This window comes from Arachis stenosperma, chromosome 3 (assembly GCF_014773155.1).
Source record: "Arachis stenosperma cultivar V10309 chromosome 3, arast.V10309.gnm1.PFL2, whole genome shotgun sequence".
Classification (NCBI taxonomy): Eukaryota; Viridiplantae; Streptophyta; class Magnoliopsida; order Fabales; family Fabaceae; genus Arachis; species Arachis stenosperma.
Genome location: NC_080379.1, coordinates 33,837,099 through 33,909,187, shown reverse-complemented (window position 1 = coordinate 33,909,187; position 72,089 = coordinate 33,837,099). Strand labels below are relative to the sequence as shown.

At 37.2% G+C, this 72,089-nt stretch overlaps 1 protein-coding gene, 2 long non-coding RNA genes and 1 other non-coding gene across 4 annotated transcripts; 2 read left to right on the top strand and 2 right to left on the bottom strand.

The window, feature by feature from the left end:
• Positions 1 to 33,068: 33,068 nt before the first annotated feature.
• LOC130965858 (protein FAR1-RELATED SEQUENCE 9-like) lies at positions 33,069 to 36,820 on the bottom strand. Its single transcript, XM_057890620.1, has 7 exons — positions 36,037 to 36,820; positions 35,822 to 35,940; positions 35,619 to 35,722; positions 34,106 to 34,182; positions 33,677 to 33,716; positions 33,349 to 33,394; positions 33,069 to 33,191 (listed from the first exon to the last, which is right to left on the bottom strand). The coding sequence occupies exons 1-7, from the start codon at positions 36,818 to 36,820 to the stop codon at positions 33,069 to 33,071; spliced, it is 1,293 nt and encodes a 430-aa protein (XP_057746603.1).
• A 6,468-nt stretch (positions 36,821 to 43,288) lies between these two features.
• Positions 43,289 to 43,396, bottom strand: LOC130971313 (small nucleolar RNA R71). The gene has a single exon (XR_009082538.1). It is a non-coding gene; the product is annotated as a small nucleolar RNA R71 (small nucleolar RNA).
• Positions 43,397 to 56,936: 13,540 nt separating this feature from the next.
• LOC130965270 (uncharacterized) lies at positions 56,937 to 58,130 on the top strand. The gene is made up of 3 exons (XR_009081202.1): positions 56,937 to 56,993; positions 57,692 to 57,794; positions 58,064 to 58,130. It is a non-coding gene; the product is annotated as an uncharacterized LOC130965270 (long non-coding RNA).
• A 190-nt stretch (positions 58,131 to 58,320) lies between these two features.
• Positions 58,321 to 60,165, top strand: LOC130965269 (uncharacterized). The gene is made up of 3 exons (XR_009081201.1): positions 58,321 to 59,045; positions 59,421 to 59,504; positions 59,951 to 60,165. It is a non-coding gene; the product is annotated as an uncharacterized LOC130965269 (long non-coding RNA).
• Positions 60,166 to 72,089: the final 11,924 nt, after the last annotated feature.

Genomic DNA, 72,089 nt, shown 5'->3' with positions numbered 1-72,089 from the left:
AAGTTTCATCTCAGAGATACCTGTGGCTTGCAAGATGTTAAACATGACAAATCAAAATCTGTTAGAGCCACATGACAAATCTTTTGGTCAGTTATTGCAGCTTGTTAACTTCATACCGGATTTAGAGAAACATTTTGTGAGTCTTATACTTCCTAAGTTGTATTTCATGGGTTAATAATTAAAATTGTTAGGCCATACGAATGCCTAATAACCTACCTTGACAATGAAGATACTCCAATGCAACCACTACCTTAGCAGCATAAAATCTATGAATATTGAGAACTTAATGTCAGTTAGAGAAAAGTAGGAGCCATGTGCATGCAGTAGCATAATATTATTATACCTGGCAGCCTCTTCCTTAAGAACTTTTGTTGGCTGTCGATCAAGAAGCAGGAACAGTTCTCCACCAGGGCAGTAATCAGTAATCAAACAAACATGTGATTTGGTCTGCAAATCAATCAAGTTCTAATGATTTTGACAAATTCATTATATATAGTTAAAAATAATGAGGACTACTATGTTTTTCTAATTTGAAAGTGATATGTGAGCATCAAACCTGAAAGGAAGCATATAGTGCAGGTAGAAAAGGATGGTCCAACATGTCAAGGATTTCTCTATCTGTGCAAGCTCTATGCACCTGCAGAAAGTGTAGAAATTTGAAAGATCTTGATAACTGGAACCAGATATGTGGGATATGACATAATAGACCCAAAACATAACAGAAAAGAAAGAAACAATTGCGTGCTTCATAATCATATTGAGAACCTTGTTACGATTAAGCATAACACCCTTATCCATAGCCTTCAAGGCAAAATGGTGACCAGTTCCACATAACTCCGCTAGATGCAATTGGAATGCAATTGGCTCTTCTAAAAAATTTTGATCAATAACTATTCTCGATTATCAAATGAAACCAACTTGAAACTTCCCTTTATCCCCATACAAGTTTCAAGACAACATAACAACCAATCTTAACATATTGTTCTTTTGAAAAGAACTTCAAGCACAAAGAGCACCAAATAAAATTGTGTTATCAAAACCAATTAAAGGCATCTTTACCATCCAATACTCATTCATCAGGACAAAAGCTCTTAAAACTGACAAAGAGGGACAAAAAAATCTTACTAACCTTTTTCAAATGCAAGTAACGTGAACCAATTGTTAAAAAATCTGAAGCACATAACTTGAGTTCAACAACCCCCAAAATCATCTGATAATTGACATGAACAAGCAGCAAACTTTATCTGTTTCTGAAACAAATTTCCAAAAATCAAAAGCACCCATCATCAATAACCTAGCAAAAAGCATATGTTTAAGATGTAAAATTGAAGTTATGAGAAATGTTAGTGGAGATTTATGTTAAAATATCGATAGAGAAGAAAAAAGGCATAAAATGAAAGTTAGAATTGAGAAATCCATGAAACCTAAGATGAGAATGAGTGAGATTCAGAAGTGGCACACTCACCGAATCAGAGTACTTGTTTCGCCGGTAGAGTCCAGTGTGAGAACTTGTTCTTGATAGTGGTGCTATCAAGCTTCTTGTTATTTTACTTTTTCAAATCGCACCAAATAAAAAATAAAAGGAAAAAACACTAACCAGGGTCCTCGATAACGGAAAGGAAGCACGACAAAGAGACGACGAAGCCATGGCAAAGCAGCAACGAGCAACGATTGGTGAAGGACGGTAAAGGAGCAGCAATTTCGGAGAAGAAGCGGCAGAAAATTGTCAGCTTCCAAGATAAAGTGGCAACAACGACGACGACGTCACGTTGAGTGATGATGGTGACGCCGCAGTGAAAGACAACGGATTGGTAAGGGTTTGTGGGAGAAAGAGGATTTGTGGATTAGGGTATTTGAGAGAGGTTCAAATGTACAGGTTCTGGAAAAGTCCCAAATTAAAATGGTCTTTTAGGCTTTAGTAAGTATTAGGCTAATTTATCAAATGTTGCTGCGGTTAATAAAATCGCCGATTAAATAGTCGCAATCTTTCAACTTAGCGGTGGTTATATGAACCGACGCTAACTGGCCGCCGCAATCCTCCGTCTGTGTTGTAGTGACCGAAGGATCATAAAGGTATAAGACTCATGAAGTGCAACCCTACTTACATGAATGCAACTACGACTAGTGCTACTATCTACTTGGTTAGGAACAAATCAACCTTCCTAAGATATATGCAAGCATATAGGGTCCGATGGTGGTCAATATATAGGACTTACCAATTTTCGAGCATCAAGTGTAATATATGCAACCTTGCATGAAGAATGCTCGTGAAAGCTGGAAATCATGAATTAGAGCTTTCGAACCCTCACCAGAAGTGTTTACACTTTATTCGCTCAAGTGTCTAAGGTTGATTCTCTCAATTTTCTCCTAATCATGCTCTCCAAGATTTGTTCTCCATCTAACAATCAACATTTATTCCATGCATGTGTACAAATATCATGAGGTCTTGTCTTTAGGTTGTAATGGGGCTAGGGTCAAGGTGGGATGCATTTTTGGTTGAGTGAGTTTGAAATTTGAATCTTTGACAAGCTTAAACTTCCCACCTAACCTATGACATCCTATACAATTAAATTCCAATCTAACTACCCATTTTTCACTCTTTCACATACTCATGTATTCCCTTTTTTTTTTTAATTTCACAATACCTATGCATTGATTCTGTTGGACTATACTCTGATTTAGGGCATTTTGTCCCCTTTTTATTCCTTTCTTCTCTTTTTTTTTTGTTTTTCTCATCATTTTTTTTCTATACAAGGATCTCAATGCATAAGGTTTTACATTTGACCAATACATGAGTATGCACCCAATTCCCAGTATTTTCAATAACAATACAAAAACTACCCCTTTTATTCACCCAATGTCCCAAGGTTCCCACACTTGAATGCTACTCACACACACTAGCCTAAGCTAATCAAAGATCCAAATAAGGACTTTTATTGTTTTCTGCTTTAAGACTTGTAATGTGCTAAATTGAGAACAAGTGGGTTAAGCGTAGGCTCAAAGTTGGCTAACAATGGAAGATAAAAGGTAAGGCTATTTGGGTAAGTGGGCTACTGAAATGATGGCCTCAATCATATAAATGCGTGAATACAAGGAATAATGGACATATAGACTCAGACAAAGCAAGGATCACACTCATAGAGAGAAAACAATTGCACACAAGAAGGAGAGTAGGTGACTATAAGATGTAGCCACAAAACAAGGCTCAAAGCTCACTAGCTTATGTTCTTAACTCAAAATCCATATTCCAAAATATAATTCTTCAAGCAAATTTGGCATCAATATATTCGAAATTAGCAATGCCACGGTTGCCCCAAAGTATTGGTTTCCTAAGAAAGAGTTTCATTGTTCCAACCAAGTAAACTTATCATGCAAATGATGTCAAAGAAGACCTAATCATGCAACCTATCCTAACTATAAAGGAGTTCAAAGGACGAAAATTTATTCGGGTGTTACCTACGGAGATCGGTCAGCCGACCTCCCCACACTTAAAACTTAGCACGGTCCTCCGTGCTATAGGTTAGGCGCAATGGTTGGCCGAGTCCCGAGTGTCCCTCATCTCTAATGTCATCGCTATTTCCGCTTGAAGTTGCGGTGGACGTGGAGATATCTGGTTCTTCCATATGTGGGGTGACAATGCTTAGAAGTTTCTTCACGTGAGCATATCGGCGTTGGTTACGCCTCTCATAACGGTCCAACTTCTTGTGAAGGTCTTGAAGGCGTTGGGTGTCCGATTTTTGTGGTGTGGATGATGTAGTGGTGTTGCGAGTTGGTGTGGGTAGTCCAATGTCCTTGGTGAATTCCGGAGGCTTGAGGCACCTCTTGGTCGGAATAACATCGCCCTCGACCGGAATTGAGGTTCTCATATCCTTAGCCTCTCGGTGGACGCCGGCCATTGCAACTAATTTGGTCACCATAGCGGGGAATGGTAGATTTCCCTTGGCATGAATGCGCCCCCATGGATTGGCGAATGGCATGCGAAATGTTGACCGGTTTCTCGGTTAAGATGCACCATATCAATAAGGCAAGCTCGGCGGTAATGGATGACCCATGGGTGCTCGGGAGCACGTAGTGAGCTAGAATTTGGGCCCATGCCGTGGCTTCTTGAGTGAGGTAGCGTGCATCTAAACCCTTTGGTCTTTGCTTTATGGTCCCCCGAATCCAACATGCGTCGGGTAAAGCAATTACGCGGAGGACCGCGCTCCAATCGAACTCATGGTCATCGCATGCAGTCAGGACTTCTTGATAGGCATCATATCCATCCGCTAACGGCCCAATCCCAAGGACTTCTCGGATGGTTTCAACTGTGACTGACACTTGCTTCCGGCGCACAAATATTGATGTGAGAAGGGGTGAGTGGTAGTTGGAGTAGAATTCCACCACCCATGATAGATTGGCCTCCTTTGGTTGCCTCAAGAGGAACCTCCATTGCCTCCGGTCAATGTGTGGCATCACTATTGGAGTAAGGTGAGCCGGTAGGACTAGAAGAGGCTCTGGGTGATAATTCCTTTCAATCATTCTTGAGTAAACAAGTTCGCAGTAGCGGTTAGGGAACTTATTTGAATCCTTTGGAGGGTTGTCCTTCTCTAGAACATCAATGGGGCCCTTAGCCTTCTTTAGGAGTGGCTTGGCCGTTAGTTCTTGGCGCGCTCTATTGGAGGCTGGCTTCTTCGGGGCTTTCCCTTTGTTCCTTTTGATGACCATCCTGCGATAGTAAAAAGGGAGATAACGTCAAACCCAAAGAAGCGTAATTGAATGTGATTATGCCAAGAAAAATTGTGTCGTAAGAATATGGGTATCCTTATTACATGACAGCTGCGACATGTAACTAAGATAATATGGGATAAGCAAGGCAAATCATTGGCATATGGTATAGGGGTGGTTTAAGCATGCAAGGAAAAGGCATGAGAAGCATATACCCTCAAATACCAAAGTGGAAATCAGTTTATGAAATAGTGAGTAGGTGGATTGGAGAATGTGGGGATGCACCCAAAAGTGATTAGTTAAGAGGCAATTAGTTATAATGAGCTCAAAACTCATGTATGCCTTTCCTCAAACACTTGGCGTGCATCTTTTTTTTGTAGTATGTAAATAGATAAGGGGGAGAGCAATGTAACATTCCACAATCCAATATTAATCACTACAATGTACAGTGGTTGTAAGAAAATCATGCAACACATCTCATCTACTAATGCAAGAGAAGTTAGGACCCAAATGCCTATGAAGAGGTAATTGGAAAAAAAAAAGCAAAGACACCCCAAAGAAGTAACTAAAAAGAGGGAGAAAAAAGAAAGAGACTATCTAAAAAAAATGAAATTAAATGACTAAGAATAAAAAAGAGAGAAGTAGAGCAAGGGGGAAGCCTAGTATAGTACCTTGAGAAAGATGGAGGAGGGTATGGGAGAGGAAGTTGTAAAGTGGAATGATGGAGAATGGAGGGGTAATGTAGGGGCCACCGGAGGTGGGTGGTCGCCGGAGGTGGTGGTAGGAGGTGGTTGTGTGGAGGAAGGAATGGTAGTAGGTAAATGGGTAGTAGAGGGGGTGAGAAGAAAAAGGGAGAAGAAGAATGAAGGGGGCAAGTGTGCTCCCTATTATGTTGACGTCGGTCACCCACGCGTGCGCGCACGGTGTGCGCTCGCGCAAGGAAGCGGGGTGGGGTGATGGCGCGCGCGCGCACTTTGCGCGCGCGCGCCCATGTGCTTGTGCTGGTAGCACGGGGGTGGCTTAGAGGTGGCACAACTCTCTGGAAGAAGTACCAGAAGTCGGGTGCAGGACTGTTGACGCGCGTGCGCATGGTGCGCCCACGCGGTAGTGCGGTCATGCCCCAGGCATGAGATGGGCCTGGGGTTGGCCTAACTCTCTGTGGAGTAGCCCAGAGGTTGGTGCAGGACGAGGGACACGTGCGTGGCATGGGCGCGGGCGCGCACCTCGTTTTGTGATCATTTGGGCGCGCTGGCGTCTAGTGCGCGTACGCGGCAGAGGTGGTGGGCTGGTGGCTTAGTGCAGGCCCGAGAGTGGCCTAACTCTCTGGAATATGTACCAGGAGTGCACAGGGGATCGGCGCGCGCACGCACGGTGCGCTAGCGCGTCGATCTGCAGATTTGTCAAAGCGTGCGTACGCGCCATGTGCGCGCACGCGTGATTGGCCTGTGCCTCAGGCATGGGGCTGGCGTGATGTGGGTGCAACTCTCTGTAAAATGTATGGAGGGGTACTTTTGTCGATCCACGCGTGCGCGCACGGTGCGCGTCCGCGTGGATGGTCGACAAATGCTTCATGGACGCGCGCGCGCCAGGTGCGCGCACGCGTAGAAGGGTGCCATTTTCAAAGTTTGCATGTTTTCGCACCACTTTTAGCATTCCAACCCTCCAAACAGCCACTTAGGCACTATAGAAGGATGTTTTAACTTGATAAAGTACCAAATGAACTCAACAAATGAAACAAAATTTGAATTGAAATTTAGCTACAACTACATCAATTACCTAGCTACCAAATATGAAGTCAAGTGTTAAGCAAGTGTCAATCAAAGAAGAATTCAATGGCTATGTACAAAGGAAGATCTTACCATGGTGGGGTTTCTCCCACCTAGCACTTTTGTTTACCATCCTTAAGTTGGACTTGACTAGCTCAAAGTTCTTGTTCAAGGGATGCATCCCTCAAGAGGAACACTTTGAATTCCTTGGAGTTCTTTCTTTGCTCACCATGGTACAATTTGAGACGGTGCCCATTTACCTTGAAAATGTCCGAACTTGATGGGTGGCGCAAGTGGTAGACCCCATAAGGTTCTACTTTCTCTACTTGGTAGGGTCCATCCCACCTTGATCTAAGTTTTCCGGGTAGTAATCTCAACCTTGAGTTGTAAAGGAAGACTAGTTCACCGGGTCTAAATTCCCTTCTCCTAATGTTCTTGTCATGAATGGCTTTCATCTTTTCCTTGTAAAGTCTAGAATTGTCATAGGCTTCTAATCTTAAGCATTCCAATTCTGCCAATTGAAGCTTTCTCTCTACTCCGGCTCCACCCAAACTCATATTGCATTCCTTTATGGCCCAATAAGCTTTGTGTTCGATTTCTACCGGTAGATGGCATGCTTTACCATATACAAGTCTAAAAGGGCTCATGCCAATGGGTGTTTTGTAAGCCGTGCGATATGCCCAAAGTGCATCGGAGAGTTTAGCACTCCAATCCTTCCGATTCGGCTTCACAATCCTTTCCAACACATGTTTGATTTCCCGGTTAGAAACCTCAGCTTGGCCGTTTGTCTGAGGGTGGTAGGCCGTGGCGACTTTGTGTATGATGCCATACTTTCTCATGAGGCCGTCCATTTTTTTGTTGCAAAAGTGGGATCCTTGGTCACTTATGATTGCTCTTGGGGAGCCAAAGCGACAAATGATATTGTTCCTCACAAAAGAATAAACAACATGAGCATCATCCGTCAGGGTGGGGATTGCCTCCACCCATTTTGACACATAATCGACGGCCAACAAGATGTAGAGAAAGCCATTGGAATTTGGAAATGGTCCCATGAAGTCGATTCCCCATACATCAAAGATTTCACAAAAAAAGCATATTTTGTTGGGGGATTTCGTCCTTCTTAGAAATATTTCCAAACCGAATGCATTGGGGACAAGATTTGCAATAGAGAGAAGAATCTTTGAGAAGGGTTGGCCACCAAAATCCGCAATCAAGGACCTTTCTTGCCGTTCTTTGGGGGCCGTAGTGGCCACCTCCTTCGGAAGAATGGCAAGCGTCCAAGATTGCTTGGAATTCGGTTTGAGGTATGCACCGTCGCACTATTTGGTCCGCTCCACACCTCCACAAATAGGGATCGTCCCAAACATAGTATTTGGATTCGCTTTTCAGCTTATCCTTTTGATGTTTGTTAAGATTGGGAGGGAAGGTGCGTGAAACCAAGTAGTTTGCTATTGGAGCATACCAAGGAACTACTTCCGAGATTGCGTGCAAAGCATCTAAAGGAAAGGAGTCATTGATAGGGGTGGTGTCACCTTTTGTGTGTTCGAGGCGACTTAGATGGTCCGCCACTAGGTTTTGGGAACCACTCCTATCCTTGATCTCCAAGTCAAATTCTTGTAACAAAAGCACCCAACGAATTAATCTCGGTTTTGATTCCTTTTTGGCCAACAAATACTTTAGTGCCGCGTGATCCGAGTACACTATAACCTTGGAACCAAGAAGATAGGCTCAGAACTTGTCCAAAGCAAAAACAATGGTTAGGAGTTCCTTTTCGGTAGTAGTGTAGTTGGATTGGGCACCATCTAGTGTTTTGGAAGCATAAGCTATGACATAGGGAGTCTTACCCTCGCGTTGTGCTAACGCGGCTCCTATCGCATAATTCGAGGCATCGCACATGATTTCAAATGGTTGAGTCCAATTCGGTCCTCGCATAATAGGGGCTTGTATCAATGCTACTTTAAGTTTGTCATATGCTTCCATACATTCCTTGCTCAACTCAAATTCAGTGTCCTTTTGTAGTAGTCGAGAGAGAGGTAAGGCCACCTTGCTAAAGTCTTTGATGAATCTCCGGTAGAATCCTGCATGTCCAAGAAAAGAACGGACTTCCCTCTCGGAGGAGGGGTAAGGTAAACTAGATATGACATTTATTTTTGCCGGATCTACGGAGATGCCTTCTTTTGAGACTATGTGTCCCAAAACAATGCCTTGTTTGACCATGAAATGACATTTTTCAAAATTTAAGACAAGGTTTGTTTTGGTGCATCTCTCTAAGACTTTTTCAAGGTTACCTAAGCAATGATCAAATGAATCACCGTACACACTAAAGTCGTCCATGAAAACTTCCATACATTGTTCTAGAAAGTCCGCAAATAAGCTCATCATGCATCTTTGAAACGTTGCCGGTGCATTGCATAGGCCAAATGGCATACGCTTGTAAGCATACGTTCCAAAGGGGCAAGTAAATGTGGTTTTTTCTTGGTCCTCTAGAGCAATATGAATTTGGAAGTATCCGGAGTAACCATCAAGAAAGCAATAATATGATTTACCGGCTAGTCGATCAAGCATTTGATCAATGAACGGTTGTGGGAAGTGATCTTTTCTTGTGGCCGCATTCAACCTTCGGTAGTCTATGCATACTCTCCAAGAATTTTGCACTCTTGTTGCTATAAGTTCACCGCTTTCATTTTTGATTGTGGTCACCCCGGATTTCTTTGGCACCACTTGGACCGGGCTTACCCACTCGCTATCCGAGATAGGATAGATGATGTCCGCTTCAAGTAGCCGAGTGACCTCTTTTTTCACAACCTCAAGAATGGTTGGATTAAGTCTCCTTTGAGGTTGTCGGACCGGTCTTGCTCCTTCTTCAAGAAATATGCGATGCTCGCATACTTGGGGGCTTATTCCCACTAGATCCGCTAAACTCCACCCGATTGCCCTTTTGTTTTTCCTCAATACATCTAGCAACTTTTCTTCTTGTTGAGGAGTTAGCTCTTTTGCAATTATCACGGGGAGCTTTTGGGCTTCATCAAGATATGAGTACCTTAGGTGGGGTAGTAGTGGCTTCAATTCCATCTTTTTGTCATTCTTTGAAGTTTGAGTTTCCGGGTGGTTTGTATGGTGTGTGGTGTTTAGTTTGCTTGGACCTTCATTTGCTTCTTCAATCATGTACTTCTCATCTAACTTTGCAAGGTGCACTTCGGCAACCATATTGTCAATTGGGTCACACCGGAATAGAGAGTGATTCTCCGGTGGATGCTTCATTGCTTCTTCTAGGCTAAAACTTACGACTCTCCCATCTATTTCAAATGAGTAGGTTCCCGAGTAGGCATCTAGCTTAAATCTGGAAGTTCTTAAAAATGGTCTTCCAAGTAGGATGGATGATGCTCTCTCGGTTTTGCTTGATGGTATTTCAAGGACATAGAAGTTAATCGGAAACACCAACCCTTTAATATTCACCAATACGTCTTCCGCAACACCCGTCACGGTTATTATGCTTTTATCCGCTAGGACAAATCTTGCCGTCGACCTTTTTAGTGGTGGCAACTTCAATACCCGGTAGACGGAGAGCGGCATGATGCTAACACATGCTCCGAGGTCACACATACAATCTATAAATTGAACTCCATTGACGGTGCAAGTGACCATACAAGGGCCCGGATCATCACACTTCTCGGGCAATGCTCCCATTAAAGCGGAAATAGAACTCCCCAATGGGATTGTTTCCAATTCAAGAATTCTATCCTTGTTCATGCATAGATCTTTAAGGAATTTTGCATATCTAGGAACTTGATGGATAGCATCAAAGAGGGGGATGGTTACCTCAACTTTCTTGAACATTTCTACCATTTTGGGGTCGAGTTCTATGCGCTTTCTAGCTTTCTTTGCAAGTGTTGGAAATGGGAGTAGTTGAGCAATTTCTTCTTCCAAGGTTCTCTTGGCCTTGGGGGTCTCCTTTGTTGGTTGAGCTTCATCCTCAACTATGACTTGTGGTGTCTCCTCTTCCATTACCTCTTCTATATCTATTCTCTCCTCCTCTTGAGCGATTGTGATGGGATTTGAGTCCTTTGCTCCCTTCTCTTTTAATTGTATTCCAGATCTATGGGTGATGGCATTGATGCCTCCCTTAGGATTGGGTTGAGGTTGAGAGGGAATGACGCTTTGGATTGGGGGTTGAGGAGTGGGATTTGATGGTGTATCCATTCGTGCAAGAAGAGCTTGTAGTGTAGAGGTGAGGCCGGTGAGACCGGAAGCAAGTGTGTTTTGTAGTTCCTTTTGGCCTTGGATGATGGTCCGGAGTGTTGCATCTTGGTTGGAGGGGGCGGTTGCATATGTGAGTTGAGGAGTTTGTGATTGGTTGGGTGGTGGTCTTTGATGCGGTGGTTAGTATGTTTGGTAGTTTCTTTGTGGGTTTTGTTGGTTGTATGGTTGATTTTGTTGGTTGTATGATGGCCGATTTTGTGAGAAATTTTGTGAGTTGTTGCTCCATCTTTGACCTCCTCCATTGTTGTTGTTGTCCCTATTCCCTTGTTGATGATTGTCTCTCCAATTTTGATTGTGATACCCACTCCCTTGATTGTAGCTTCCTCCTTGATAAGGGTGCCCTTGGTTAGGATTACCGCCTTGGTAGTACCCTTGATTTGGGCAGTCATAGAAATTATGGGTAGCCGCCAAAGTGTTATCTTCTTGAAGGCTCGGGCACTCATCCGTGTAGTGGGAATAGCAAGAACAAATGCCACACACTTTTTGAGGGACCAATTGTTGATTGTGTTGTTGAGGGGGTGGGGAGTGTTGTTGGTATGATTGAGGTTGTTGTGGTTGTTGTTGGCTCAATTGGAGTTGCCTCAAGATGGATGTCATTTCGCTCAAGGATTGAGTTAGAGCGGTGGTTTCACTACTAGTTGATACCTCATTCACGGTTCTTGGGCGGTTGACTCTTCGTCTCATATGTTGATTTGATTCGGCTAAGTCAATGATAAGTTGCCATGCCTCCTCCGCTGTTTTATATTTAGACAAAGAACCATTGCTAGAGGTGTCTAAGAGAGTTCTATCTTGTTCTCGCATCCCTTGACATATGTATCCAAGCAATACTTGAGTGTCAAGCATGTGATTCGGGCATGCGTCTAGTAGCTTACGAAACCGTTCCCAATACTCGTACAGCGGTTCCGTTTCACCTTGCATAATACAAGACATTTCCTTCCTTAGCCTATCCATCTTCTCCGGGGGTAAGAATTTATCCAAGAATCCTCTTCTAAGTAAGTCCCAATCGGAGGTGACTTCACTAGATAGAGTGTAGAACCATTCTTTAGCCTTGTCCTCAAGAGAAAAAGGGAAAGCAAACAACCATATAGCAACCTCATCGGATCCTTCCCATCTAGTTGTTGAGCATATCCGATGAAAGTCTTTGAGATGTCGAATAGGATCTTGTGCGGGAAGTCCATGAAACTTAGGTAGGAGGTTGATCCAAGCGGTCTTAAGTTCAAAGTTTGCATTCAAGTTGGGATGAGTCACATGAAGGGGTTGAAGGACATAATCCGGTGCACCTGCTTCCTTGCTAGTAACTCTCCTCGGAGCATCCATGGCGTTAGTACCTAAAACAAAAGAAGAGTTGTTAGTGATATTGATGGGAGAATGACTAATGCCTTCTTTGAGTGACGGTTCAATGTTCACTTTTAGTAAGGTGGTTGAGGTGGTGAAAACCTCTTCACCTTTTCCAAACTTTAGCCGCTTCCGAACTTGTCTAATATGAAACAAAGTTCGTTCTATTTCCGGATCAAAGGGGACTAAGCTCGGATTCAGTTGTGAATGCATCATGCAATGAAGGAGAAGTGAAATTCATGGTAACAATGAGGGGTTAGTCTCTTGAACAATTTACAATGAGATGCAACTATGTACGTATATACACATATTTACTCTAAGCAATAACATGGCACACTAAGCAAACTCCCCGGCAACGGCGCCATTTTGATAAACGAAATTTGTCATGCCGATATAGAATTCAATAATGGATATAATCGTGAGTATAGTCTAATCGACATTCAAACTTCGTATCAAACAATCCTACAATCTATAACCGAGACTACTAGTCTCCCGAGTCGTCCTCCCTTGGAATTGCTAGAGCATGCATCTTATTGATTAGAAAGCCTTGTTATGATTCTTTGAAGGTTTAGCAAAATAGGTGGCAAACAATCACTCTTTAAAAGACTTGGCTTAGGGTTGGCATTAGAAATTCTATCCTTATAGTTCCTTCAACGATGACAACAATTAGGCCTTGCTTCATTTAGTTAACCCCTAGGTATAGAGGAAAGTCAAATGAGAGTAATTAACTTGAGTCACAAATCCTAGCTTTACCTTATGGAAATCTAGCTTTAGTGCACTCCAAGTCAATTAGCAATTTCTAATTCCAAATCAACAATTGACACAAACTATTCAACTCCTTCTAATAGCCCAAACCCTATGCCAAGTAAGAAACTTTTACTCCATAACTAGTGGTGGCATTTTATCAAACAATTGATGAGCAAGAATGAAAGACATAGTAAGAATGAGAAGAAAGTAGAATTAAAAATGCTTCAACACAAGAAATTAACAACAATTAACAAAGAACAACAATGGAATAGAAATTCTCAAGAAATTGATAAAATCCAAAACTACAAAGTTGAATCTAGGATCTATGAGAATTGAACAATTACAAGCACTAATTGAGATTGGAGAAGAAGATCTATGATGTGAACAAAGTAAATTGAGAATTGCAATGGATCTCACCAAAGAGTGATTGAAAATTCAGAAAATGGATGAAGATGAACCCTAATGAGAGCTTGGAATCTCCCTCTCCCTCTCCAAGAGTGTAACTAACTATATGCCCAAAATATCTAGAACAATCTAAAATGAGCTATAAGTCCCTTAACTCTTCAATCTTTGGTCTTCTTAAGCTTTTTCCGCCAAGGCACTTCCCCAAGATGGGATCCCCAACTGTCTCCACGCCCAGGTCACGTGACTCCTTAAAAAAAATCATATTCGAGCATCGGCGTGCACGCGCAAAGCACGCGCGCGCGCCACTGAGGTATCTTGCAATGCGCGCGGAGGCGTAATGTACGCGTGCGCGCCCATGAAGATCATGGCCTAGCCGCTACACAAGCCGGCTCGTGGCTTGGCTCTTGGCTCTGACTTCTAGCTGTTCAATCCACGCGGGCGTGCCAAGTGCGCGCACGCGCCCTTGCTGAAATTTCCAAAGCTCAATTTCTCATGCTCCCTTCCTTTACGCTCGTTCTCCTTCTCTCTTTCGGTCCATCCCTGCCCTATATTCTGAAACCACTTAGCACACAGGTCACGGCATCGAATGACACCAAGAGAAGATTAGAAATGTATCTTAATTAGTGCAAAATAAGCATGTTTTCATCCATGAGGCAAAGATTAGGAAAGGAACACAAAGTCTTGTATTTTCATATAAAAAGCATGTGGAATCATTGATAAAACTCCTGAAATCGATACAAGATAAACCCTCAAAATGGGGTTTATCACTCAAGCAAGAACAAGGAAGAAGAGAGATCAATTCTCCTTCCCAATTCTCTAAGATCTCAATTCGAAAGTTACAGCTCAAAATGAAAATGAAAGTAAAAAGGAAAATTGAAAAGTGATTCTCAAGGTCCCAATTATATCAAACTAGCTCCTATTTATACACTTTCTATTCTTGGATTTTGGAATTTGGATGGGCTTTTGATTTGGTGAAGAAATGAATTAAGTTGGATTTTTAATTCAATTTTCAGCCCATGAAGAATTTGCTTCCAGGGGGATGCTCAGCTCACAAGTTGAGCTGAGCATTGAGGCCTTGTGTGTGGGTTCCTTGTAGCGTGGAAAGCATAAGGGGAATGCTTAGCTCACAAAGTGAGCTGAGCATTGGTGCCTTGGTGCCAATTTGTGCGCTGCCCTTGGACCGTGTCATGCGCGCTCCATTCCTTCCTGGCCGTGCCGAGATGTGCCCCCTTGTACCAAGAATAGCGCTCTGCTCACTAAGTGAGCTGAGCATTGGCTCTTCCAAGGGAAGGTCCTTGGTTCGAAACCCATGGGAAGCATGCGCTGAAGCTTTTCTCTTGGTAAAGGAAGTGGCGCCTTGCTCTTTGCTTCCTCAAGGTGTGGGGTTCGAACCTTGGGGGATGCATTTGGCTATTTTTGGCTTATTTTTCCTTGTGAGTAGCGCCTCCCTCATCCCCCTTGGTCATGAGTTCAAGCCTTGGAGCATGCACTTGCAACTTATTTTCTTTGAATTATTTCTTTAGTGCTCTCGATAATGCTCACTTGGTGAGCTGAGCATTGTTTTTCCTTTCCTTGTTTCTTGGCTTCATATTGTGCTCAGCTCACAAACTGAGCAGAGCATTGTGCCTTGGTTCCCTGGGAGTAAGTATAGCGCTCACTTAGTGAGCTTAGTGCTCTTGGAGAGAGCTTCATGGTTTGTTGCGCCACACTTCCTCCTTTTTTGGCCACACTTTTTCTTCTTTGAGCCACACTTCTTAGGCCACGTTTTCTTCTTTTCTTCACCTACAATTAATCAAAACAACCAATCAAAGTATCACCAAATTCACAAGGTTTATAAGTCATTAAAACTCAATTAAATTTAGCCTAAACCTCATGATTTAGCATCAATTAGATGGTGGTTGTTTGATTCAAAGAAGTCATGCATTTCCATTCCAAATCACTTACTTAGAATGCAAGAAAGTGCATAAAACCTAATAAAAACAAAGAAAAAGACTAGTGAAACTAGGCTAAGATGACTTGTCATCAACTGCCTCATTAAAAACCTTGTCAAGAAAAATCCAATGGGAAAAAACCTGACTAAGGGAAAAAGAGTACAGTCTCCCCCTCTTGCCGACATCATTTAATGTCTCGAAATCGGCGCATCCCAACCTCATGTACCAATCTCTCGAAGGAGGATTTTCGGAGTGACTTTGTAAATAAATCTGCCAGATTGTCACTTGAGCGGATCTGTTGGACATCAATTGTCCCTTGATTTTGAAGGTCATGAGTGAAGAAGAATTTGGGAGAAATATGCTTTGTTCTATCACCTTTAATGTATCCGCTTTTAAGTTGAGCAATGCATGCTGTATTATCTTCAAATAGGACAGTTGGAGCTATCTTATGATCAATCAGTCCACATGATGACAGAATATATTGAATCAGACTCCTCAGCCAAAAACACTCGCGACTAGCTTCATGAATCGTCAGTATTTCAGCATGATTAGAGGAGGTTACTGCTATCGTCTGTTTCGTGGATCTCCATGATATAGCTGTTCCACCATATGTAAACAGATATCCTGTTTGAGATCTCCCTTTATGTGGATCAGACAAGTATCCAGCATCTGCATAGCCAACTAATTGTGACTTGGATCCGTAGGGATAAAATAATCCCATATCAACTGTCCCATGAAGATATCGAAAGATTTGTTTGATTCTACTCCAATGTCTTTTGGTTGGAGAGGAACTATACCTTGCTAGTAAATTCACCGCGAATGATATGTCAAGTCGCGTATTATTAGCAAGATACATTAGTGCTCCAATGGCACTAAGATATGGTACTTCAGGACCAAGGATATCTTCATTTTCTTCTTTAGGACGGAATTGATCCTTTTTCACATCCAAAGATCTTACGATCATTGGGGTACTTAATGGATGTGACTTATTCATATAAAATCTTTTCAAGATCTTTTTTGTGTATGTTGTTTGATGAATAAAGATTCCACCTTTTATATGCTCGATCTGCAGGCCGAGACAAAACTTAGTCTTTCCAAGATCTTTCATCTCAAACTCTTCTTTTAGAGTTTTTTTAATTGTTGGAATCTCTTCAGGAGTCCCAATGATATTTAAATCATCAACGTACACAGCAATTATAATGAACCCAGATGTAGTTTTCTTTATGAAAACACATGGGCAGATATCATCATTCTTGAAACCGTTTTTGGCCAGATACTCAGTAAGATGATTGGTGCACGAAATTGCAATCACACTTTTGCAATCCCGCACAACTAACCAGCAAGTGCACTGGGTCGTCCAAGTAATACCTTACGTGAGTAAGGGTCGATCCCACGGAGATTGTCGGCTTGAAGCAAGCTATGGTTATCTTGTAACTCTTAGTCAGGATATCAATAATTATCAGGGTTGATTGTAAAAAGCAAAAGAACATGAAATAAGTACTTGTTTTGCAGTAATGGGGAACAAGTTGAGGTTTTGGAGATGCTCTATCTTCTGAACCTCTGCTTTCCTTCTGTCTTCTTCTTCAAGCACGCAAGGCTCCTTCCATGGCAAGCTGTATGTAGGGTTTCACCGTTGTCAATGGCTACCTCCCATCCTCTCAGTGAAAATGTTCAACGCGCTCTGTCACAGCACGGTTAATCATCTGTCGGTTCTCAATCGGGTTGGAATAGAATCCAGTGATTCTTTTGCGTCTGTCACTAACGCCCAGCCCTCAAGAGTTTGAAGCTCATCACAGTCATTCAATCCTTGAATCCTACTCAGAATACCACAGACAAGGTTTAGACCTTCCGGATTCTCTTGAATGTCGCCATCAATTCTAGCTTATACCACGAAGATTCTGATTAAGGAATCCAAGAGATATCTACTCAATCTAAGGTAGAACGGAGGTGGTTGTCAGGCACACGTTCATAGTTGAGAATGATGATGACAGTCACGGATCATCACATTCATTAGGTTTAGGAACAAGTGATATCTTAGAATGGAAGCAAGCATGATTGAATGAAAAACAGTAGTAATTGCATTAATCCATCAAGACACAGCAGAGCTCCTCACCCCCAACCATGGGGTTTAGAGACTCATGCCGTAGAAGATACAATGAGAAACGTGTAAAGTGTCATGATGTCTAGATACAATGTCAAAAGATCCTATTAAAAGTGAACTAGTAACCTAGGGTATACAGAAATGAGTAAATGACGTAAAAATCCACTTCCGGGGTCCACTTAGTGTGTGTTTGGGCTGAGCATTGAAGCTTTCTTGTGTAGAGACTTTTTCTGGAGTTAAACGCCAGCTTTTATGCCAGTTTGGGCGTTTAACTCCAATTTTTATGCCAGTTCCGGCATTAAACGCTGGGAATTCTGAAGCTGATTTGCAATGCCAGTTTGGGCCATCAAATCTCGGGCAAAATATGGACTATTATACATTGCTGGAAAGCCCAGGATGTCTACCTTCCAACGCCGTTGAGAGCGCGCCAATTGGGCTTTTGTAGCTCCAGAAAATCCGCTTCGAGTGCAGGGAGGTCAGAATCCAACAGCATCTGCAGTCCTTTTCAGCCTTTGAATCAGATTTTTGCTCAGGACCCTCAATTTCAGCCAGAAAATACCTGAAATCACAGAAAAACACACAAACTCATAGTAAAGTCTAGAAAAATGAATTTTAACTAAAAACTAATAAAAATATAATAAAAACTAACTAAAATATACTAAAAACAATGCCAAAAAGCGTATAAATTATCCGCTCATCAACGATTATACCACATTCGTCCAGATTGCTTTAGACCATATAAAGATCTTTGCAATTTGACTGAGTATAACCCTTGCGAATATTCACTGGATGGTTTGGATATCTTTAGTCCTTCAGGGACTTTCATATAGATATCCCGATCTAATGAGCCGTATAAGTAGGCTGTTACCACATCCATTAAATGCATATGCAGTTTATGATATGCAGATAAACTGACCAAATAATGCAATGTTATCGCATCCACTACAGGGGAATATGTTTCTTCATAATCTATACCGGGCCTTTGTGAAAAGCCTTGTGCCACAAGTCGGGCTTTATAGCGCACAACTTCATTTTTCTCATTTCGTTTTCTCACAAATACCCACTTATATCCAACAGGTTTTACATCTTCAGGTGTACGGACTACAGGTCCAAAGACTTCACGTTTTGCAAGTGAGTCTAATTCAGCCTTCATAGCTTCTTTCCATTTTGGCCAATCATTCCTTTGTCGACATTCTTCGACTGATCTTGGCTCAAGATCCTTACTTTCATGCATGATATCTAATGCCACATTATATGCAAATATTTCATTGACAATTGTCTTATTTTGGTCCCATTTCTCTCCTGTAAAGACATAATTTATCGAGATCTCATCATTTTCACAATTTTCAGGTACCTGAACGTCTTCTGGCGTTATATCAGAATTTTGAACAACTGCAAGTGTCTCTACTATGTCTTTTTCAACAGGAATAGTATTTACCTCTTTTCTCTTTCGAGGATTTTTGTCTTTGGAACCGACAGGCCTGCCACGCTTCTGGCGTGAATTTGCTTCAGTGGCTACTTGTCCTACTGGGACATCAATTCGAATTGGAGCATTTTCCGCTGGTATATAAGATTTGGTTATTCTCTTTGTATCGGAAAATGCATCAGGCAAGTCATTTGCTATTCTTTGCAAATGTATAATCTTTTGAACTTCTAGTTCACATTGCCCTGATCGAGGATCTAAATGCATCAACGATGATGCATTCCAATTAAGTTCCTTTTCAGGAAGCTTCTTCTCTCCCCCTAATATTGGAAATTTTGATTCATCAAAATGACAATCCGCAAACCGGGCTTTAAATACATCTCCAGTTTGTATCTCAAGATACCTCACTATAGAGGGAGAATCATATCCAACATATATTCCCAATTTTCTTTGGAGTCCCATTTTGGTGCGATTGGGTGGTGCAATGGGAACATATATCGCACACCCAAATATTCTTAAATGGGAAACATTTGGCTGCTGGCCAAAAGCTAATTGCATAGGAGAGAACTGATGATAACGCGTTGGCCTCAAACGAATAAGTGCCGTGGCATGTAAAACAGCATGCCCCCAAACCGAGGTTGGGAGATTTGTTCTCATAAGTAAGGGTCTAGCAATTAATTGGAGGCGTTTAATAAGTGATTCTGCTAACCCATTTTGTGTGTGAACATAAGCTACTGAATGTTCAACACTTATTCCATTAGCCATACAATAAGCGTCAAAATCTTGGGAAGTAAATTCACCAGCATTATCAAGACGAATTGCTTTGATTGGATTTTCTGGAAATTGTGCTTTTAATCAAATAATTTGAGCCAGTAATCTCGCAAACGCCAGGTTGCGAGAAGATAATAAGCACACATGTGACCATCTCGAAGATGCGTCTATCAAGACCATAAAATATCTAAAAGATCCACATGGTGGATGAATAGGTCCACATATATCATCTTGAATCCTTTCTAGGAATTCAGGGGACTCAAATCCAACTTTTACTGGTGATGGCTTTAAAATTAACTTTCCCTGAGAACATGCAGCACAATAAAATTCACTAGTTTTAAGAATCTTCTGGTTCTTTAGTGAATGTCCATGAGAGTTTTCAATAATTCTTCTCATCATGGTTGTTCCCGGATGACCCAATCGGTCGTGCCAAGTTATGAATTCATTTGGGCTAGTAAACTTCTGGTTTACAGTGGCATGTGATTCAATTGCACTAATCTTTGTATAATACAACCCAGATGAAAGTGATGGTAATTTTTCTAATATAACTTTCTTATTTGAATCATGAGTTGTGATACATAAATACTCATGATTTCCCTCATTCATCGTCTCAACATGATATCCATTTCGGCGAATATCTTTGAAACTCAACAAGTTCCTCAGAGACTTGGTAGATAATAGTGCATTATTTATTATAAATTTTGTTCCTCCAGGAAACAAAATTATAGCTCTTCCGGAGCCTTCTATCACATTGCCTGAGCCAATAATAGTATTAACATATTCCTCTTTTGGCACAAGATGGGTAAAATATATATCACTTTTGAGAATAGTGTGCGAACTTGCACTATCCGCAAGGCATACATCTTCATTACATATCCTTGCCATTTTCTTCAAAAACAAATAATAATAAAATGAGTAGTATGCACAGTTAAATTGAATACTTGATCAGAATTATTTTTCTAAGAAACACTGTACATAAAATAATGTCATATAGTAAAATTTTATTTTAAAAATTTGACACATTTAATAATTTCAAAATTCATAAACATTAATATTTCATTATTTATGTACATCACATTTGAAACTTAAATACATAGAAAATAAAACTTAACAATAAGTTCTTTACATTATTTATTTACATAGATACTTCACAATCCCACATATTAAACTATTCCATCATTGATCAAATGACCAATATTTCCTTCAGGATCCTCAAAGAAATCAGATACATCATAATGAGTGGTGAAGTTCTCAGCCTCATTTGAAACAAAATTTGTTTCCTTTCCTTTGTCATCCTTTTTCAAAGATGCCTGGTAAAGATCGACTAGGTGCCTTGGGGTACGACAGATACGAGACCAATGGCCCTTTCCATCACAACGGAAACACTTATCCTCTGTTGATTTATTCTGCCCGATATTCCTTTCTTTATCCCACTTCTGGTGAGATCCTCTCTTTTGAACATAATTCTTTTTCCTTCCATAATTTTTCTTGTTATTAAAAGCTTGCCATTTACCTCTTCTGGGGTAATGATTTGCCGCATTTACTTCAGGAAATGGGGCGGCGCCAGCTGGGCGCGCTTCATGATTTTTAATAACAACTCATTGTTGCGTTCAGCAACAAGAAGGCAAGAAATTAACTCAGGATATTTTTTAAACCCTTTCTCTTGATACTGCTGCTGCAGGAGCACATTCGAGGCATGGAAGGTTGAGAAAGTTTTCTCCAACATATCATGATCAGTTATTTTTTCCCTACACAATTTCATTCGTGAGGTGATTCGCAACATTGCAGAATTATATTCATTTATAGATTTAAAATCTTGTAGACGCAAGTGCGTCCATTCATATCGGGCTTGAGGAAGTATCACCATTTTTTTATGATTGTACCTTTCTTCAAGATCTTTTGAAAGATCTGCAGGATCTTTTAATGTAAGATATTCATTTTTCAATCCTTCGTCAAGATGACGACGAAGAAAAATCATGGCTTTAGCTTTATCCTTCTAGGATGCATTATTTTCAGCCTTAATGGTATCTCCAAGATCCATTGAATCAAGATGGATTTCAGCATCTAATATCCATGATAAATAATTGTTTCCAGATATATCAAGAGTATTGAATTCTAGATGAGAGAGTTTCGACATAATGAAAAATTTGTTACCTGAGTCTTCTAAAATTTGATCAGAGTCTCGTGCTGATAACGTATTGTAAAATAAAAGATATATATAAAATAAAGATGTATAAATAGAAGACTCTAGTATTAAAATAATTAGCTTAATAATAATTTATATATATATATATATATATATATATATAAATATATAATAATATTATATGTTGTAATGTATATATATATAAAGATAGAAAAGAGTATAAAAAATAAATAGAGAGAGAATTGCATAAGTATATATATAAAGGTAGAAAGGAATATAAAAAGTAAAAAGAGATAAAATAGCATTTGCTTTTGTTTTATTATTGCTTTGTAAGAAAGAAAAGATAGAGTATTTGATTTATTACTTTTCACTGTGTATCCAACATTCGTAAGATGGCTTCTATATATAGGCAAATAAAGTTAGCTTTTCAACTTCATTTAGTATTGTAAATGAAAAACAACCGCCCATATTAATGAACATTCAATTTAAACATATCACAACACCAAAGTGTTTTTTAGAATTATTATATTATTTTGAATAATGTAGATTGCCTCGTTATTTCAACGAATTTCGAAAATCAAGCATTAGATAAAATGCTACTTAATATTATTATGCAAGAACTTATATTATGTATTGGATATCAAACGATTTTGAATAATGAAATATTGCCTATAAATAACTATGAAAAATTGCAAAAATTGATTGTGTAAGTTAATCTGAAAATTCATATAATCTAACATGAATACAGAAATAACATGACAAACCAAATATATTGTTAAAAGTTTCATTTATTCTAAAACATGATAAGCAATGGAAACTAGAGGCATTACAACATATTTATGATATATCAGACTAAGAATCGAATATGTTATAGGTATTCCATTAGAATTTGCTGAAGCTCCCTCAGAGACTCACTTGAGTATCTATACTGAATGAATCAAACTCAACAATAAATAGTTCTTGTTAGAAAAAAAATAGGGGTGTTCACCAAAAAATCATAATGTAATTAACCACTTAAAAAATCATAATCACATTTTGGTTAATCAGTTTAATAAAATAATTTTAAAAATTATATCTATATTTTTTAAAAATAATTAACTAAAACTAAATTAAAAAAACCAATTTTTAATCAATTAAGCAAAATTAAAATCAAATTAAAAAAAACGGTTTTTAATCGGTAAAATGGTGCACGAGAAGGGGAGGTTGAGTTGTGCATACATATTTCTCTTGAAATACATGAACTAAAATAGCTATCAAATCTTATGACTTGTATGAAACAAAATTTATTAGTATTTCAATTCTAGTAATTCTTTTCTCGTGAGATAAAACAACTTCTCAAGTCACTCACGATGAGAATATAATTTATAAAGGAAAAGAGGTTTTAATAAATTGCTAATAGCAACTCTGATAGAGTACTTTTGTCTTTTGCAGTATCATTTTTAATATTTTTAAGGAGTAAATTGATATAAAATTAAAATCTGAGTTAGAATTGATAAATAAAATGAAACCACTCATTTTAGAGAGACGATATCACATTAATAAATTTTGTTATTTGTATAATTATCTTGATGGAATAATTAAAAATAATATAAAATTTTAATTAAAAAAATTAACAATGACAAATCCAAGGTAGACAAAATCGCGATTCAACTTGCTGAATCGCACGATTTTGCGACTTTATCTTTTCCTCTCGTCTCGATTCTAGTCTTCGTTCTAGAAAGTAGTCGTTTATGCAGAATCGCCGAGCAAAAACGCCGGCTTGCTAGAATCGTAGATTTCTTGTCGTGTAGCATCTAAGGAAGCAGACTGAGAAGAAGCATGGTTTCTTAGCTCAATTAGTGGTGAAGAATGATGAAACCCTATGTGCCATTTTTGTCCCTTTTAGACTCCTAAAATTTTAATCGTGGGAGTTTTTTTTTGTTTTCGCTCAATATCTCGATGATTCAATCTCTTCCTTCTCTTTTGCTCTCGCCAAAGCTTGCTGCTTGTCACCGTCAATGTTGTTCCAGTGAATGCTTCTGTCTTTCTAGTCCCTACTAAACCTCGCCGAATCACCGCTTTGCTAATTCTGTCGTTGTGTTGTTTTCCACTTTTATGCTCTGGTTTTATATGTGGTGTTCTTAATTACTCAGGAGGTCATACCTCATGATTGTTCTTCTGCGTTACTACTACTCTAATGTTCTAAAAATATGTTATATTAAATTCTCTTTTGGTTGATATATTGAAATTATATTCTTGTATTCATGTCCATATATATTAACGGATAATTTAATAATGCATCTGATGTTATACACGATGTACATGACATATATACTCAAACTTTGTTTTCGATGATTAACTCTGTTTCTGCATACAATGCTTTATGATAAATTGGCCATATTCATATCCTGATAAACATATTATGATATGTTCATATATATACTATATTGAATTAATCTTAAATTAATTTTATGGTATAATTTTTTATATATATATTTGTATAATTTACGAGTTATATTTACGTTTTGTCTTACAATTTTACGAATTACGATTTTATGCTAGCCCATCGAGTCAAAGTAAAAACTATGAGTTTACTACCTTGGACAAATCTCACTTTTAGTTTTAAATTACTGTTTATAATATATGCAATGGTCCCCTATAAATACTGATGTGTCATTTTATGGGATCCAAACTAAAATTAAACTGAAAATTAGCATTAGAGATGGTCTAAGAATTATTTTGAAGTTGATTCTAAGATTCTTAGTTCTATTGGTGGATCTTTTAAAGTTTTAACAGACTTCAGATCTGTTAAAAGTGTTTTTAGGATATTTACAGAACTGAAGTAAAAGAAAAAAAATCTATTTAAAAAATAAGCATAATACATAATATAAGAGACGACCTTAGAATATGTACACAATGATACATACTATTTCAACTCAAAACACCTACATCTAATTCTTAAAATAATTTGAAAATTTCACTAATAGAATTATTATCCCGAGGATATCTCAAATTAAATTTTATGATTAATAAACCTAATATATAATTTAATAATTAATTCATTAATATATTATCTAACATTTTCTCAAAGTGTAAATGTAGTAAGAAATTTTTCTTAAATTATACAAGTAAACTAGGTGTCTTCTAAGTGAAAAACCTCATAAACCAAGTCTAAGTGAATAAAATATATCAAAAGTAGCCAAGTAATTTAGAAGTAACATAGCATACCTCATAAACATGTTGTTTCATTTAACTAACTTGGGTTGGTCGAGTGGTCAGTTCACTCGTCTACTTAAACAAAAGTCAGGGATTCGAATCCAGTCTTGTGCATGCAGCAATCCATTGACTAGCGACAGACTCTTAAATGAAGCTTTGATCTACGACAAATTAGTCTTTAACCTGTTGGGTTGGAAGATACCGTGAGAAACAAAAGAAAACATATTTCATTTCTGCTTGCAAAACTACTAAAGACAAGAAAATTCTTACCTCAAAAGCATCATATAAAATATTTGAGTATGCTTAACAAGTCAAAACATTTGAAGAAACTTTAATTTCTCTCTCATATGCAATAAGTACGGGCTGATTTGTTGGTCCCAACTATCTTTAGGACTAACGTTAGTCCTTTAGTCTAATTTTTAATTTAAACCGTTAGATCATTTTAATATTATATTTAATGGTGTAGATTAAATACAAATTTATATATTTAATTTTATTAAATATTCCTTAATATTTAATGTTTTTACAAATAAATCTTTTCATCTTTCTCTTATTATTTTTTTTTTGCAGATGGATCTCTTCTTCTGATTTTCTTTTTCTTCTTCTTCTTCTTATTCACCATTGCAATGAACCCTTCTTCACCACTGCAATGAACCCCAGCACTAATAGCAACTACCAGGGTCTGGATTTGTCTTCCTCTTATTATTTGTTTTGCAGATGGGGTCTCTTTTTCTTCTGATTTTCTTCTTCTTCTTATTCACAATTGCAATAATGAACCATTCTTCACCACTGCAATGAACCCCGACACTAACATTAACTACCAGGATCTGGATCAAGACTACCCACGAGCGCATGCAACTGTTCATATTCTGGATCGAAATTATTCCGCACCCCTGTTCACCCCGGCACTAAAATTTGTGATGTTCTTCTCATCTGTACGGTCATCGACATCGTGTGGTATTTTCTGAAGAGGAGGTATTTTTCATCGAAGCTACCTCACATACATACACAGAGACACATATTTTACACTTGAGACAGGAAAACAAAAAAAGAAGAAACATGAAAAAAAAAGAAAAAAAATGTTTGCTGAAGAGAATGGCCTCAAAGGAGACCCACGACTTCCAACCATTTGTCAAGCATCAGAGTCATTCCTTACTTTCCCAAATAAGGTTTTCATTTTTTCTTTTTTCTTTTTTTCTTACAACGTTTTGATTTTTATATTTTTTAGAATAACATAAAAAAATATTTTATTATAATTTCTTTAATTTTTTAACCTTCTTCATCAACAGATCTATAGCTGTGGCTATTTGAGTTTATAAGATGCTTAGAAGTTTGAAATTGATGGTGTGCCACACAAAAGATCAATAAAAAGACATGCATGAGACCAACTATAAGCTAATAGAATAAATCTAGCCATGGAACAAAAAAAGTCAGTAAATAATCTTGCATTTTTCTTAATGTTGTTGAAACTTATGGTTGAGCAGGACATAATTGAACTTTGTTAATTAGAGGGAGTGAGTGAAAAATTGTTGATGAATTTTTTGTAATAGCTAATTGGTGTTAAAAATACATTCATGAAAATACTTATATCTCTTTAAAAAGAGTTACTTAATGATAATAATTGAACTTATTTAACAGGGTAAATATGTATGATGTCAATTTTTACTCAATTTAATCTCAAGTATGGCATATATTGTCCTATTTTATGTATTGAATAGCTTGTATTCACTCATAGATTTTGTTTGTATGCTTACGGAGAAAATGATTGTGAAACTAATTAAGAAAATAAAGCAAATAAAATCTTAGGAAGACTATTTATAACTCAAAATATGTTCATACCACTTAAAAAATAATGTTAGCACTATGGTTAGGACAATAATAAAAAAAAGTGATTTTACTAGAATTGGTTTTACTAGAATTAAGTGAGAATTTGTAATAAAAATTTGAATGCCTCTAGAGATAATTGTGATAAATATAACATGTGCTCGTATAATAAGAAAACTGTCAGAGTTCTTTCTAAAGAGTTCATTAATGAGAATAATCAAACCTCCTTATTTATGAGTGAAAGGTGTTCTCTTATATGGTAACTGAGTTGATTTTAATAGTTAATTCATGTCTTCATGAAAAGTCCTAGAGATATTCCTGATTGTTTTTAAATTTAGCTTATAAAAAAATATAGAGTTGGTTTAAACTTACGAAATGGCTCAAATATGATGAAGATAACATATATTAGCTCAAATAAGTAATACACATGCATATATACATTAAGTCAAGTTATGAGCCAACCGGTTAAATCAGTATTTATTCATGGGAGTAAACACCCAACCCGGTCTCTGTCCATATCAAATTAGGACAACGCGATCCTTCACCAAAAAAGTAACCCACGCTGGTCCCTATCTATGCATAAAATAACTCATCGCGCCCCCCTCCCATGTATTCCCGTCCATGGACAGGGACTGGCTTGGGTTACTTTTTTGGTAAAGGATCGCATTGTCCTAATTTAAAATAGATAGGGACGGGGTTGGGTGTTTACTAAAAAAAATATTAAAATTAGTAGTGTCAAAAAATATTATAAATTTTTTATTTTTTATTAAGATATAATAAGTTAAAAATATGACACTTCTATATGTTGAATATATTTTAACACTTCTCGATATTCATCCGATACAGTAAATCAGTAAAAGTGTTCGCACGTCATAATTGATATAACATGGAAAAAATATGTATTAAAATATTGAATCATTTGTTATATTGACACATTGTGTAATAAATACAAATAATACAACATAAGTGTTAAAGATATAAAAGATAAGAGAAGATTGACGAAAAAGAATGATATAAAAATAAAAAAATTGATAATACACAATAAAATTAGTGAATATTACCTTGGTCATAAGATGTTTCACATTGGCTATGTGAAAAGATTTTAGTAAAAGAAATTGGTAAAATATCTATTATACCCTTAGTAATGAACTAGTTATATTCGAAATTTCCTATTAACTTCTTTATTTTTCCACTGACGAGCAGCCACGAAGCAAAGTTAGGTTCTATACTTTTCAAAGAAAACAAAATCTGATATAAGAGAATAATAAATTTGTCAATAATAAAAAAATTAATTTTTTCATAACAAAAAAATTTTTATGAATATTAAATTTATTTTTATATGGTGATTAATTTTTTGTGTTAAGGTAATATAATTGTATAAAATAAGTTCTATATCTACATTATTAAAATCTTTTAACTTTTTGAATTTATTGAAAAATTAATATATTTAGGTGAATTTTTTTTAATATATTAATTTTAATAAATTGAATAAGAATTAATTTAAAAATGAAAGAATATCATGGCTTAATTTTTTTCTATAAGAAAAAATTTGGATATTTTTGTTGAAAATTGGCCTTTTATTGAAAAAAATTTGGATATTGATGTAGGTGAAATAGGTCTAATATATAAGGTGGATCATAAGTCATAACTAAAACACAAAATACGTGTTGAACACTATATGTGCGCCATGCTTGGACGAATCTTTGACGACGCTGTAGTAACATCCCTTGCGTATCCAATTGTCAAATATCAATATTAGACAAAATACCACTTTTATTTCTATACTTGCAAAAATAATTTCTAAAATATCAACTATAGTCAAGTAGTTTTTATATAATTTTTTTATAATATTAAATTTACAATTTTTTTAACACTACTAATTTTAATATTTTTTTAGTAAACACCCAATTCAGTCCCTGTCCATTTTAAATTAGGACAACGCGATCCCTTACAAAAAAAGTAACCCAAGCCGGTCCCTATCCATGGACGGAAATACATGGGAGGGGATGCGATGAGTTATTTTATGCATAGATAGGGACTGGCGTGGGTTACTTTTTTTGTGAAGGATCGCGTTGTCCTAATTTGATATGAACGGGGACCGAATTGGGTGTTTACTCTTATTCATGGGACATTCACTGGATAAAATGATTGCTACCTATATATATCGTTTTATGCCTGTCGCACCGGATCTTAAATTTGTGAGTGCATGTGAATTCTTTAATGGATTAATTTATGCAAAATTACACTAAATCTAATTTTACGAGTTTAATGTGAAATGACCCACACTTAACTATTCGCTGTTGATTTATCTGCCAATTAAGGAAGAAGGTGACCACTGGTATTTTATGGTCATTAGCTTATTGGATGAAAAATTATATCAGTTTGATTCTAATCTAAATGACGATCAAGTTGAGTCAAGACAAGAAATTATGAAATTCTTGGTGAGGTGTCCTTAATCCATTTCTTTATACACATGTAAAATAATACATGAATCTTAGCAGTCTTGTCATGAATATAATTTTCAGGCTTTAAAATTATCAGATATGTTAACTTCTGGTCATTACCTAAAAGGTGACATTCCTGAAAAAAAAAGATTTCATAAACTTTGATGTGAAAAAGGTTAGGGGGTGCCCAAATGTCCTCAAAGGTACACATAATTGCAATAAATCTTTTATATTCATCTTTAATTAAAGCGATCTTTTATTGACACTAACTATTTAATATTGCCACTGAACTTTTAGCCGCGACTCTGGTCTCTAGGTTCTTCAATGGTTGTCTATGAAAGAGAAGTTTAATCCTACAGTGTCGGGCATTGTAAGTTAGCCAAAGACATCTTGATTAATTATATACATGCTGAGCATATTATTTAACTAATTAATCTATTTTTGCAGCTAAATGAGCAATATATCCGTACATCCGTTGTGGTAGATCTTTTGTTAGGGATGTTCAATGACCACAAATACGAGTTTCAGAAGAAGAGCAATGAGTTCTGGGCTGCGCTTTAGCGTGAACAGCATGGAGAGCAGCATTTTTACATATTTAGTTATTATTTTCAAAATTTGCTTTAATCCTCAATTATGAACGAGATTAGTGACATTTATAATTTATTTGTTGAATTATTATTTTAAAGGAGAAAGTTTGTCTGCTCTGAAAACTTTGTTACATTATTATATTTGTAATAAGGATACCGCTAGGGAGACAATGAAATATGTATACAATGTATACAATGGGCCGTTTATTAAGCCCGATTAATATTAATAGAAAGAATTAATCCATTAATAACCCTAATCCTATTATGCCTGTTCAGATTAACATATCACCCAATTTTTCATATTTTCACTTTTTCCTTAAATCACCCAACCCTTATTTTTGCTGTTCCCCCCCTCCCCCAACACCCAAACCCTCCCAATCTTTACACACACCCGTTACGGCGCAGAAGCCTGAGAACCTCTCAAGTTGCAACCGAGGAAGGTCACCCCTGAACGCAATACTCTTCATCGTTGGCATCAAGGATGGTGGCCTCTCTCTGCTGAACATCCGGCCGTCTCTGCAACCGAGTCACAGGGCGCGACGCCGCCGACCAGGAACGCAACCAAGGAGCCCTCACCGACGAACCGAGTTGCAGCAAAATTCTCCTCACGTGGGCGCTTTCCTCTCCATAGCAGCGGTGCAGCCGACCCGAGAAAACAGCCGTCTGATGGTCAACAGTTCACCGGAAACACAATAAATATCATCTCTGAAAGAATCCTAACCATCCAATGTAAGTGGGTTTAGTTATTCATGTTTCAATTGATAATCGCTCTTGCATGTTTGAATGTAGATAGATTTTGTTGATTAAATCCTTGATTACCCATGGTGAACAAGCCGTGGTTGCTATTTTTCTAATTATTCAAATTTTTCTATTTGATTATTTTTCTATTTATTGAATTTAACTAATGCTTCCAGATACATGAGCAGGATAAGTACACAATATAAGCTTTTTTTTTTTTAATGATGTGTGCCTCAGGCAGCAATAAAACAATCTAAATATCCCAAATTCAAGGCTTCAACAAGACAGGCGTCCAAACCCTGTGGTTTAGTGTTCATTAGATAGTAAACAGTAATGGCATTCAAGATCTTAATTGAATTCAAGTGGAATGATATACATATCGTCAATCAAATTTCTTGGCTTGTTAGCTGTGCCTCTTATTATCATTGTTGCTATTGATATCATTTTACTCTTTCAAACGCCATAATTGAGAGAGAACAAAAGCAACTTATAGTGATTAAATTCTTTATTTTTATTATATGTATGTGGACCAAATGGCATCAGGATATCATAGCAAAGGTTGCTATTAATATGCCATATAAGTCATTCTTTGCAATATGTCTCATTAAATGCATGAGTTTTGAGTAACTAAGAAGAAATTACATATATGTATGTATCTATAATTCATGGTAGCTTATTTTACCTGCAGCTTTACATGAAGTAAATTTTTTTCAGACTCTCAAAGAGAAGTCAGATTAACTCATTCCACCAACTTTCATACTTGCCTTATGGTTGTTTAATTGCTAGGTTGCAAAACTATGATTTTTCACTGTCTTGTCTCTGTTTACTTGCTCTGTCTATTGTCTAGCTAGTTTCATCTCTCATTTTTTTTATTAAAAATAACAAATGATTTATTATACTAACTACTACCAAATAGGTTATTAAATTACTTATTAAATTGGGATACTTTGTTTTGATAGACCGTGTATGATATGTGGTTGTGTTTGGTGTGTTTGTAATTGATGGTTGTGCTCCTCCTCATGGGTTGTTAATAATTTTATTTGTAGAACTTGGATGGTCGCTTTGATAGCAGATTGGATGGTTGAATTTCGTATTTGCTGCTATGTCTTCATGAGTTAGTTTTTTTTATCTCATTTATAGATGGTTACAAAAGGAAAATTGTGAGGTTTGATCTTCATGAGTGATCGTCTTTGAATTTATGTCACTATATATATTATGAGATCATTTTTTATTGTTAAATACTCCTGAAATTGATTTTGAGAGCATCTTGGATTGTTGCTAGAATTGAGGATAGAATGAGAGTCGAGTGTTAGAAACGAGGAAATTTTATTTTATTTCTTTTCCCTTAATTAATTAGTACTTGCATATATCGTTGTTGCGTTGGTATTAGATGTATTCCTTTTTTTTTGTATTTGTTACTAACTCGATGTACACATGATGAGATCAATTATATGTCGGATGGTTAGTTTTTCAGGCAATTGGATGGTCATTTTTCATAATGGAGATTGCTATTTTGATTTGATTGTAGTGACAGCACCTTTTTAAAAGGTAATGCTAAAAGAGTCTCTGTTTTCTACGTAAACTAGTGTATATATGGTGCTGAAAAGCAGGTTTTAGTCTTAGATATTCAGTCCTGACGTTTACTGAAACAGATGGTTACTTTAATTCATTTTGTGGTGGTTATTTTTTGCTGTAGCCATTGTTGTTTGGTAATAATATGTTGTTGTGCTGTGTGATTCTTATTTACCATGCTCATTGTTGTGTTTATAATTGGTTGATTTGGTCTCTAAATCCAGTTAAATTCTTGCTGAAGATTTCCTTTCTCTATATGGGGCTGCTATTTTTTTTATTAGCAGCTGGAATGAATACAATTTTTATGTCTAAACTGAAAAGAATATTCACTTGGATTGCAGAGAACCTATTGAGTGAGTATTTATTCACGGTGATCATACATTCTCCTACAGTCCAAGCTATAAATCAGATGGGTAAAAAGGAAGTGAGATCACCATTCTCGGCTCCGAGCACGAGGACGTTGAAATAGCGTACAGAAGGATTGCCAAAAGGGAGAAAGTTCAAAAGAAAAAAAACTTAGCATACTTAAGATAACGTACTTGATAAGATTTGAATATTTACCTTATATACTAGTTAGAGTCTTTGGAATTTATTTATGACACATTGGGATGACATTTTTGTGGTGGAGCCCTTTTTTTTTTAGAACTTATGTGAATCTGTTGGTGTAAAAGAATTCAAGCATGACACTGACGAGTGAGTCGAAAATGACCATCTATTTTTCTTATGAAAGTAACCATCTAGATACATGGTGAACCGAACATCCAGTATACTATTTCTTAATACAGGGATATCTCTTTTGTATTTCAAGCTGACATTACTTGAATCTGATAAGTGTTGACTTCATTATCACTGTTCTTGAACCAATATACTATAATTTGTTTTGAGTACCTGCTACAGTTTACAAGGGTTGAATACCCGAAAACAACCATCCACGTATACAGTTACAGTAAACATCCGATTTCATACATAAATGAACATTCAACACATATAAGTAAAGATAAACATGTAACTACTATCTAAAGCGACTAGCTGCACACCGAATGAAATTAATCAAGCTCCTTATACAACAAAGCATCAGAACTTATCTAGATTAAATTGGTTCATTGAAATTAATCAAGTCTAGTTTCTTGCAACAATTACGAACACACCGGATACCAATATTTTTAGAGAATAAAGCCACCCGTTGCTAACAACAAAAGCATCACACTTGGCAATTGCTTCTTTGAAAAATATCATCTTCATCTACAATTGCCGACAAATGAATAACTATTGAAATCCTATATCCATGAAGAAAAATATTAAAGGTACTCGAAACCATTTCCAACAGATTCTAACTGCTGCCGAATGAGCTTAACAAAGACATGTAACTACCAGCTTGTTGGCGCTCATGCCGACAAACCGGAACAGCCAAATTCCATATTTTGAGAGGCCTCCAGAGGAACCACCTGCTAAACAACACAAAAAGATGACAACAATTAACTATTTGCATAGTAATGTACTAAATAATCGTGCAAGGTCGGATTAATTTAATCATGTACCGGAGCGACATTTAATTTATTCTCTATCTAGTTTATTCATCATATAAATATAGTTAATCTAAATATGCAGGATAAATATTTAGTCAACCATGAATTCATATCTCTTGAATATTTAACAATTATTTTACAGAGAGTCTAAATAACCACATCTCCATTAGCTATATTTTATATTATATACTTCACTAATACGGTTCTAGTGGAGCTTTGGAATCATTATCACACGCAAATTCTGCACATATCAAATATACATGATATTGAATTATCACATGCGAATTCTTCGTCCATATAATCATAAAAAGAATTTAATAAAATCATAGAAGTGGTTGCATGTGGAGTGCTTCTGTTGCATCTACTGAAGCATTTAACATAAAAAAGAGCCCCCTACTTTCACTAAGTGGAATGAATAAAAATCATAAACAAATAACCATCCGCTATGCATGCCGTCACATAAATTGCTTACCTTGTTGGATTCCTCACCCTCTTCTACGCAATGGTTGGGATCATTGTTATGTGAATTTGATGAATTTCCGTTACTGACGACCAATAGAACACCACATAGTGGTTGAATGAAATTCAATTCCATTTATGCTCTTCCGAGGTGTGATGGACGTCACAAACCTGACTCCACTTGTAATCCCTCTAACTTGTGAATGCCGACGTCGCAAGGAAGACGCAAGCCGGCAGCGACGGAATGCCTAAAGATAACAAAATTTAAGATAAATGCTGCCCAAACATAGGAATTAAATAAAAAATTTCACTCAGGCATTTCATCGAGCATATGATGTGCACAATATGTAAACAAGGATTTTCCACTCAATTTATGCAGCAATCAAATAAAAAAACCATCAAACATTTTGGAATCCAAAAAGTATCAATCCATTAATCTAAGCCTAATCTAAACACTAAAAGCAGATTTAAAAATTAGTTAACATAAATAAACGAAAGAACACGGGAAGGAGGAAGCATGGAACCTGCGTTGGAGAAAGGGGAAGAATGAAAAAAGAGGAGTAGCAGAGACGGCGTTGCAGCGGCACAGAGTTCAGCCGCTGCTGGGTTGCACTGGGGTTTCTCGCAGGTGGACTTGATGCGGTGCCGTCAAAACGCGCCGGACGACCAGAATGTGCTGCTGGGAGTTCACCGGTGCGGACTTCTGGTGACAAGACACGAGCCAGGGAGAAGATGCGTTATCACCGTCGGCAGGAGAAGCTGCGTTTTTGGTCTGTCCTTGCCCTTCAGAGAGAGATGTTCGTGGTTTTGGATTTCATATAACTGAATCCTAATTTTTCAAAAAACTAAAATTATCAAATCTTTATAATTAATACTTTTACCCATAATTTAATTTTAATTTCAATTAAACCCCATTGTATGCATTGTACAATAAAGCTATTGTCTCCTCATACTTTTCCTTGTAATAAATACAAAGATCAATAATATTTTGCTATTTTTTATTTTAGGAGTTTGTTAGAACATGTGTATGAGTTTACATGTGTGTGAGTTTGTTGTAATGTTATGCTCACCTATATTCATCATGTGTTCTTTGCCATTTCAAATTGAAAATAATTAGTTAAAGATTCACACATGATTTTTTTATTTCAGCGTTCAGACACATGTCTCAACAAATACATAACCACACTATCATACCATAGAAAGGATGCCTTTCATGCATCAAGCTTATATTCTCCCAAAATCTTGGTCTAACTGTTACTGCAACCATACATTAAATATAAGCTATCTATACAAATAATCCACTATGAAGGCATAAATAAAGTTAGGCGGTTTTCTTTTTTACCTTTTGATCCCTTTTAGCTTTACTTACAAGGATGTGTTCGTTTTGTGTTTTGTAGTATTGTAATCAAAGTATGTACAATGTTATAGCCTTTGAAATGCATCAAAATGAAATACACACATTTCTACTTTCATGCACATATTCCTCAATAAGCAAATCATTAGATATTATAATGAAAATTTGTATACAAAATTCTATTCACCAAGATTTATTCACCAAAACAAATTTGAGATCCATTCACCAAGTTCTATTAAGTTACCAAGTTCATCATGAAAATTCATACACAAAGTTCAATTATCCAAGTTTTATTCAAATATCACATAATAATAATTTATATAATACTACATCGAGAACTCTTCACTAAGTTCCATGTCGGCACTTGCATCAGAATCTCCTGCCCAAAACTCTTGTTCTTCATAATCTTCTTCAAGATCAGATGCCCAAAATTCCTGCAATATCAAATAAAATATTGATCAATCTCCACTCTTATTAATGAAAATTATATAACTAATATGTTGTCGTACGCAAATCAATAAATCAAGTATTACCATTTCTGCATCTGCATCCAAACCTTCCTCAACATGGTTCCTATTTATGCCATAAGAAGTTGCATTGGTCTGCTGCTGAATATCCTTTACCAATGGACAAGATTTTTTATTGTGCCCTTCTATGCGACAAATACTACATCGTTGTGATTTTCATTTTACCTTCTCACCTGGACGACACTTAAACCTACAATTTTGTAGATTTTTAGGAAAAATACCATCTGAATTATCAGCTTCAGCACCAACTTGCTTTTCTTGTTCATCTTCAATCTCGAAATCTTCGATTAGGCTCATAACAGTATCTTGAACAAGGTGGAATCTCTCCTGCCTTCGACTAGCGACATAGGACAGCTGCCAACACCAATCCATCAAGCATCCATATTGACTCAATATTATAGACTCCCAAGTAACGCCACTTGAATCGAAAGTGCTTGTCTTGGCATTCTTCGACCATCTTGTCAACACAAGAGACTTTGGCAGCTCAAGGATGTTAAGAAACACCAGCACACAAACTATATGCTCACACGGAATTCCAAAAGAATCCATCCTTAAGCATGAACAATTAAATTTTGTCCTTTCATTATCCACAGACACCTCCCATGAACTATTTAGACTTCCATATTTAGATATTATATAAAGTACAAATGAATCAAATGCCACATCTTTCACAACCTTCATTCTTGCAGCCCTAACAAGCATTGGTCGAAATATAAAAAATATTTTTCGTGTATAGAAATTTGATGCAGACCTTTTCAGAGGTTCTAATGCTGTTTTAAGTATCAGAAGACCAGAAATGAAAACATAGTCAGCTTCAACCTCCTTATATCTTAGGTAGGTAAGACACCGCTTAAAATGCTTTATGAAATCAACCAAATTGTATTGAGATTTAACATATTTTGCAATAATAGAGTGCAAACCTTCGCATCGAGAAGTTGTCTTAAATCCTGCAAAAAACTTGCCTCGAATATGTGTAGTGGCCCACATATGCCTTTTCTCGTACATGTCAATAATCTAAATGTTTCCCATTTAAGAATATTTGGGTGTGCGATATATGTTCCCATTGCACCACCTAATCGCACTAAAATGGACCCCAAAGAAAATTGGGGATATATGTTGGATATGATTCTCCCTCTATAGTGAGGTATCTTGAGATACAAATTGGAGATGTATTTAAATCTCGGTTTGCGGATTGTCATTTTGATAAATCAAAATTTCCAACATTAGGGGGGAGAGAATAAGCTTCCCGAAAAGGAACTTAATTGGAATGCATCATCATTGATGCATTTAGATCCTTGATCAGGGCAATGTGAACTAGAAGTTCAAAAGATTATACATTTACAAAGAATAGCAAATGAATTGCTAGATGCATTTTCCAATATAAAGAGGATAACCAAATCTTATATACCAGCGGAAAATGCCCCAATTCGAATTGATGTCCTAGTAGGACAAGTAGCCACTAAAACAAATTCACGCCAGAAGCGTGGCAGGGCGAAAAATGCCCCAATTCAAATTGATGTCCCAGTTGGACAAATTGCCACCGAAGCAAATACACGCCAGAAGCGTGGCAGGCTTGTCGGTTCCAAAGACAAAAGTCCTCAAAAGAGAAAAGAGGTAAATACTATTCCTATTGAAAAAGATATTGTAGAGACACCTGCAGTTGTCCAAAATTCTGATATAGTTATAACGCCAGAAGACGTTCAGGTACCTAAAAATTGTGAAAATGATGAGATCTCGATAAATTATGTCTTTACAGGAGAGAAATGGGACCGAAATAAGACAATTGTCAATGAAATATTTGCATATAATGTGTCATTAAATATCATACATGAAATTAAGGATCTTGAGCCAAGATCAGTCGAAGAATGTCGACAAAGGAATGATTGGCCAAAATGGAAAGAAGCCATGAAGGCTGAATTAGACTCACTTGCAAAACGTGAAGTCTTTAGACCTGTAGTCCGTACACCAGAAGATGTAAAACCTATTGGATACCGGTGGGTATTTGTGAAAAAACGAAATGAGAAAAATAAAGTTGTGCGCTACAAAGCCCGACTTGTGGCACAAGGTTTTTCACAAAGGCCTGGTATAGATTATGAAAAAACGTATTCCCCTGTAGTAGATGCGATAACCTTGCGTTATTTGGTCAGTTTATCTGCATATCATAAACTGCATATGCATTTAATGAATGTGGTAACAGCCTATTGTACGGCTCATTAGATCGGGATATCTATATGAAAGTCCCTGAAAGACTAAAGATATCTAAACCATCTAGTGAATATTCGCAAGGGTTATACTCAGTTAAATTGCAAAGATCTTTATATGGTCTAAAGTAATCTGGACGAATGTGGAATAATCGTCTTACTGAGTATCTGGCCAAAAATGGATTTAAGAATGATAATATCTGCCCATGTGTTTTCATAAAGAAAACCACATCTGGATTTATTATAATTGCTGTGTATGTTGATGATTTAAATATCATTGGAACTCCTGAAGAGATTCCAACAATTATAAAAACTCTAAAAGAATAGTTTGAGATGAAAGATCTTGGAAGAACTAAATTTTGTCTCGGCCTGCAGATCGAGCATATAAAAAAATGGGATCTTTATTCATCAAACAACATACACAGATAAGATCTTGAAAAGATTTTATATGGATAAGTTACATCTCTTGAGTACCCCAATGATCGTAAGATCTTTGGATGTGGAAAAGGATCAATGCCGTCCTAAGAAAGAGAATGAAGACATCCTTGGTCCTGAAGTACCATATCTTAGTGCTGTTGGCGCACTAATGTATCTTGCTAATAATACATGAACTGATATATTATATGCTGTGAATTTACTAGCAAGATATAGTTCTTCTCCAACCAGAACACATTGGAGTGGAATCAAACAGATCTTTCGATATGTTCATGGAACGGTTGATATGGGATTGTTTTATCCCTATGGATCCAAGTCACAACTAGTTGGCTATACAAATGCTGGATACTTGTCTGATCCACATAAAGGGATATCTCAAACAGGATACCTGTTCACATATGGTGAAACAGCTATATCATGGAGGTCCACAAAACAGACAATTGTAGCAACATCCTCTAATCATGCTGAAATACTAGCGATTCATGAAGCAAGTTGCGAGTATTTTTAGCTCAGGAGTTTGATCAAATATATTCTGTCATCATGTGGACCGATTGATCATAAGATAGCTCCAACTGTCCTATTTGAAAAATAATAAAGCATGCATTGCTCAACTAAAAGGTGGATACATCAAAGATCCGTTCAAGTGATAATCTGGCAGATTTATTTACAACGTCACTCCCAAAATCTTCATTTGAAAAATTGGTACATCATATTGAGATGTGTCGATTTCGAGATGTTAAATGATGTCGACAAGAAGGGGAGACTGTACTCTTTTTTCCTTGGTCAGTTTTTTTCCATTGGATTTTTCTTGACAAGGTTTTTAATGAGGCAGTTTCCGTCACAAATGATTTTGTACTCTTTTTCCTTCACTAAAGTTTTTTCCCATTGGGTTTTCTTTAGTAAGGTTTTAATAAGGCATAATCCTAAATGGTATCCAAGGAGGAGTGTTGTGATAAGAATGAGTATGTGGATGTCATTTATTATGGGCGGCTGATGAGCGGATAATTTGTACGCTTTTTGGCATTGTTTTTAGTATGTTTTTAGTATCTTTTAGTTAGTTTTTAGTATATTTTTATTAGTTTTTAATTAAAATTCACTTTTCTGGACTTTACTATGAGTTTGTGTGTTTTTCTGTGATTTCAGGTATTTTCTGGCTAAAATTGAGGGATCTGAGCAAAAATCTGATCCAGAGACTCAAAAGAACTGCAGATGCTGTTGGATTCTGACCTCCCTGCACTCGAAGTGAATTTTCTGGAGCTACAGAAGCCCAATTGGCGCGCTCTCAACGGCGTTGGAAAGTAGACATCCTGGGCTTTCCAGAAATATATGATAGTCCATACTTTGCCCAAGATTTGATGGCCCAAACCGGCGTTCAAAGTCACCTCAAGAAATCCCAGCGTTAAACGCCGGAACTGGCACCTAAATGGGAGTTAAACGCCCAAACTGGCATAAAAGCTGGCGTTTAACTCCAAGAAGAGTCTCTACACGAAATCTCTTCGTTGCTCAGCCCAAGCACACACCAAGTGGGCCCGGAAGTGGATTTTTATGTCATTTACTCATCTTTGTACACCTTAGGCTACTAGTTATCTATAAGTAGGACCTTTTACTATTGTATCTAGAGACTTTGGTAGCTATCTTCGTTTTATGCTATCTTAGATCATTGGGAGGCTGGCCATTCGGCCATGCCTAGACCTTATGCTTATGTATTTTCAACGGTGGAGTTTCTACACACCATAGATTAAGGTGTGGAGCTCTGCTGTACCTCGAGTATTAATGCAATTACTATTGTTCTTCTATTCAATTCCGCTTGTTCTTTGTCCAAGATATCACTTGTTCTTCAACTTGATGAATGTGATGATCCGTGACACTCATCATCATTCTCACTCATGAACAAGGTGACTGACAACCATTCTTGTTCTACAAGCAACCAAGGCTTTAGTGAATGTTTCTTGGATTCCTGATAACACGATGCATGGTTGATCGCCTGACAACCGAGTGCTCGCCTGACAAACGAGCCAGCCATTCCGTGAGATCAGAGTCTTCGTGGTATAGGCGAGAACTGATGGCGGCATTCAAGAGAATCCGGAAGGTCTAACCTTGTCTGTGGTATTCTGAGTAGGATTCAATGATTGAATGACTGTGACGTGCTTCAAACTCCTGAGGGCGGGGCGTTAGTGACAGACGCAAAAGAATCACTGGATTCTATTCCGGCCTGATTGAGAACCGACAGATGGATAGCCGTGCCGTGACAGGGTGCGTTGAACATTTCCAATGAGAGGATGGGAGGTAGCCATTGACAACGGTGAAACCCTTGCATAAGCTTGCCATGGAAAGGAGTAAGAAGGATTGGATGAAGACAGTAGGAAAGCAGAGAGACGGAAGGGAAGGCATCTTCATACGCTTATCTGAAGTTCCTACCAATGATATACATAAGTATCTCTATCTTTATCTTTATGCTTTATTCGTTTATCACTATACCCATTTGAGTCTGCCTGACTGAGATTTACAAGGTGACCATAGCTTGCTTCATACCAACAATCTCCGTGGGATCGACCCTTACTCACGTAAGGTATTACTTGGACGACCCAGTGCACTTGCTGGTTAGTTGTGCGAAGTTGTGTAATGCCATGGGATTGAGCACCAAGTTTTTGGAGTTCATGACCGGGGATTATGAGAGTTTTGAAAAGTATTGTTCACAATTTCGCGCACCAAGTTTTTGGCGCCGTTGCCGGGGATTGTTCGTGTATGGACAACTGACGGTTCATCTTGTTGCTTAGATTAGGTATTTTTCTTCATAGTTCTTAAGAATGAATTCTAGTGTTTCAAGGTGATGTTCTTATCATCACCAAAGCTGATTGATTCTCATCAATCTAGCTCTTGAATGCAATGTCCTGCTGAAGCTTGGCCGGCCATGTCTAATTCCTTTAGACTAAAGCTTTAGACTAACATTGCATGATTCCTGGAATTCTCATTAAGAATTTTGATACCTTTATTTTCCTTTTCACTTAATTTTCGAAAAAGCACAAAAAAAAAATTTATAAAATCATAAAATCCAAAAATATTTCTTGTTTAAGTCTAGTGTCTCATTTTAAGTTTGGTGTCAATTGCATGTTTCTGTTCTTCTTGCATTTTTCGAATTTATGCATGTGTCTTAATTAATCTTCAAGTTGTTCTTGATGATTTTCTTGTTTTGATCTTTGAATTCTATTGACTTGAGTGTTTTGTTGTTTCTCATATGCATTCTCATTTTGTTAGTGTCAGTAGTATACAAACTGCTAAGTTTGGTGTCTTGCATGCATTGTTATTTGATTTTATTTGCATTTTGATTATTCCTCATTATTAAAAATCCAAAAATATTTTTAATTTGTGTCTTTTCAAGTCAATAACACAGAGAATTGAAGATTTAGAACATACTGCAGAGGAATCACACAGAAAAAGCTGGGCATTCAAAAATGCCCAGTGAAGAAGACAGACTGGCGTTTAAACGCCAGCCAGGGTACCTGGTTGGGCGTTTAACGCCCAAAAGGGTAGAGTTTTGGGCGTTAAACGCCAGAATGTGCACCATTCTGGGCGTTTAACGCCAGGATGGTGCTAGGGGGAAGATTTTGTTTTCAAATCAATTTTTTTTCAAGTTTTCAAAGTTTTTCAAAATCAAATCTTTTTCAAATCATATCTTTTCAATCAAATGTTTTCAAAATCAATTTCTTTCCTTTTTCAAAGATACTTACTAACAATTAATGATTTGATTGAACATCTCAAATTTGTTGCCTTTTTCTGTTGAGAAAGGTTTAATGTTTGAATCATATCTTTTCTTGTTAGGCAAGTCACTAATTTTCAAAATCAAATCCTTTAAAATTGTTTTCAAAACATATCTTTTAAAATTATTTTCAAATCATATATTCTCAATCACATCTCTTTAAAACTAATCATATCTTCTTAACCTCATCTTTTTCAAAATAGTTTTCAATCAAATCTTTTTTATTTCTAATCCCAATTCCTTTTTCAAAAATCACTTGATTTCTTTCTTACTTTTATTTTCGAAAATCAATTAAGTGTTTTTCAAAATGTTTTCAAAATCTTTTTAATTGAATTTTCGAAAATCTTCTTCCTCTCCTCCCACATCCTTCTATTTATGGAGTACTACTCCTTCTTAATGCACAATTCGAACTCTATCTAATCAAGTTCGAATTCTTCTACCTTCTTTTCTTCTATTTTTCTTTTCCTCTGACACCTCAAGGAATCTCTATACTGTGACATAGAGGATTCCACATCTTCTTGTTCTCTTCTCTTTCATATGAGCAGGAGCAGAGACAAAGGCATTCTTGTTGAAGCTGACCCTGAACCTGAAAGGACCTTGAAGAGAAAGCTAAGAGAAGCCAAAGCACAACTCTCTTTAGAGGACCTGACCGAATTCTTCAAAGAAGAAGAACACATGGCAGCCGAAAACAACAACAATGCCAACAATGCAAGGAAGGTGATGGGTGACTTTACTGCACCTACTCCCAATTTCTATGGGAGAAGCATCTCTATCCCTGCCATTGGAGCAAACAACTTTGAGCTTAAGCCTCAGTTAGTTTCTCTAATGCAACAGAATTGCAAATTCCATAGACTTCCAATGGAAGATCCTCATCAGTTTTTAGCTGAGTTCTTGCAAATCTGTGACACAGTCAAGACTAATGGGGTTGATCCTGAGGTCTACAGACTGATGCTATTCCCTTTTGCTGTAAGAGACAGAGCTAGAATATGGTTGGACTCACAACCTAAAGATAGCCTGGACTCTTGGGAAAAGCTAGTCAATGCCTTCTTGGCAAAGTTCTTTCCACCTCAAAAATGGAGTAAGCTTAGAGTGGAAGTCCAAACCTTCAGACAGAAGGATGGAGAATCCCTCTATGAAGCTTGGGAAAGATACAAACAATTAATCAGAAAATGTCCCTCAGACATGCTTTCTGAATGGAGCATCATAGGTATTTTCTATGATGGTCTCTCTGAACTATCCAAGATGTCTTTGGATAGCTCTGCTGGAGGATCTCTTCATCTGAAGAAGACGCCTACAGAGGCTCAGGAACTAATTGAGATGGTTGCAAATAACCAATTCATGTACACTTCTGAAAGGAATCCTGTGAACAATGGGACAAGTCAGAAGAAAGGAGTTCTTGAGATTGATGCCCTGAACGACATTCTGGCTCAGAACAAGATATTGACTCAACAAGTCAATTTGATCTCTCAAAGTCTGTCTGGAATGCAAAATGCACCAAGCAGTACTAAGGATGCTTCATCTGAAGAAGATGCTTATGATCCTGAGAACCCTTCAATGGAAGAGGTGAATTACCTAGGAAAGCCCTATGGAAACACCTATAATTCTTCATGGAGAAATCACCCAAATTTCTCATGGAAGAATCAAGAGAGACCTCAACAAGGTTTCAATAATAATAATGGTGGAAGAAACAGGCTTGGCAATAACAAGCCTTTTCCATCATCTTCTCAGCAACAGACAGAGAGTTCTAAGCAGAATACCTCTGACTTAGCAACAATGGTCTCTGATCTAATCAAAACCACTCAAAGTTTCATGAATGAAACAAGGTCCTCCATCAGAAATTTGGAAGGACAAGTGGGACAGCTGAGCAAGAAAATTACTGAACTCCCTCCTAGTACTCTCCCAAGTAATACAGAAGAAAATCCAAAAGGAGAGTGCAAAGCCATAACCATGGCCGAATATGGAGAGGAAAGAGAGGAGGTGGACGCCACTGAGGAAGACCTCAATGGGCGTGCACCAACCTCCTCTGAGTTCCCCAATGAGGAACCATGGGAATCTGAGGCTCAAAATGAGACCATAGAGATTCCATTGGACTTACTTCTGCCTTTCATGAGCTCTGATGAGTATTCCTCCTCTGAAGAGGATGAGTATGTCACTGAAAAATAAGTTGCTAAATATCTTGGAGCAATCATGAAGCTAAATGACAAGTTATTTGGAAATGAGACTTGGGAAGATGAATCTCCCTTGCTCACCAAAGAACTGGATGACTTGTCTAGGCAGAAATTACCTCAAAAGAGACAAGATCCTGGAAAGTTTTCCATACCTTGTACCATAGGCACCATGACCTTCAAGAAGGCCCTGTGTGACTTAGGGTCAAGTGTGAACCTCATGCCTCTCTCTGTAATGGAGAAGCTAGGGATCTTTGAGGTACAAGCTGCAAGAATCTCATTGGAGATGGCAGACAACTCAAGAAAACAAGCTCATGGACTTGTAGAGAATGTTTTGGTAAAAGTTGAAGACCATTACATCCCTACTGATTTCATAGTCCTAGAGACTGGGAAGTGCATGGATGAATCCATCATCCTTGGCAGACCCTTCCTAGCCACAGCAAAGGCTGTGATTGATGTTGATAGAGGTGAACTAATCATTCAAGTGAATGAAGAATCCTTTGTGTTTAAGGCTCAAGGATATCCCTCTGTCACCATGGAGATGAAGCTTGAAGAGCTTCCCTCAAATCAGAGACAAATAGAGCCCCCAAAGTCAAACTCTAAGTTTGGTGTTGGGAGGCCACAACCAAACTCTAAGTTTGGTGTTGAACCCCCACATTCAAACTCTAAGTTTGGTGTTGAGAGGTTCCCACATTGCTCTGATCATTTGTAAGGCTCAATGAGAGCCATCTGTCAAGCTACTGACATTAAAGAAGCGCTTGTTGGGAGGCAACCCAATGATTATATTTTATATATTTTCTTTTGTTATTTTATATTTTTTTTGTAGGTTGATGATCATAAGAAGTCACAAAATCAATGAAAAAAGCAAAAACAAAATGAAAAACAGGAAGAAAAATAGCACACCCTGGAGGAAGATGTTGCTGGCGTTCAAACGCCAGTAAGCCTAGCAGTTGGGCGTTTAACGCCCAGTCTGGCACCATTCTGGGCGTTTAACGCCAGAAAGGGGCACCAGACTGGCGTTAAACGCCAGAAAAGGGCAAGAACCTGGCGTTAAACGCCAGGAATGGGCATCAGCCCGGCGTTTAACGCCAGAAATGGCTCAAAACGTGATTTTGAGCAACATTTGGTGCAGGGATGACTTTTCCTTGACACCACAGGATCTGTGGACCCCACAGGACCCCCACCTACCCCACCACCACCCTCTCTCTTCTTCCCCCATTCACCAATCACCTCAATACCTCTTCCCCAAAAACCCCTCACCTATCAAATCCCATCTTTCTCTTCCCCACTCACATCCATCCTTCATAAATCCCCACCAACCTCACCCTTCAAATTCAAACCACTTTCCCTCCTAAACGCACCCATACATGGCCGAACTCCATCTCCCCTCTCTCCTATAAATACCCTTCTTCACTTCTCCATTTTCACACAACCTAAACACCACTTCTCCCCCTTCTTTGGCCGAATACACTAAGCCATTCCCTTCTCCCTCATTTCTTCTTCTTCTACTCTCTTCTTTCTTCTTTTGCTCGAGGACGAGCAAACCTTTTAAGTTTGGTGTGGTAAAAGCGTTGCTTTTTCGTTTTTCCATAACCATTTATGGCATCCAAGGTCGGAGAAACCTCTAGAAAGAGGAAAGGGAAGGCAAAAGCTTCCACCTCCGAGTCATGGGAGATGGATAGATTCATCTCAAGGGTGCATCAAGACCACTTCTATGAAGTTGTGGCCTTAAAGAAGGTGATCCCCGAGGTCCCCTTTTCACTCAAAAAGGGTGAATATCCGGAGATCCGCCATGAGATCCGAAGAAGAGGTTGGGAAGTACTTACCAACCCCATTCAACAAGTCGGAATCTTGATGGTTCAAGAGATCTATGCCAATGCATGGATCACAAAGAACCATGATCAAAGTATGAACCCGGATCCAAAGAATTATCTTACTATGGTTCGGGGGAAATACTTGGATTTTAGTCCGGAAAGTGTAAGGTTGGCGTTCAACTTGCCTATGATGCAAGGAGATGAACATCCTTACACAAGAAGGGTCAACTTTGATCAAAGGTTGGACCAAGTCCTCACAGTTATATGTGAAGAGGGCGCACAATGGAAGAGAGATTCAAGAGGCAAGCCGGTTCAATTGAGAAGGCATGACCTCAAGCCCATGGCTAGAGGATGGTTAGAGTTCATTCAACGCTCAATCATTCCCACTAGCAACCGGTCCGAAGTTACTCTAGACCGAGCCATCATGATTCATAGCATCATGATTGGAGAAGAAGTGGAAGTTCATGAGGTTATAGCCCAAGAACTCTATAAAGTGGCGGACAAGTCTTCCACCTTGGCAAGGCTAGCCTTTCCTCATCTCATTTGTCACCTCTGTTATTCAGTTGGAGTTGACATAGAAGGAGATACCCCATTGATGAGGACAAGCCCATCACCAAGAAAAGGATGGAGCACACAAGAGACCCCTCTCATCAAGAGATCCCTGAGATGCCTCAAGGGATGCACTTTCCTCCACAAGACTATTGGGAGCAAGTAAACACCTCCCTAGGAGAACTAAGTTCCAACATGGGACAACTAAGGGTGGAGCACCAAGAACACTCCATTCTCCTCCATGAAATTAGAGAAGATCAAAGAATCATGAGAGAGGAGCAACAAAGACAAGGAAGAGACATTGAGGAGCTCAAGCACTCCATAGGATCTTCAAGAGGAAGAAAGAGCCGCCATCACTAAGGTGGACCCGTTCTTTAATTTCCTTGTTCTTTATTCTTCTGTTTTTCGAATTTTAGTGCTTATGTTTGTCTATGTTTGTGTCTTATGATCATTAGTGTCTTAGTGTCTATGCCTTAAAGTTATGAATGTCCTATGAATCCATCACCTTTCTTGAATAAAAACGTGCTTAATTGAAAAGGAAAGAATTGCATGAATTCTGAATTTTATAATAGTTTAATTATTTTGATGTGGTGGCATTACTTCTGTTCTCTGAATGTATGCTTAAACAGTGCATATGTCTTTTGAATTTGTGGTTCATGAATGTTAAAATTGTTGGCTCTTGAAAGAATGATGAAAAAGGAGACATGTTACTGAGGATCTGAAAAATCATAAAAATGATTCTTGAAGCAAGAAAAAGCAGTGAATACAAAAAAAAAGAGAAGAAAAACCGAAAAAAATAGAAAGAAAGAAAAGAAAGAAAAAAGAAGAAGGAATAAAGTTGTGATCCAAGGCAATAAGAGTGTGCTTAAGAACCCTGGACACCTCTAATTGGGGACTTTAGCAAAGCTGAGTCACAATCTGAAAAGGTTCACCTAATTATGTGTCTGTGGCATGTATGTATCCGGTGGTAATACTGGAAGACAGAGTGCTTTGGGCCACGGCCAAGACTCAATAAATAACTGTGTTCAAGAATCATCATACTTAACTAGGAGAATCAATAACACTATCTGGATTCTGAGTTCCTAAAGAAGCCAATCATTCTGAATTTCAAAGGATAGAGTGAGATGCCAAAACTATTCAGAGGCAAAAAGCTAAAAGCCCCGCTCATCTAATTAATACTGATCTTCATAGATGTTTTTGGAGTTCATTGCATATTCTCTTCTTTTTATCTTATTTGATTTTCAGTTGCTTGGGGACAAGCAACAATTTAAGTTTGGTGTTGTGATGAGCGGATAATTTGTACGCTTTTTGGCATTGTTTTTAGTATGTTTTTAGTATCTTTTAGTTAGTTTTTAGTATATTTTTATTAGTTTTTAATTAAATTCACTTTTCTGGACTTTACTATGAGTTTGTGTGTTTTCTGTGATTTCAGGTATTTTCTGGCTGAAATTGAGGGATCTGAGCAAAAATCTGATCCAGAGACTCAAAAGGACTGCAGATGCTGTTGGATTCTGACCTCCCTGCACTCGAAGTGGATTTTCTGGAGCTACAGAAGCCCAATTGGCGCGCTCTCAACGGCGTTGGAAAGTAGACATCCTGGGCTTTCCAGCAATATATGATAGTCCATACTTTGCCCAAGATTTGATGGCCCAAACCGGCGTTCAAAGTCACCTCAAGAAATCCCAGCGTTAAACGCCGGAACTGGCACCTAAATGGGAGTTAAACGCCCAAACTGGCATAAAAGCTGGCGTTTAACTCCAAGAAGAGTCTCTACACGAAATCTCTTCATTTCTCAGCCCAAGCACACACCAAGTGGGCCCGGAAGTGGATTTTTATGTCATTTACTCATCTTTGTACACCTTAGGCTACTAGTTATCTATAAGTAGGACCTTTTACTATTGTATCTGGAGACTTTGGTAGCTATCTTCGTTTTATGCTATCTTAGATCATTGGGAGGCTGGCCATTCGGCCATGCCTAGACCTTATGCTTATGTATTTTCAACGGTGGAGTTTCTACACACCATAGATTAAGGTGTGGAGCTCTGCTGTACCTCGAGTATTAATGCAATTACTATTGTTCTTCTATTCAATTCCGCTTGTTCTTTGTCCAAGATATCACTTGTTCTTCAACTTGATGAATGTGATGATCCGTGACACTCATCATCATTCTCACTCATGAACAAGGTGACTAACAACCATTCTTGTTCTACAAGCAACCAAGGCTTTAGTGAATGTCTCTTGGATTCCTGATAACACGATGCATGGTTGATCGCCTGACAACCGAGTGCTCGCCTGACAAACGAGCCAGCCATTCCGTGAGATCAGAGTCTTCGTGGTATAGGCGAGAACTGATGGCGGCATTCAAGAGAATTCGGAAGGTCTAACCTTGTCTGTGGTATTCTGAGTAGGATTCAATGATTGAATGACTGTGACGTGCTTCAAACTCCTGAGGGCGGGGCGTTAGTGACAGATGCAAAAGAATCACTGGATTCTATTCCGGCCTGATTGAGAACCGACAGATGGATAGCCGTGCCGTGACAGGGTGCGTTGAACATTTCCAATGAGAGGATGGGAGGTAGCCATTGACAACGGTGAAACCCTTGCATAAGCTTGCCATGGAAAGGAGTAAGAAGGATTGGATGAAGACAGTAGGAAAGCAGAGAGACGGAAGGGAAGGCATCTTCATACGCTTATCTGAAGTTCCTACCAATGATATACATAAGTATCTCTATCTTTATCTTTATGCTTTATTCGTTTATCACTATACCCATTTGAGTCTGCCTGACTGAGATTTACAAGGTGACCATAGCTTGCTTCATACCAACAATCTCCGTGGGATCGACCCTTACTCACGTAAGGTATTACTTGGACGACCCAGTGCACTTGCTGGTTAGTTGTGCGAAGTTGTGTAATGCCATGGGATTGAGCACCAAGTTTTTGGAGTTCATGACCGGGGATTATGAGAGTTGTGAAAAGTATTGTTCACAATTTCGCGCACCAGCGGCTCATGTTCTCAAGGATGAATGCATTAAAGAAATTTGAAAATGTAAATCTTCCTTCACCTAAAAATAGAGAAGCAACTAGGGACAATTACACATATTAATAAATAATTCTCTCTCTTTATGTTGCAATACTTCTTTCTCTCTCTTTATATTTCTTTATATTTGTTATCTTTTCTTTATTTATTTAGTTATTTTATAACATAACATAACAGTTTTAATTTATTCCTATAAAATACTAAAAAATTTAATTTCAACAGTAATACTATAAAAATAGTTGTCTAAAACTATTTAATAGAATAGTTTTATAGCGTTAGAAATTTTAGCGTTGCTAAAATTCATATTTGTTGGCGTGTTTGTCCGAGAAGATCACGAGAATATTTAAGATTCTTAGTTGATGGAGTATCCAATCAAATCACTTTTTACTATTAGAAAATTAATTATTACAGACGGATATTTTTAACAGATTTTATCCCACGATAATATAGACAGATTTTGCAAGAAATTTTTTGTCAGAAACAAAAAAAATAAATTAGCATAAATTACAGACAAAAAAGAGAATTCGTCGATAATTCTATAATTTTTTTTTTCATGAAATATAATTAGCAACAAAAAATTTGTCTATAATCAAATAAACAAAAACGCTATATTTTATTAAATTATTATAAATAAAAACTCTATCTGTAATTTAAACTATTCCATCACAAATCTTAAAAATAAAGATTTGGGTATCACAATCTCCTATTCATTTGACATCACACTTCGGCGCCTCCACACTCATCCCCTCTAAATGCTCCATCGGCGGCGCTATCGGCCTTCAAATGCGTTTATCTCTCTCTCTCTCTCTCTCTCTCTCTCTCTCTCTCTCTCTCTTCCGGTAACTGCAACACTCCGTTTCTCTTCCTCATTTTTACCGAATTGCCCCTCTTTGTTTCCAGATCGAAATTCAGTGGCGCCACTCGCTCTATCAGAATGGAAACAAGCAACAACAACACTGTTCCAAGCATCGTTGTTTACGTCACTGTTCCCAACAGAGAAGCAGGTCCTCAGTTACTTCTTCATTTCCTTTTTGCAATAATATTTGGGGATTTCGATTGTGAACCCTAATTACACCATTTATTGTAATAATTGTTACTGGATATTTATTCTATTAGTTAGAATTTGTTAATTTTAGCTATTATTTCTCTTTGTATAGAAAATTGTTAGTAGTAGGTTTGATTGCACATGTTGAGCTGTATGGTTAGTTAGAGCAACTATAGCATTCTGTTAGAAGTAGTATTTGTATAAATAGCAAATTATAGCTTTGTATTCTTTGAGTCTCATCATTATAAAAGTTCAATTCTCAATTCCTTCTTGGCTTCTCTGTTCTTGTTCTTCTCCATGCTCACATGTAAATTTAACATGGTGCGGTGAGCGTGGATGGAGGAACGTTGAGATCCTGATTGAAGGATGAGAAACTTGCTCTCTAATTCACAATTCGTTGACATGATTAGAGAAGGATGATGAGTTCAGCTTTACAGTTGAAACGCTCGTTCGCTGTTCTTGACTTGTGAATTTTATTTTTCCCCTTTTCCTTCTCTCTTTTCTTCATACCTATTTGAAATCTCAGCATCCGCTCTTCTTCTTCATCTATTTCTTTTCTTCTTCTTTCTTGAACTCACACCGTAGAGTTTGATGAGAGCTTTGTTGTCTAACTGTCTTCCCGTTAAGGAGAGATAACGAGTTTCCGATCAACGAGATCAAGAGAGAAAGATTACAACCGCCTCTGGTATCTTCGCAGCAATGGAAGAAAAATCAAATTCAAGTGATGGCTCCACAGGAGGTGGTCCTGCGATGGACATGCAGCAATTCGCAGCGTTCTTTAGTCAAGTGGCACAGATCCAGAGCCATATCAACAAGACAAGTCCGAATCAAGATCTCTCAAGCCCCTATTACATACTTCCTTCTGAAAATCCAGGTATATCTATTACCAATGTAATCCTTACTGGTTCAAATTACAGTGCGTGGAGCAAAGCTATGACTAATGCTCTTACATCCAAAAATAAAATTGAATTTATTGATGGCACTATCCTGAAACCTGAGAAAACTGATCCTAATTTCAAGGCATGGCAACGATGCAATACCTATGTAGTTGCTTGGATTAACCTTTCCCTTAGTCCAGAAATCTATCAGAGTGTTCTTTGGAACAACATAGGTTACGAATTATGGAATGACCTTAAGCATCGCTACTATCAGGGTGATAGGTTTCGAGTAGCTGAATTGAATGAGGAGATTTATGCATTAAAACAAGGGGATTTATCTGTTACAGCTTATTTTGCCAAACTGAAAAATCTTTGGGAAGAGATTGATGATTTTAGAAGTATACCTGGTTGCGATTGTGCTAAATGTGAATGATTCTGTCAATGATCACTCAGTAAGAAAGGCAGCTGTTCAGCTTTGATAATGCCTTAGATGCTAAGATTCTGGCAGCCTCTTCTCAGTCTGATAACAAAGGTAGAATCCATTTAAAAAGGGGCAAAATCGCATCAAATTGCAGTGCACTCATTGTGGAAAAATCAGGACACATTGTGGATAATTGCTATAAGAAGCATGGTTATCCACCTAACTTCAAACCCCGGTTTGAGAAAAAGTCTCCTGTCCTCAATTGTATAACTGCAGCAGACAATCCTGAAGATGAAAATGATGACTTTAGTGTTCCACAATTGGTTAGAGGTGAACCAACCATTAATGAATTCACTCCAGCAACGAGAAGCTCTTTTAGCCCTGCTCAGCAAGCAAGATGTGCCTCATCTCATAGTGTCACCAGATTTCAGCCAAAGCAATCCTTCTCCTTATAAAGGTAGAATGGTAAACATTTTACAATTTGATTCTCATGTCAAAGCTCTAAATATTTCAATCATAAACACAGCATGGGTACTTGACACTGGAGCTACTGACCATGTATCATATACCCTGGCAGATTTTCAAAATTACTTCAAAGTTGATCCAATTATTGTCAAATTACCTAATGGAGCACTCACTACTAGCTGCATCATGGGCACCATTATGTTTTCTGATAATCTTTTTCTCACTAATGCATTGTTTATTCCCACTTTTAACTTCAAACTCATATCAGTTTCGAAACTTACTGCATCTTTACATTGCAAAATGAGTTTTACTGACAAGGCTTGTGAGATACAGGATCTGCACACTTTGAAGATGATTGGTGCAGATAGCAATGTTGATGGTTTGTACATTCTGCACAAAGAAGTCAAAGCTCTTCCTCACATCACAGCAACTTCCTGCAGCCAATTCTCTCAGTCTTTATGGCATGTTAGATTAGGACATCCATCTCATGATAGGCTTGTTGCATTGCAAAAGAATTTTGAGTTTATTGATTGTGCAAAACATACAGAACCGTGTCATTCTTGCCATCTTGGCAAACAAAAGCGATTACCTTTTTTTGTTAGTTCTAGTACTACAGCTAATGTACTTGACCTCATTCATGTTGATATTTGGGGACCTATTTCTGTTCCCTCTTTTACTGGGAAGCATTATTTTCTCACTATAGTAGATGATTGTTCTCGATTTACTTGGATTTTATTCATGAAAACTAAAGCTGAGGCTTCTTCATTGGTTAAAGATTTTGTCATTTTTGCTAAAACCCAATTTAATGCAGTGGTTAAAACAATTCGCACAGATAATGGGCCTGAGTTTTTAATGCCTACTTTCTACAGCTCTAATGGCATATCTCACCAAAGAACTTGTGTGGAAACTCCACAGCAGAATGGCATTGTTGAGCGCAAGCATCAACACATTCTTGCTATGGCTAGAACTCTCTTGTTTCATGCTCATTTGCCAAAATCTTTTTGGAATTACAGTGTTGGACATGCGGTCTATTTAATTAATCGACTGCCAACACCCTTTTTGCAAAACAAGTCTCCGTATCAAGTTCTTTATAAGACTTTTCCAAATCTTTCCCTTCTCAGAGTCTTTGGTTGTTTAGCATATGCTGGCAGCCTTGCACGACAACGAGGCAAGCTGGATCCAAGAGCAAGAAAGTGTTTACACCTTGGATTCAGGGAGGGCACAAAGGGATACCTGCTCTTTGATTTGCAAACTCGAGAGATTTTCTTATCTCGGGATGTCCAATTTTATGAAAATTGTTTTCCTTACTGTCACTCCAATAATGCCAGCAATGATAATTTTTCAGCTTCCTCTCATTCATCTCATGTTGCATCTCATCCCTTTGATTATGAATTTTGGAAAGGAGTCAGATACAAGTTTTAAACACTGATGATGCAGCCACTCAACCAAGCTTGCATCACCAAATCTCAGCCAGCAGGAAGATAATGCTTCCTCTGAATTAAATGAAACTGATGAAATTCTCCCTTATCCTGAAATTCATGATCATTTGGAAACCACATCTGCATCACATGAAGAATTTTCAACTCATAATTCTGCTGCTCTGCCTGAATCCTCCATTATGCCTGAAGTTGCTGATGTAAGGAGATCAACTAGCAACTAAACCACCTGCATACTTGCAGGACTATGAGTGTCAACCATCAACACTGTTTCACCCTCATCACAGCTTACTGCTCAAAGGTATCCTCTCTCTAATGTCTTGTCTTATACTAGGCTTTCCCCCATGCATTTTGCATTTTCTGTTGCTATTCAAAATTTAGAGCCTAAACTTATGAGGATGCAATCACTCAAACTTGTTGGCAAGAGGCAATAAGAGCTGAACTGACTGCCTTGGAAGAAAACAAAACATGGAAGCTAACTTCTTTGCCAATTGGAAAGAGAGCAATTGGATGTAAATGGGTCTTTCGTACCAATACCACCCAAATGGTACAGTGGAGAGGCATAAGGCAAGACTTGTTGCCAAAGGATTCACACAAGTGGCTGGTGTTGACTATCGAGATACCTTCAGTCTGTAGTAAGCTAGGGACTTTGAGAGTGGTACTTGCTGTTGCAGCAGTAAAAGGGTGGCACCTTAACAAATTGATGTCAACCCGCATTTTTACATGGTGAACTGATGAGGAGGTCTATATGAAAGTGCCTCCAGGTTTGGAAGCTTCGCCTGGTCAAGTTTGCAAGCTTGAAAAGTCCTTGTATGGATTGAAACAAGCGAGTAGGCAATGGAATTGCAAGCTCAAATCTGTTTTACTCGAGTTAAAATTCACTCAATGTAAATCAGATTACAGCCTCTTCACCAAGACTACTTCACTTGGATTCACAGCAATTCTCGTGTATGTCGATGATTTAGTATTGGCAGGTGATGATCTAAATGAAATTAACTCAGTTAAAGATGTTCTTCATGAGAGATTTCGGATAAAAGACATGGGAGACTTGAAGTACTTCCTTGGTCTAGAAGTGGCAAGATCTAAGACAGGAATTGCTTTGTACCAGAGAAAATATGTTCTTGATTTACTCAAGGAAACAGGATTTGAAGGGTGCAAACCTGCCACCACTCCCATCGATTATGGAGCAAAGCTTAGTAAAACTGCTGGAAAATTGCTCACTGATTCTAGTCAATATAGAAGAATTGTGGGCAAGCTCTTATATCTAGCAAATACTAGGCCTGATATAAGCTATGCCATTGGGAAGCTAAGCCAGTTTTTGGACTGCGCTACTACTGAGCATTTGAAGGCGGCACATAGAGTGCTACGTTATGTAAAAGGTTCCCCTGCTGCAGGCCTCTTCTTCTCTGCAGAATCTGATTTGCAACTTACTGGTTTCTCTGACTCTGACTGGGCTGGTTGTGTTGACTCTCGAAGATCCATCTCGGCATATTGTTTTTATTTGGGACCATCATTGGTTACTTGGAAGAGTAAGAAACAGCTTACAGTTGCAGCCTCCTCAGAAGCAGAGTATAGAGCTTTAGCTCTGGCCACCAGAGAAGCCCAATGGCTGAGCTATGTTCTTCAAGATCTTGGTGTTCCAATCACAAAGCCTATTAATTTATACTGTGATAGCAATTCAGCTATTTACATTGCAACTAATCCTGTGTTTCATGAATGTACCAAGCATATCGAAGCTGATTGCCATATCGTCCGTGACAAATTGCAAGAAAAGTTGATTCATCTTCTTCCCATTTCCACCAACAATCAAGCTGCCGATATTCTCACTAAACCTCTTGTTCCTGGGCCTTTCAATGCAGGTTATTCTAAGTTTGGATTGTTGGATCTCTTTTCTCCCAATGCTCCAAGCTTACGGGAGGGTGTTACTTGATATTTATTCTATTAGTTAGAATTTGTTAATTTTAGCTATTATTTCTCTTTGTATAGAAAATTGTTAGTAGTAGGTTTGATTGCACATGTTGAGCTGTATGGTTAGTTAGAGCAGCTATAGCATTCTGTTAGAAGTAGTATTTGTATAAATAGCAAATTATAGCTTTGTATTCTTTGAGTCTCATCATTATAAAAGTTCAATTCTCAATTCCTTCTTGGCTTCTCTGTTCTTGTTCTTCTCCATGCTCACATGTAAATTTAACAATAATAATCTTGCTTAGTTGATTGGCCAGGGAAGAAGTTGGCTGAGAGCATTGTCAAAGAAAAGCTTGCAGCTTGTGTCAACAGAGTACCCGGTATCAACATGCTTGTGATTAGTATTTACTATGCTTATTGCTAAAGCAAAATGAAATGTGGTTTGAATTCATTAATTGAAACTGGTTCCTTAAGTTGAATTATTGATCTAACTTGTTCCTCTTGATAGATTTACCTTGATGTATGTGACTGAGACTTGATGAATTATTGAATTCTGCTACTGTTTTTCTTTTTTCTTTGTCCTTTTATCATCTTTCTTCACTTCTAGCTTATAATGCATTTTCATATATGGTGTGTGGGATGTGCCTTCGAATACCTGAATTAGAATCATATATTTTCTAGAGATAAGGTCAGGTCTTGGTAGCCTTTATACGTCTTTGGAAACTCTCCCCTGTTGAACTAGCTTTTAGAGTTGTTATGCCTGATCGATCCTAATAACGTGTTATGGTTCTGATCCAGTGCATGTTTTTGTTGTATAATATGGTCCTTGCCCAGAAATAATTGAATTTATGAAACAAGTTTGCCAGGTTTGTCGCTTCGTATTCATAGAGTTTAATATTTTTAAACTAAGAAAAAAGTGTTGGGTATTTAATTGTTTTTCTTGGTTGGAATTGTTTCAGTTATAGAGTAATAGACTTGCATTAGCCACTGATGAATGGCTAAGGGTGGAGGGATCTGACAACATCTATGCTTTAGTTGATTGTGCCACTATAAATCAGAGGAAAGTTATGGTATGTGCATCCTATGCATTAAGCTGCGAAGGATCATAAAATGAAAAAAAAAAAATTGTAATTTATTATTATTATTCCAAGCTGAGATAGTTATCATAAGTATTTAAAATATTGTGTAAAAATTCATCCACCTGCTAACTATGTTAATTAATGTAACACTGCTGAAATCGGATTCCTAATCTGCGAGTTGATATATAACTACTAACTAACACACGAAGATCCAGATTTTAGTTATCGTCAGAAGTTGAATGTGGACCATTACTAAAATAGCATGTGCCATAAAATAATAGTAATAAAGTATATACAACAATATAGATGTCCCTGCTATGAGATTGATATGGCTATATGTATCCCTAAGATAAATCAGATTAAGGATTACATTGGTTATGCGTCATGACTCAATGACTCATGATAAGGGAGGGAAGAATGAATTACGATTATCCATATATGAAGAAACTTAGCAGTTAGCATGACAATTGGATCATGTTGAACTTGTTAATAGTGTTTGAATTGGTTACTAATAATTGAATTTAAGAAAAGCAAAAGAAGATATTTGTGTCCTTGGTGCATCAGTTTCTTGGTTAGAGATCCTAGTGTCTCCTGGTTATTGACTTCCAGTTTTGCATTGTCCTTAATTATATACTCGTGCTTCTAAACACATCAGTTTCTAAAACCTTATCACTTTTATTCCTCCACAGATGCTTGGCTGATGAGGTTGTTGTTCTTCTACTGTACTCACTGTTGCAAGAAAATTCTGCCTTTTTGGAGTATGTCTTGGTGCGGACTGACATGGATGCCTTGGTATGTGGTAGCAAACTTAAAGTTTCTCCTATGGAGGAAGTGGGAATGAATTAATTAGTTATATGTCTAGAAGACAAAAGAAGACTTTGAAGTAGAATCCTGTAGAGGCTTATTACTTTATAATTCATGTGTTTACTTGATTATCGATATGATATATGTGACTGCCACTTTCTCAAGTCATTCTAAATCATATGAGTCCTGCTGCTACTTCTATAATGACTGAGAATTGAGCCTTATTGTGATCTTTATCTATCTAATGAAATTAACAGTTAATGCCCATTCTGAAAGCTCTATACAATGCTCCAAGGAGAACAGCTAATCAAATTTACATGTTGCTGATTATACTCCTCATACTCAGTCAAGACTCTTCTTTTAATGCAAGCATTCATAAACTGGTAGGTGTTGTCTTTTGGCACTGAACTATGTAAAACTGCAAGTATGTCCTAAATGCTGATGTGCTATTTTCCTGGATAGATTTTGACTGGTGTTCTATGGTACAAGCAACGTCTTCTGCATCAGACTTCTCTTGGTTCCCTCTTGGCCATAATTCTTATCAGAACTGTACAGTATAATTTGTCTAAACTTCGGCTATGATCGTTAAACTTAGTTGGACTATTAGCTCAGTCTCTGTCTCACCTATATGAAACTTCTCTGCTGACTGATAATTTATTTTGGAAATTACATATATATTTTATAAAATAAAATCCTATATACAGGTAAATTAATATGATTCTCTGTTCTCATGACTTTGTTATTGATGATACTGACGTGACATCTTTCCCTTTTATTGGATTACTTTGTCCCTAGTTTTTAGCATATAAAAACTATGATGTTCGTCTCTACACATCATAGTTTTTAGCTTTGCTTCAATTTGAGTGTTTTTTTTATATTTTTTTAGTTCCCCTTTCATGTGAAAAATTACCTGATAGCTATTTGTTATGAAGGCCATTTTTGTTTCAGCTAATGTTTATGTTGCCTTTGGTTTGGGTTTTCTAATGGTTTATATAAAGGAGTTGACCTTTCTTGGTTTTCTTTGTCTGGGTTGAAGGAATAGGTTTGCTTAGAGCTATAGAGTTTATACTTTTATCGGGTCTAATTAGATTTTTTCGGGTTTGAAGGTTTGATGTGAAGGGCTATGTGACGGGGTTTGAGAGTCCTGACTGGAAGAGGACACATGAGGAGGCAGAATGGATCACATGTTGCAAGAATCTCAGTTTACGAGGTTTTGTAAGACGCATCTTATCTATAGTGGTAAGTCTGATATTTCCTTCTTTGCATTCTGATAACCTGTGTCTAGTGTGGGCCTGAATAACTGATATATGTGATTATCAGAAGTAGTAGTTAATCATCCTATTGCTACATGGGAGTCCTGATTTCATACAACATTGTACCAATTGCTAGTAGATATTAATGTGACTATTCCAGTTTCTTCTTGGTGATTCCTTTTCTCTGTTTGAGGCTCTATAAAACTGAAGGAACTTCATATAAGTTGAACATATATATGATAGAATAATCTTTGAATTATATACGTCATAGAAAGTGCAATATGTAATTCACAATTGTTTTGATAATTTAAATATAATTCTCTCATATAGTTATCAACCTGAGACATTATGCTGTTGGCAGGACTTCAATGAAGATGGGATGCTTTCATTGTCTGAATTTTTTGATCTAATCGATGCTTTTGGCAATCAATTAGCAACCAACAAGGTACAGGCCTACACCTCTTTTTTTTTTTTTAAATAATTTTGAGCTTGCTGAATTATCTTTCATTTTCTTGTATACTCAAATTTGGATTTGGAGTATGATTTTCGTATCTTCTCTTCGGATTAACTAATGAAATTTTGAACTTTGAACCTTAAATTCAAACAATTGAAATTTGTTTTAATGGTTATATCCAAGCCTGACATGAAGTATGCCGATTAACGCAAATATTGAGCTTTGATACTTGTTAGTGATGGTCTATGGAAGGTTTTCTGTTAATCTCTTTTTGTTTCCCTTTTTTTTTAAAAGGCGAAAATGCACTTCTAAAATCACATAAATTTGTCATTTGGTTTTTTATTTTATTTTCTCCACAATCATACTCTGTTTCATTCTCATTCCATTTCTTTCCAAAATTCAACAATGGTGGTGGTATCCGGCTGTTTGCCATGCAGGATGCACTTTAGAGGGTAGAGTAAAGGATAAAAGATCCACGAAGGGCAGCCAAACAACTAGCCACCGAGGCATTGAACACAGAGAGTAAAGATGTTTTGAATATAGAGTTTATGTTTTGAATTATAGTTGATATATCAATACACTTTGTTGATGTAAATGGTTGTTACTTAGTATTATAGTTGATGTATTAATACACTTTGTTGATGTATGGTTGCTACTTATTATTATAGTTGATGTATTAATACACTTTATTTATGTTTTGAATTATATTGACTTGCTTGTTTATAGTAATTTTCTTTTAGCTTGATAATATGATGAATTTGTTTATTTTTTGAAATATTATAAATATTCGAATATAAATTAGATAAAAATTTATATTTATTAAATTTATAAAATTCTATTTTACCTTACTAACGAATTTACGGACGAATTTTTTATCTATATTCAGAGTTTGGAATGGATTTCCAAGGCTCCAATTACCACGGAAAATTTATCGGAAAATCTGTTGCTAATTATCGACGAAAATCCGTCTCTAATTACCGATGGAAAATTCGTTGGAAATCTGTCTCTAATTATTGACGGAAAATCTTTCGAAATATCTGTCTCTAATTACCGATGGAAAGTTTGTCGGAAAATCTGTTTCTAATTACTGATAGAAATTCTGTCGAAAAGTTTGACATTCTAGGGAAGTGGAGGGGAGAATTTACTGAGAAAAATCTGTCGGTAGTTGGTAAAACGGAAAAAAAATCTGTCGGTAAATAATTTTCGATGAGATTTTTACATAGGGACAAAATCTGTCGGTAACCAAAAATATGTTTGTAATAAAGACTAAATCTGTCTGTATTAAGTAATTTTCTAGTTGTGTTTTAGGCTGAGAAGACGTGAAACAATATTATCCGAGTTAACATTCTTAGGTTGGTGGAGTATCTAAGAATCTAAATTTTGTTTAGGAAAGTCGGTTGAATATCTAAGTTTCCTAATTGATAGACTATCCAATTAAGTCAATTATAATCTTGAGAAGACTTGAGAAAATAATATTAAATGTTCTTAGGTTAGGCTGCGGTAAAATCTTAGTCAAAATTGTAATTTGGGAATGCTTTGTGCAAATAATATTTTTGCACACTTATTCTAATAGTAAAATCAGTGTTTTTAAATGGCGGTTATGGTGGCGCCATAACGGTATGGTGTGGCGGGTTTTGACCCTGCCGCCATTTACTGGGCGCCGCAATGAGGTTGTAACGGGGGCTATGGCGGCCGCAATTGCTGTGGCGTGATGGCGGGACGCGATCTGTATGGCGGAAATAGCGGGGGTTTTTCAGGTCCCTCAAAAAAATTTGAGGGTGGTTTGGATAATTTAATAAACCTATGTCAAATTCCACTAACCACTAACCCTAATTATCAGCCCCTCATTCAAAAACTCCCTCCTCTGCCTCTTCTTAAAAAAAACCTCTTTTCGTCTCTGTTCTCTCATCTCTACTCTCTGAATTTTTCTCAAAGTTAAGTTGCTGCCGATCTTCGTTCTCCCTCCCAGCCTCCTCCGATTCACCTCTACATTCTTCCACCACTTTCTTCTTCCCATTCTCTGCGCTCTTTTGTAGTTTGCTCTGTACTTCGTTGTTATCCTCGTCAGCCCAAGCATTGCCTTTCTGGACAGATAAGCTTGCAAAAATACGGATAAGGCTAACTTGTGTAGGTTTTGTTGCTGTGTGTTTCCTCTCTTCACTGTTAGGGAACTGATTTGGATTGTGATTTTTTTTTATCTCCAATTCTCCTTTCTACCTGTTCAATTGTCAACCAAGGCCCCCACATCTTCCCTGTTACTTCTCCTTTCTCCGAGTCTTCTAAATTCTATCTGCACGCTCGTATTTCATGCCCTACAAAACCATAATAATAACAATAATTGCCAATTCTTTCATATTTCAGCTGCACTTCAATTACTTTTTGATTGCTTCCTGAGATCCTCAGAATTCTTCTAATAGGTTTGTAATATTCAATTCCATTTTAACTTTTAGAAGCCGATCCTCCCTTCCCCTGATTTGAAATAGGTCCGCTTCCATAACTTTACCCATTGCCTCTCCTACTCTCATTTCTAGACTCCTTGTTTTGCATTGCTCTGGCAATTCCCAAAGTTGAATCCATATAGGGACTATGGCAAATTCTGCATCTACAATAACCATATCTTCCTTCCAACGTTTAACATTCAAGATATAGTTTTTGAATAACCAATGTGCCCCTTTCTCAATTTTTATCAGGTCAATTTCTTTGTCAAAAAAGAACTGAAAGATATCCCCCCCCCCCCACCCGATTCAACACTTTAAAACTCTCCGGTTGTCCCTAAATTACATATAGAGCTACTTCCATAGTTCCTGAGCTGAATTGGCGATCTGCGAAGATCCTTCCAACTAAACTTTTCGAACATTTTTCTATACCTTCCTTGATATCCTCATCTTCGAACCATACGATCCTTTCTTCCTCCTCCTCTCCCGTAGTTCTCTCCTTATTAGCAAAATTAGCAGACATTGTCATGAGAATCCAACCTAACTCATTGATAATATCACGCGAAAAAAGAATTTCGCACAGAAACTCTAGCAGAGCACCTACCAAACTCTAGTAACAGAGCATCTTGACTATTAATATTTGTTATAACATGTTTAAAGTTGAATTGACATAAAAAAGTAAGTGTTTATTTATATGCTAAGGATGTAATTAAATAATAATGGTGAAATTAAATTAGTATTATATTAAATGAACACAAAATTAATGTGAGATATATTTAAATATTATATATTAAATGTATTTTAACATGCATGATATCGTTATACGTTATATGTTTGTTTATTTTTTTAAGATACGGTTTTGAGACTATCTAAGTAGACGAGGTCTCTGATAGATATAAGAGTGGTGACTACTAGTAGCTAATATTTGACTTGTAAATAAAAAAATAACCTGTAGCCATCTTTGTTAACATTGGAAGGAATCAATGGAGTACTTGTATATTGCGGTGGTAATTTGTCATTTTGTGATCCAACAATTTGAATGTTTATTGGCAACGTGAAATGGATTTGAGAAAAATAAAAAATTAAAAAGAAAAGAGAGAAAATTTTGTTACCTGCAAATCCTTTGTAAATTAGATATTGATTTATTAAAAAAAATAACTAAATTCCAAAAATAAATGTTAGATTAAAGAGATATTTTTAAATTTTTTTTATTAAATAAAAAGTGTTGCACTCTTCATGATCAATTAAATAAAGTTTAGTTTTTAATTTATCATAATTTATATCAATTACTCATATTTAGAATTTAGGATTTAAAATTTATAATTTATTAATTATCGTTAAAATAATTATATAATTTTAAATATAATAAATATATAATTATAAATATTACATATATAAAATTATAATTATTATATTATATAAAATAATTTTAGATATCTTAGTATGTATTCATCTATTATTGGATTACTATCTTGAGTTTTTTTTTAATTAAAAAAATAAGAAAAAGTTTAAGGGCGAACACTTTTATTAAAATTTAGTCATCACTTAACCAACAAAAAAAAAAAAACAATTCTATACTATTATATAAAATCTCATACCATTAAAAATATCAATAATAACTAATTAATAGATATAAATTTCAAAATTTATTTACCCCTAACATTTCTCAAAAAATAAATGGTGTTGACAAAGTGACAAAAACGTAATATTGGATTGGGACCGCGGGAGAAAGTTGATTCACAGAACGTGCTCCAATAGGTTTTTTTGGGTATTATTATTCACCATATTGTTATCATTTGGCAGGTCCCAATATATTGACACAACACTACATTCTTTATTTATTAAAAATATTATTTATATATTAAAATTAATTATTAAAATTAACTATTAATATATTTATATAAAAAATATATATATTTTATTTTATTTTTAATGTATATTTTTATTTTAATATATATTATATTAGAAACTAATCTTTTAATATATATGTAACACAATCCTTTATTTATTTATTCGATATTTTTTTGTTTTTTCTCTTTTGACATGCTAAAAAATTTAGATATGAAAGTGAAATGAATGATATACTTTAACATTGTAATTTTTTAACTTTTTAAAATTGTGGGAGGTACATAAATTGGATCGTCCAATTTGTGTTTAAAAAATTAAAAAATTTGGAATATACAAATCAAAGGTCCGAGTATAAAAATCAGAGGATCCAATTTTTGTTCCAAAAATCGGATGATCCGATTTTTATACCTCTTAAAGAATTGGACGATCTGATTTCTACTCCCTAAATTAAATCATCCACATTTAAGAAAAGAAAAATTCTTCGCATACAAGCGATTAAGGCTTGTAAGGCTTACAAATCCAATTAAAACTAACGCTCAAAACGCCCTTCGAACCGCTCTTCTTTCTCTTTGTCTTCTTCTTCTTTTCTTTCGTTTCTTGCCTTCTCTTTCTCCTTCTTCTTCTTCTTCTTCTTGCTGCACGTTCTTCTTCCTCTTACTCTTCTTCTTCTTCTCCTTTTCTTTCGTTTCTTGCCTTCTCTTTCTCCTTTTTCTTCTTCTTGATGCACGTTCTTCTTCCTCGTCTTTCTTTTCTTCTTCTTTATTTACGTGCTTTTCTCTCTGTTTTCTCGTTTTTTTCGATTTTCATAGTTTCTGAAATCAAGCTTTGAAATCGTTTTGAAGATAATAGAACTTCAGAAATACACCCAAACGATTACAAGAAATACACCCAAACAGTTACATAAATACACCCAAACGGTTACAGGAATTCATCCAAACGATTATAGAAATACACCAAAAGGATTACAGAAATACACCCAAAGGATTACGAAAATACACCCAAATGATTTAAGAAATACACCCAAAATTCGTTGAAGTATACCTTATGCATAATTCAGAACTCTTTCTCTTTCTCCTCCTCATCTTCTGCTGCTTCTTCTTCTTCAAAACGATTTCAAAGCTTGATTTCAAAAACCATGAAAATCGAAAAAAAAAAACAAAGAAGGTCGTTCATAATACATGGTGAGTGTAGCGCTTTGAAAACAGAAAATGGTTGAATAACGCATTAAAAGACCCGTATGTGTAGCAACTTGTAAGACTTGTAAGTCAAAAAGACTTGTATGTGTAGCAAGCCTCTTAAAAAAAATACCACTAGGAGTTCATAATTCAAAAAAACACTATTATTAATCCAATATAAAAATAAAAAAAATGCTACGACTAATTTTTTTTATATGGAAAAAGATTGTGTGTAATTCATCATTATGGATAATTAGTGTGTTTTTTCTATATAGATTAAGTTTTTTAAAATTTTAAGTAACAAATTGAATCCTCAGATTTGGAGAAGTAAAAAAATCTGAGAATCAGATTTCATAGTGTTACAAATCTGATAAATATTCAAAAAAATTTAAAATAAAAATACTCAAATTTGACCTCAGATTTGTTTTTTTTTTTAAATTAAAAATACTACAAATCTGACCCTTAAATTTGTGGTATCTATACAAATAAAAAGTACACAAACTTTTCACTTTATTAAAAAAATATTAAATCTTTTTAATATTTATAAAAATAATATATATTTAAATTTTCACTTTTTTTAAATATTAAGAGAATACTTAATATTTCAAATACTTATGTGTTCTATAGTGTACGTTATTAATCAAACTTTGTTATTAGTCATTAAACATAAATAGAACTTATATTATGTGTTTTATCGATGTAATTATTTTTTTATTAAAGTACTAATCTTTCTGTACAATTAATAAATCATTCTCTTAATTAATAAAGTATTATTGATTTTTATATTCCCAAACAAAGCTAATAATGTATTAGCTATTTAGTTTTAGCCATACATATCAATTTAATAAGTTATTCGTGACTCAAACTTTATAATAATTTTTTATTTTTGTTACTGCAATATATTTATTTATCATAAATTCCATTTCATTTTCGTGCGTCCTATGGATTATATATATAGTTTAATGTTTTCAAATTTTTTAATTAGCAAATCAATGAATTATAGTTCAAAATGTATAATTTTTTTTATATTCACTTAAAACGTTACGGATTTGAATTTTCATATCTTTAGTTAAAAAAAAAACTTTTTAGTTAGTAACATTAAAAAAACTTTAATATTGTTAACTAAAAGGTTTTAATATATTCATATCATTTTTATCTATAAAAAGTTGTATCATGTGCATTTAAAAAGTTATTATTCACATGAGTGATTAAACTTATACGAATTCTGACTAAAAAAAATATACGGTATGTAAAATCCGTTTTTTATTTCTTCAATTCCATTCACAAATTAGCACATTCATGACGGTAACTATTCTATAATAATATATTAGATTCTGGACTTTATAAATAAATTAATCTCTGATATATTTATATTTTTTTGTCAAATTTTAATTTATATGTGTATTTAAGTTAATTAAATACTATTTTTATATCTTACCTTTTTTGTCCACATATGCTCAATCTCTTAAATACTATTTTTATACCTTACTTTTTTTGTTCACATATGCTTAATATTTTTATCCCCTGCAAAGCATGGGTGGCTGCAGTCGTTGTTGTCATTTGTCGGACCCAATATATTGACATGCACTACATTATTTACTTGCCATTTTTGGTTTCTTCCCTGCCGACACCGACACTGCGTACGACGAATGGAAAAGAAACGCGACAAACTTTGCTCTTTCGAATATCGAAAAACAGTGTTTGGGGGTTATATGTGCGGTTAATTTTTTTATATATTGAAAAAATTTGGATGTAATACTTAATCATTGAATTTTATGATATTTTTTGAAATTGTGGGAACAGTACAATACGCCTCCTTATATTGTTTAATACAATACAAGGAGGCGTATTGTCAATACAAGGGGGGCGTATTGTACTGTTCCCACAATTTCGAAAAACACCATAAAATCTAATGATTAAGTATTACACCAAAATTATACCAATATGTAAGAAAAAAAATCTATATGTGCTCTTTCGAATGCATCGTTTCAATTTATTTTTAATAATTTAAAAAATAATGTATAATTTTTTATTATTAATTTTATAAATAAAATTAAAAATAAATATAAAAAAAATAATAAAAATTTAAATATTATATTTTATACTCTTAATTTTTTTTAACAATTAAAAAGATTCATTTTCCTCTTCCGAATTTCCAAAAGCAGTATTTGAAAACCCACAAAACCTAATCGGTTACATTAAATTTGAGGAACACATTAGCTGGAATTTTTTTCCCAAATAAATAATTTAACTCTTTTATTTATAGAAATAGATAATTTATAAAGATTTTTTTATATAAATTAAATAATTATATTATTTAATAATATAGATAATTTCCAGCATTTTTTATTAAATTGTATCGCATTGCATTGTAAACGAAATACATGTAAAATTAATTCGTTTACACTGTAAACGAAATACGTTACGACAAATTTTTGTTTTGCTATAAAAGGATGTGCAACCCAATGTATTCTTCACAACAAGTTCACTGCTTCTGTAAAACCTTATTCTTTCACAAATTAGCAATAATGTCTAGTAGTAGTGGATATTTGGTTGTATGTGTGTATCCCAATTGCCTTATGAAAAATGGTGATAATGGGATCGTTTTCAAGTGTGAGAAGCCTATGTTGTTGCGTACAAGGCGAGTTGCCTCGTTGTCGGAGTTGAAGAGTCTGATATTGAGGAATGTCGATGGTAGTGGGAGAAAAGAGGTCGGACGGGTAGGGTATAGGCTGCTAGCACCGATGGAAAATGGAGTTTTTCGGTTTCGTCTATTTTGTCTACATAGCGACGAGCATGTGCGGCTGATGTTTGACATCCATGGGAGAATCATGGCCAAACAAGTGATGGAGCTGTCCGCAGAGTTTGGTGATGTAGGTGGTGGTGGATCTGGATAGTCGGACTTTGTGCAGGATGATCCACCTCTTGCACCACCGCCGATCTATGTTGCTAGTCCGTTGGACGTCATGGACGTTGACAGTGAAAAATCTGACGAGGATTATGTTGCAGATAGCAACGACAGCGATGACGAGGAGTTCGTGCTGGATACTCCAGTAGAGCCGTCACGTTGGTATCTTTTGTCAGCCCCGCGCCCAATTCCGGCGTTGTCGTTGGTGACTATTCACTATCATACGTTGGACATACATGTGATGCAAGAGAAAAATCCATTTTCCAACACGGGTAAAGACGATTACAACTTAGACGGGGGGCTGGAGTTTAGGGTGGGCCACAGATTCAAAAGCAGAGATGCAGTACTGCATGGGGTGAAGAATTACAGCATCCATAGAAGTGCAGAGTACCGAGTACTAGAGTAAGATCGATTAAAGTACCATGTGCGTTGCCAACAACACGAATCAGGCTGCCCTTGGAGTCTCCGAGTTTCTCTCCGACAGAATCTCGGATATTGGTAACTGTAAATTTCATCTATATTCTCAGTTATTACTTTTATGGTTTGTGCACATCTGAAATAATCTAATTTTACTTTTCTAGGGAGTTTCGTAGGGTGAGAGGTGCGCACACGTGTCTAGCTCCCACCATGTCTCAGGACCACTGACAGTTGGATAGCAGCCTAATTTGCCGTGTCATCCTCCCGTTGATACAATCCAACCCGTCCATGAGGATAGCCACGCTGCAGGGTGCAGTTAGACAAATCTATCACTTCAAACTCTCATACAGAAAGGTTTGGATGGCGAAGCATAAGGCAATTGCTCAGATATACGGTGATTGGGAGGAATCATATAACAAGGTGTCGAGGTTACTGCAAGCATTATAGAGTTGTTGACCCGAAATAGTACGTGATATCAGTGTTGTTCCATACTATGATGGTCACATTTTGGTGCGTGAATGCATTATGGGAGTTTTGCTTATGGGAGTAGCACAGGACGGGAATGGCAACATCCTTCTCGTTGCCTTTGCAGTTGTGGAGTCCGAGACAACGGAGTGATGGTCTTTCTTCTTGACCAATCTGAGGCGACATGTCACGCCACAGGAGGGTTTGTTGATTATTTCGGACAGACCTCAAGCTATAAAGGCTGCATTGCAAAGGGACGACAGTCGTTGGCTGCCTCCTAGAGCATTTCATGCTTACTGTGTGTGGCATATGGCAACAAATTTTATGTCGCGTTTCAAGTCTGCTGAGGGAAAAAGGTATCTCATCAATACTGCATACAACCCATGCAAGGCAAGATATGATTAGTACATGGATGCGCTTAGGACATTGTCTCGAGAGATGGCTGACTGGGTCGGTCGGTTCAACAAAGAGATATGGCTGCAACACTGTGACAGTGCCGTCGCTTTGGTCATATAACGACCAACCTTTCTGAGTGCATGAATGCAGTGCTTAAAGGTACTCAGAATTTACTGATATTAGCCATCGTACGTTGCACCTACGAGAGGTTGCAACAGTTATTTGTCAGGAAAGGACGGGAGGCACATGCACAGTTAGCAGTAGGTCATCAGTTTTCACAATGGCTCCTAGCAGCCATTGAAAAGAATAGGGATGGAATTTCAAAGATGCGCGTCACCCACTATAACAGACGGGCGTCTGTGTTTCACGTTGAGGAGTTAGAGCCTTTCGAGGGTTGGTCCCAAGGATCTTTTCAGGTTTGATTGACTGTTGGCATGTGTGACTGTGGCCTTTTCCAATCACTTCATTTCCCATGTCGTCATGCGCTTGCTGCTTGTGCCGCTGCAAGTGTGGAATGGGGATCATACGTCCATCCGGTGTACCGAGGGATGCAATGTAAAGGGTCTACGAGAGAGACGTCCCTCCGATTCTAGATGAGAAGCTCTGGTCGGAGTCGTACGGGATACGACTCCGTCCTAACCCTGCCATGCGTCGGAAGGCCTCCGGCAGACCCGTTTCCACCCGATTTTGCAATGAGATGGACGAAGGGGAGCAGCAAGAGAAGAGGTGTAGGCTTTGTAGGCAAACCGGCCATACCAGACGAGGTTGTCCTAAACAGTTAGTGCATGGCTATTAGAGCATGCATTTAGATTGGTGGTCGAGACATTTGATGCTTAGTTCATGTATTTGATCGTGCGTTTTTATTTAGAGTTAGCATGTCCATGAGCCAAGTTATGGTTCACCTTTATCTTATCCTTATGAAAAATGTATTGGTTCATGTTTGGTATGGTGCATGTTTAATCAAATATGTATTACCTTTATGAAATATGTAATGGTTCATGTTTATCACCTACGTATGATTCAGTTCTGACGTATATCCTTGAAAAATAGCTATAATTTCGAACATGATAACATAAATATAATTTTTTTCACAAGTGTGATAATATCAAGAAAGATACAAGAAGTCATATGAGCATAAATATAAAGATAAGTATAGACACAATAATATAGATATATAACTAGTGTCATCATCATCGAGCAAAGAGTCACAAATACACATGGATAAACAAAATAACAACAATCTAGGCTATCATCTGTGGTGGTCATCGGGAGTTGGGACCATGTAGCCGATGTCTTGTGCCGCAAGGAGGGGGTCGTGCCTGACGCTGTGGTCTGCTGGGTCGTGGCTCCGCAAGAAGACGTGCACTAGGGTGGGAGCCATGGTCATGAACGTTAGGTAAATGTTGGTACTGACGGACGTATGGACTATGTCCCGGTGGTGCAGGAGGAGGCAAAGGAGGAGGTACTAGTGGTTATGGGGCAGTTATGGATGCCATCATCATCATATCATAATCTCGAGAAGGGGGAGGCGCATACTAATATCTAGGTGAAAAATGTGTGCCATATGAAGTGCCAGAACCAGGTGATACAAGCGGAACCCATATAGTCGTCGAAGGGGGGCTGATGGCTATGGGTCAGGCTGAACAAAGCTCTGTTCCCTCCCTATCCAAAACTGACTGGCAATTTGCTGCTTGGTGGGCTGATCCGCAGTGTGAATCTGAAAAGCCTCCTCAAACTGTATCTCATCGACCACCTCAGCCTGCTGACGACTGCTCGAAGCTCCGAGGTCATGCTACCCATTAAGGGATGAGTCCGATACATCACCGAAAGCATATAATCCTGAACCCGAGCCTGAAGGCCGATATGGTGGAGGTGGTGGGAGTGGGGGTGGTAGGGAGTCAGCCTAATCATCTGGAATGTCACCGTGCTCCTCCTACTGGTGATATTCGACCTCCTCCACGAACTCGACATCTAGAAACTCCCGGCGGGGGCGTACCCTCAGCTGGCTAGCAATAGGCTAGATGTCATCGGGTAAGTCCTCCAGCCGAGACTCATCAAGCACATCTGGCCCGGATAAGTGCCTCACACGGCATTGTAGCCTCCACCAATCCAAGTACTCCCGGGTCGGACGGTAATCCATACAAGGCTTGATAGAAATCTGGTGTCCTTCCTCGTGCCTCGCCCTCCACCTATCGTACCCACTCTTGATGCTTTGTAGGCCACCAAACATCCTTACCTCTGCTGGTGGTAGTAAGATACCGATCGACGTTGACTTGCGGTCCTAGAACAGGCTGCTCACCATTGAACTGGCGTTTCACCCAGTCGACCTGATAAAACTCTATGATATTGAAGCAGACAAGGGGGACAACAGATATCCAAGTCCCTCACTCTGTTGCCTCCCACAGCCACAGAGGACATATACCCTGAAGTACGGGATTGTTGTACGGGGTCCATATGAACTACAAATTAAAGAAGTGGATTAGTTATTAGTATTGTCACATATTTAAATGTTTTAGGTAAAGAACAAAAATATTAACAAATTATATCAGTAACTCGCTTACCTCATCCCACTGTACCCTATCCAAATCCTGACGCCATCGCAGGACTCTCTGCTAATGGTGATCCCTAGTCTGCTGCTCGAGGCCGATCAACCTGTGGACAAAACCAGGTATGACTAGTGATAAATTACGTGCTAATTTAATTACAGTGTGAAAACAAATAATAAGCGTAAAGAAAATAACGTCACACATACCTCGCAGCCATAGGGTACACGTAAACACATCGATCCGGTGGACACCATCTAAGGAACCTTTGGTAGATCCAGGATACTAACAAGGAGTGCACCCCGCGATGTCTGTAGTGTGGTGGTGGGCTGCATGACAAAAAGAATGGTATGTCCATGCCAGCACCACCGAATCCTAGGACAAGGAAC

Excerpts from the sequence above, each read along its gene's own strand:
- LOC130965858 (XM_057890620.1), bottom strand. The coding sequence starts at position 36,820 with ATGTACGAGAAAAGGCATATGTGGGCCACTACACATATTCGAGGCAAG. Across the intron at positions 35,723-35,821 it reads TGGATGCAGATGCAGAAATG|GAATTTTGGGCATCTGATCT; the intron begins GTAATACTTGAT and ends TTGATATTGCAG. Across the intron at positions 34,183-35,618 it reads CTTAGTGAAGAGTTCTCGAT|GCATTCCGTCGCTGCCGGCT; the intron begins GTAGTATTATAT and ends TGTTATCTTTAG.